The 72,089-nt window shown below is 41.5% G+C and overlaps 1 pseudogene; it reads left to right on the top strand.

Moving 5' to 3' along the window:
* The first annotated feature begins 32,018 nt into the window (after positions 1-32,018).
* Positions 32,019-36,637, top strand: LOC115654508 (annotated as a pseudogene).
* Positions 36,638-72,089: the final 35,452 nt, after the last annotated feature.

Below are 72,089 nucleotides of genomic sequence, written 5' to 3'. Positions count from 1 at the left end.
AGCCCTAAGCCCCCCCAAACCTGGAGCCCTCTTCTGCACCCCAAACCCTTCATCCCAAGCCCCACCCCAGAGCCCTCATTCCCAGCCAGAGCCCTCACCCCCCCTTCGTGCCAACCCCCTGCCTCAACCCGCAGCCCCCTCCCACATTCTGAATCCATTGGCCCCAGCCTGAAGCCCCTTCCTTCACCCCAAACCTCTCATCCCCAGCCCCACCCCAGAGCCTGCACTCCCAGCTGCAGCCCTCACCTCCTTCACCCCAACCCCCTGCCCCAGCTCCCTTCTACACCCCAAACCCTTTATCCCTGGCCCCACCCTAGAATCTGCACCCCAGGCCATACCCTCACCCGCACCCCAACCCTCTGCCCCAGCCCAATGAAAGTGAGTGAGGGTGGGAAAGAGTGAGTGACAGAGAGCGGGGGGGATGAAGCGAGTCAGGGCGGGGCCTCAGAGAAGGGGTGGGACATGGGCAGGGCCTTGGAGAAGGGGAGGGGCAGACGGCAGGGCAGGGGTGTTTGGTTTTGTGTGATTAGAAAATTGGCAACCCTACCAATGTAGGCCATGGTGATGGAAACCAGCAACTTTCAGGTCTTGGTTACTCAGGGCCTAGATTTCTTACTACATATAAAGGTAATTGTAAATTTCTGGCAACTCAGTAGATGCTTCCAAAGGAAAACTGTCCTCAGGCTGCACTGTGGGTGCCTTGGAAATCCTAGGGTAAAAGGAGCTATGAAAAGTGAAAAGAATTGTTCTTTTAACTTCTAAATTTTACAAAATCTCTTACTTGGATGGGCAACAGGAACCTCCCTACACCAGCCTGGCCCTTTGCACCTCAGGGGCATTCACTCCCTGAGGCAGGGTAAGCAAAGTGTGCCACTTTGTCCTCATGCAAGGATTCCACTGTGGAAGGGGAGCTTTAGATCTCAATGGGAACTCCATTAGTAGAGACAAATGAGGGGACATGATGAAGCACAGCATCACCCAACCATCCTAGCCACACTTCCCCCCCATGCCAGTACTTTTGGCATGCGCTGGGCAGCTATAGGCCAGCTAGCAGAGGGGATGATGTGGGCATCTTGTACCACTATAATTTCTTATTAAAGCCTACTTTCTGCAGCCACCCCTCCTCCTCGTCCCCCAAAAGAATTTAGTACTGTGACTAAAACCTGCAAGTTGACCGTTTGCAATCACATGTTAATTATGTTAGTTCTAAGGTAAATGAGCAGTACATTGCCCCTTTAAGATGAAGATGCTGTGCCATTGCCATAGATTTATCTCCTGAGTTGCAGTAAAGCATTTGGGTCTCTAGTGTGTGTGACAGTGAAGTTTCATGGACTTGAATATGTAGGCAGTAGAGCTAGTTGGGAATTTTTCTATTGAATAGGTTTACATCAGAAAACGCTGATTCCTCAAAACCAAAATGTTTCCTCGAAGTGTATTAATAGGGTGAACATATGTCCTGTGAGAGAGGCTTATGCAAGCATCTCCGGCCAACCTCACACAGGGGTTGGGCGACTAGGCTAGCCCCTGCAGTGTCCCATTTTCCCTTTGGGAAATATGGTCACCCTATGTATTAGTTTTGATAAACTTCTGTCAGAAACCTGCCTGGTTTCCAGTCAGCTCACCTGGCAGGCTGCTGGGGAACCCTCACTTCCAGGGTCCATGGCATTTGGGCAGCCCTGCCATGGAGTCTACCCCAGGGATTCCAGGGAGCCTGGGAGCTCAAAGGCACCAAGACTTCAGGCTCACTCATGGCTCCCAGGGCTGCTATTTTTTCAGATTTTTCCTTCAAAATTTCTACTTTTCATTCTAAAACTGAACAATTTTTTTTCAGAATTTTGGAATTTCCTAGAGACCAGAAATTCTCACTTTCAACCTGCTCTAACAGTAAGTAGCAATAACATCCCCCTATGAACTCATAATATGACCTCTAAATCTCCTGTGTGATGGTTACCAAAAGTTTTATTTGCCTGTGTAGTCCCACTTTGTTAATTCAATTTGGATGCCCGTGAATTGCTGAGCACTTGACATAACAGAGATGGACCTGAGTCATGACATTCAGATCCAAACTTCCCAGTGTTTTGGGGAAATGAGGGACATTTGCATCTGGTGGTCTGGCACAAGTCCATCTGTAACCAGTCAACACTTGAGAGGGGTGGCGCCTAGTGGTTATGGGATAGTAGGGGAACCCAGGTGTTCCTGCTCCATCGGACCCCAACCCAGGGCCTTTTGGGGATAGCCAAGGTCAGGCACCCAGGAGCACCTTAGCACAGTCCTCTCACTGCCTACCCCTCCCCTCTCTAGTTCAAGCCTTTGCCTTCTTTGACCAATAGTCTTTGACCCGGTAATAAGTAACAACTACTGCCCTTTCTGTCAGTCTGGGTTCCAGCAGATTGATTCTGCTCTTTTCAAAGCAGCAGCTTCCACGTCCTTCTCCTTGCATGGTCAGCCCCCTTCTGAGCTGTATAGGTGTCTTAAGCCCCGCCTCCACCTGGAGCATGCTCTGCAGGGCAGCTGGGTGGGGTTGTTCCTTAACCCTTTCACTCCCAGTGTAGGGTTTAGACACCCAGTCACAGCATCTTTAAGGCAGTCATGAAGGCTAGATCTAAGAAAACTTCCCCCAAACCACTTCAGCAATTCACTATAACCCCAATTTGCAATGCTCTGTTGTCCCAGTGATCTGAATGTACCACTCATACCAAATGATGTGGCAGTTTTAAGATCTGAGCAGATATATTGTAGGAAGGCATTGGAATGTCTGACCTATTTATACTGTTTAGAGATCAGTATGGAACAAGACGATATCTCTGAATTACAGGAAACCCTTCAGTGTGACTTTATAAGCATCAACATTTATTTATCTACAATAATACATATCAAGAATCTCTGGATTTTAAAAGTAAATTGATAGGCTGAGACAAGCATTATATTTCAGTGTCTCACTAGTATTAGATGAGGTGTCACACAAAGACAAAGGTGCCTCCCTACAGACTCAGCACTTACATGTCTTGATGCACAGATGGCAACTTAGTGAAAGCAGATGATTACATACACTGTCATCCATCTTTGTGATGCTGTTGGACAAAACTGTAGCTCTTGGTAAAGGTATTGACAATCTGTCCTCCAAATGCAGCAGCTTGACCTTGATAAGTGAAGAGCAGCAGTGGTGATCTCCAGACATTCCCTGAATTATTATAAAAATAGGCAAAAAGCTCTGAGGTCTATTTAGCCTCTGTGAAATTTGCATCTACCTATTATATACAGCTTTCAAAAAACTGAATGAGATTCATCTTGTCTACAGGGTCTCTAAAATATTAACTGATGGTACAAGGCTGATTGTGGTTGGGTGGAAAGAGGATGGAAATGAAACGGCTGCCTCCTTCCATAACAATAGATATTATCCAACATTTAGCTGCATGGGTCAGGAAATGGAACATAGCTCTTCAGCCAAATACAATTCTGCTGATGAAAAGGAGAATGCTAACTTGTATACCTTTGAAAGTCAGGCTTCCCCCTGTGATCCAGACCTACAGCCATTTAATATATATATATATATATATAAATGTATATATATAGATACACACACACACACACACTGCAAAGCAGCTTTCTTCCTTTTGAACATCTCACAATATAATACATTACCCATGATCTCTATCAAGTATTTGCCCACAACTGGTTCTGTTGCTTAGGATGTGCACAGAGACTGGATACCACAGAAAGCTTCATTTTTGCAAATTAATTCATATCTTTATTTTTATTTTAACTTTTTCCTATAGCACAACATTTTCTTTGGCTCTGTCGGAAACCAGTCCTACAATATTCCATGTAATCATCTAACATATTGCAATATCATTATTGTACATAGTCACATTGGGCACTTTATCTGCAGAATATTGTGGTACTTTCTTATAAGTGCTCCTTACATCACTATTATCAGTGTTTTATATAACAGGAGTGCCTAAAACTACCAACTAAGATCAGGGCTTCATTGCACTAACAGCTGTATGCACACATAGTAAGAGACAGATCCTGCCCTGAAGAGCTTATAAATACAACCAACATGGACAAGAGAAAAGGAGTGGGGGAAATGAAGTATCATTCTGTACTACTTATGGAAAATTGAAATTATGTGTCTCATGCAAGGTCACACAGGAAGTCTATGGCAAAGCCAAGAATAAAACCAGTGCCTTACCCATAGTGCCATCATTCTACTTTACCCTCATCTCTTTTTGTCCCAGCTAAACAGAAATGTTTCATTTAAAATTACTAAGACCAACCTGTCCTTGTTTCTTCCAAGATTTTCCTTTGCACTGATATCTGTTGATTTTCCTGGTACGTGGTCAGACCAGAGCATTTAATGATCCACTTTCAAAACACCCAATGATAGTTTCACATGGCAGGATCAGGTGTCACAATTACTTCTAATTAAGCAATGTTAAATGTATGCAGCAGAAGATGATCAAAGAGATTGCATAGTTGTCCAAAACCTCCAAAAGTTTTGGACAGTCTTCTTCTTATTCTAAGTCTGGGTTTCTACATCACCAGCCTGTGCTTTTCAGTTCCTTCAGTGCCTCACCGGACCCCAATCACATGCAACCATATCCTAGAGGTGAGAAGATTGAAAACTGACTCTGAGTTCCTGCAGGTCCCTTAGAGCTGACAGAACCAATGCACTGCAATAGAGATGTTCAAAAGATTCTGCAAACCTTTTCCTGCAACATTCCACAGAAAAACATCTCTTGCAAAACATCTCTTCACTGTACACTTGTTTAAGTATATTCTAATTTAAAAATCTTATCTCGGGGTGAATGCTTAACTCCTTTCAGTGAGACACAAATACTTGAAACCAAAAGGGCAGTGATTGAAAACAGAGTATTAGCATTCCTACAGAACTCCAGTTCTTATAGAAATACAGCTAAGAAAGCATAAACAGAGATGTGAGTTATGAAATATGACTTTGCTACTGAAACCATAATCTAATGGCAGTTCTGCCAAAGTAGCAAAAGCCTGCTGATAAGGAGGCACAAAAACTCAGGGCCAGCAAACTTTTTATCAGATAGTTTCTATACCTTTCAGTGGGAAAGAAATGCAGAGCTAATCTTGAAATCAATAATAAAGTCAATGCCAGTTCTCTTGCCTGATCCAACAGACATTAATTCAAGCCAGTTCCTAAAGAAATAAATCCAGTCAGTAAGGTGACGAGTAGAAACTCAAAATAGATTAGGCAAATTTAAATCTATTTGCTGTTTGCAAGTACATAGCAGATAGAATAAGCTGTAAAGAACAGAAGGTACCATGATAGAACCCAAAGAGAAACAAGGAATCTTGTTTTATTATTTTTGTGTCTGTCTTCTAGATTCTTGGGTCAGGCTTGTCTTCATTTTCGTCCTGTACAGTGCTCAGCACATCCTCGGTGTTTAATAAATAATAAATAGTGACAGTATTCCCAAAATATATGTGTGGTATTTGGTACCAGGATCTAATAAGCACCAGAAAAATCTGCCAGTGAAAATGGTCAGTGTGTGACTGTGAGAAAGATAATTCCTAGCCTTCAGCAGTACTCTTAGTGCATTTATGTGCATCCTCCAATAAACTTTTCTTACTCATTCCACATAGTATACACAATAACTTTTCAGAAAGATAAAAATTCTCTAGAAAGCCAACTATGGACAATGGCATAGAAATCTAATTACAACTGGTCAAAATCTAGCGCTGTGACCTAAACCCCATTGTCATGAATGGAAAGACTCCACTGATTTCAGTGAGGGACAGACAGACAGACATTTATTTTTTTAGAGAAACCTTTTGAAAGGTCATGCATCATAATTTCCTCATGTGAAAGAAATTTGATGTCTGCAAAGTGTGTTTGTGGAGTTTTTGCCCCATTAAATCACCTTCTCAGTGATATAAACAACATCTCAAATATATTACCATGTGCTGAATACAAATGCCTGTCTGTCGTGTTAGATGAGGGTGGCAAAATGTTGTTTGGAGGGTAAGTCAAAGACATAAGAACCTCCAAGTTTACTAACAACCTACTTAGAAACATAGAATGTTGGGGTTGGAAGGGACCTCAGGAGATTAATCAGTCCAATCCCCAGGCAGATTTTTGCCCCAAATGGCCCTCTCAAGGATTGAGCTCACAACCTTGGGTTTAGCAAGCCAATGCTCAAACCACTGAGCTATCCCTCACCCCCTCTTCCCACTCTTTTCCATCCTAGCCTTCAAATTCACACTTCCACCTCCATTGTTATGGTGGCAGGTTAATGTTCATGTCTGGGTTATAAAACAAAACACGCTAGAAATCTGGTTGGCCAAAGCTCAGGGTTTTTCTCTTTTCACTATCAATATTTTCTTTCTTAATTTTTAGATGAGGTTATTTCTGATGAGAGATGGTGGCTCGACAGCTCTGAAGAATGGTTTCCTCTTTTTTTTCCAGCCAACAGGAACAATAAAAGCAACTAAAGGACAAGTTTCCCCATAGTGCCCTACCAATTTGCATTAACTCTTTTTTAAAGGGACCCTTTTGGGGTGAAAGTATAGTTAAATCTCTGTGTTGGCTATTTTATTGAGACGATCAACAAGGGAGTGAGTTATTGCCAACTAAGAAAGTAGTTTTTATGGCTGTCAGGAATTGTACTGAGCCCATCTACGCATTTCACACAAACAATTTAAACTCATCACAGAGTAACAGCTTTCAGTCGTTACTAACTTAGCATTGATTCAGTTCAACCAGCTAACAGAAAATGTACTACCACTTATCTCTAGAGGCATTTTATCTTTTTCCAAATGAAGTATATTTAAAATAAACACAATCAGATTTACAAGTATGTTGCACTTTGGAATTTCCCATGCTGTGCATTACTAAGTATACCGCCTGAAAACATGAAAAATATGATTGCGAGCAGCATAAATGAATGTTCTACACCCATGCAACACAAGATCAGGCCTGCAGAAACTGCAATAAATTGCTGATCACAACCAGCTACTCAGGGTTGACAAGGTTTCTTTCACATACCTGTACCTTTAATCAGGAAAGAAACGAAGAGCCAATCTAGAAATCAATAAATATATAAAGCCAATGCTAAAACCATCAACCAGTCCTGCAATCAGTAATTCACTTCCTAATATGAATGCTGGATATTAAAGACAAGAAAGTAAACAGAGGGGAAGGAGACATGTATTAATGAATGAACAGGGCAGCATGCTCAGTGGCTCTCAGCAGTGGAACAACAAGTAAATACTTTGTTTCAAAAATTTAATAAATGAATTTCATTCCTGAAAACCTCATGAAAGAAAGTCTGATCTTCTGATGTTTCCAGCATGATATTCAAAATAAAGAAGCTTTGATAAACTGTGAAAAGCACAAACTTTTGAATGCTTATCCAACCCGAAACAAATGGCCAGAACATTTGAACTTACCCATCACTGTGATAAGTTACTTATATAGTTATCAGTGTTTCATTACAAATGCTAAAGGTCTAATTCTACATCTCTCACAGATATTGAGTAGTAATCTGTATGCCCACCTTTTTGCATTATCATTAGAGATATAGTCTATTTATTAATGATTATTTTATTTCTTTTCCAGTACTATACACATGAATAGCCGCAATTAATTTTGTATGCAGTGTTGCTGTACCCATGTTGGTCCCAGGATATTAGACAGCCAATGTGGGTGAGGCACTATATTGTTTTCGACCAAAATCTATTGATGAGAGAGAGAGCAGCTTTTGAGCACACACAGAGCTCTTCTTCAGGTCTGAGTGCCACTGCTAAATACACATTTGCTCTACCTTGTATTTAGCAATGACACTATAAATACATGCAAAACTTTAAGCAATGTGATCAATTGTTTTGATGGACAGAGATGTATTTAAGCACGTGTAAGTACTTTGTTGAATAAAGACCTTAATGCAGTATCCTTGAATCTGGAAGCCTGAGATTAAATTTGAGTTAGGACATTAGACAAAATTCACAGAAGCAAAATTCAGTGGTACACAAATTGTTGTAACTTAGGTATCTTGAATATAGTCATCTGACAAGACATTAACCCAGTGAGAACTCAGATCTGCACATTATCACCCCTTTCCCATTAACAGTAGAGGGAGAATGATAATTCAATCTAATTATACATACAAAAGGAAGTAATTAATAGTACAAATTAGCTATTAAATGATTCAGAAATTCTTAAGTGGGGAAACGACCTTTTCATTTTTTATCTGGAAGTGATACATTGGCTGCTGATTTGGGGAAGAAACAAAGAGCAATATAACTTGATACAGATCTTAGTCTTAGGCAGGCTCAGTGCCAACCTAATTAAAAATCTGGTAGAAACACTTTATTTCATAATGTACCTTGGCATCTCACTGTTACACAACCAGTTCTGAGGATCACCTTTCTTCATCTACTGATCCATGAAGCTTTCCTAATACTCCCACTGGAAAAATAAAAATGAAGTTTTAATACTTAATATTGACTATAATTAACTTAGAATCATTAGATATTTTTATTATCTGATTAAGTATTACCTACTATAGATCAAACTATATATTATTCATTATTTTGTTTAACAAATAATTACGTTACAGAGTTCCGCATCTCCACTCTTGATGGGTTCAATTTACAAAATGCTACAAGTTTATTCATGCATATGTTTAATATGTGCCTGCCTGCTGAGGCACGTAATATCCAGCATATAATATCTAATGTTACTTATGTTGTAATATTAGCTCTTACTCTTATTGTTAAATTAATTTTAGTACCATGATTAAGATTTTTAACACTGAATTTCTCCTTTCTCAGGAAAAGAACTTCTGATTTTTTATTTGTAAATAAGTTTTATAATTAATTTCTGACCTGATATGATAGCAGATAGTCAGATAATAATTCTTTTATGCATAATATATATATATATAGGGCAGATCGTCAGTTGGTTTAAAGCAGCAAAACACCACTGAAGTCAGTGCAGCTAAACTTATTTACGCCAGCTGAGGGGCTGGCCTACAAATTCCCCCTAATAAATAAAGTAAAATAATAATGGCAATGAGCTTGAATAGCAATTTACATTTGCCATCTCATACTTTTTCATGAACATAAACTAAGTGCTTTTCTGGATGGGGATTAAACATAGATCATCAGTTTTATTGTGAGAGCTGCAGCCGTTACCTCTTGGAGTTTTTTTTTCTTTGATCTTCCTGACTTAGATGCTACCCATGAACACCTCTGAACTTTCTGATAGTCGGGTAATTAAGCATACAACTTTGCACTTTTCTAATACTATTTATCTTCAAAGGCACTTTACAAATGTGAGCTACACCTCACGATAAGCCCTTTGAGCTAAGTGAAAGAGAATGATGGTCCTCATTTTAAACATAAAGAAAGTGGGACACAGTTGTTACCACCCCGATTCAGCAGTCCATCCCTACTGAGCATGTGCTTAATTTTAGGCATATGCTTAAGCTCCACGGAAGTCAAAGGGACAGATCCCCTGCAGGTGTAATTTATCATAGCGCCGCACTGGAGCTGTGGCAATTTACACCAGCTGAGGGTCTGACACATGCAGCCTAACTTTGCTACCTTTGAAGTCAATGGGACCTAAGCATAAAGAGAAGCGCATATGCAAGTGCTTTTGCTCACTGGGGAGGGCGTTAAGTATGTGCTTAAATTCTTTGGTGACTTGCGCAAGGCAATAGAGAGAGAGGCAATGTCAGAGCTGATAATAATATGAGCACCAGAGCCAGAAGCTTAGAGGGATGGAAAGCTCTTACTCTCTCTAGAGTAGGAAAGACAGCTCTGGACAGCTTCATTTCCATGAAATAAAATGTTGCTTACCCTTGTGGTTTCACATACTGTATTTTATTGCATTATAGTCAGATTCTGTAAGTAGTAATAGAATGTTCCTGTGACTGTATTCATGAAACAGCACAGAGATTGTGCAGGATATTGTTAGGGGATCTCCCGAACTTCACAGAGAACTAGGAACAGGACGGAAGGTGGTAGAGGGCTCACTCCAAGAGGCCAGCAGCTCTCTCCCAGGGAGAAGGAACTCAGTCCAAAGACTCTGTTTTGCTTCAGGTTCTCCACCTGGAGACTCTGAATGCCCTGAGTGGACTGATTCTTTGGAACTGGACTGGATGGGACCAACTGAACCAGTAGCAGCACCAAGCTGACTTCATAGTGACAGCCAGCTTCACTGGTGACAGGTGTACCCCCAACAGGTGATGGCTGCACAAAGGTCACCTTGAAGAGAGCCCCGACCAGACCAGCAGTGGCAGAGCTGATGTCCCATAACTGTACCAGAAAGCTGCACATCAGAGCAGGTCTTGGTGATGCAGACTTCTCCAGACCGGACAAGTCAGGTAGAGGAGAGCCATCCCCTTATGCCTCTCCTAGTACCACTGCATGCAATTGGACCAGTTGATATGTATCTAGGTGGGTGGGGATTGCTTTGAGACTGAGTCATACTCCTGACTCAGCAGGTGAGTTTTGCTCATCTTTCTATAGATATAGATACAAACACATACACACAGAAGGAGAACGTTATCTTGTTTCTAGTATTTGGTTTTCCTTTTCCCCAAACAAAAGGTATTTATGGTTCCATATTCCAAGGACTTTTGGGTGCTGATAAGTAGGGAGGAACAATGTAGAAAGGTGATCAGGGAGTTTATATTTTAATTTCCCAGAGCCAGAAATAAGAGCACAGCTCAGTGTGGGGGTGCTCGAGCCATAGTTTTATTTATTCTAGAAAAGGACCCTGAGACAGACTGAACCCAGCCCTTGTTGCTGCCATTGGCAACTGGCAAAATTGTCATTAGAATTCAGGAGATCCTGACTCAGAATCCTGTGCTCAGACCACTTTTCTATCTATACCCATCACTCTAGTGCAGGGTTTCTCAAACAGGGGTCACCGCTTGTGTAGGGAAAGCCACTGGCAGGCCAGGCCAGTGTGTTTACCTGCCCCATCTCAGGTCCAGCCAGTCATGGCTCCCACTCCCTGCTCTAGTGGACAGTGTCTCTCTTTTCTCCTCCCTGTTCCTCTGGGGATGATAGAAAGAAAGGAAGAAAAAGTTATCTAATATATTACCATACAGTACTTTTTGTTCTCAAAGGTATTTCAAACCACCTGAGAGTTACTGTAAATATAGTTCAGCAATTTAAAAATTAGCAGTGGGGGGTAGATATTAAGAGTCAAAGAAAGGAAATAGATATAATTATGGCAGAGGTCTGAAATGAAATGAAGAATATCAGGGTTGTAAGGGACTTCAGGAGGTCATCTAGTCCAACCTGTTGCTCAAAGCAGGACCAATCCCCAGACAGATTTTTACCCCAGGTCCCTAAATGGTCCCCTGAAAGACTGAACTTACAACCCTGGGTTTAGCAGGCTAATACTCAAACCACTGAACTATCCCTCCTACTGGAGAAGTTGAAAGATGTCAGAAGAAAGTTCTAGATGGCAAGACCAGAGGAGGACACAGCAAGATTCTGTGAATGGACAGAGCCTTTAGCCAGTGTTAGCTTAGCTTAGCTTTAGCCAGTGTTAGTTTAGCTTAGCAGAGGAAACAAGGAGAGGAGCAGAGAGATTCAGAAAATCAAGGGCAATTTTGAATAGTATCTTGAACTGGATAAGGTGGCAATGAGGTTATCTGAGGTTGGGCCACTGGGGTTGTACTTGGTATTCTTGAGAAGGCAGGCTACAGCTTCCCACAACTGCTGACATCTGGAGAGTTGCTATTTTAGGATGTAATCACAAAGGGATTTGCAATAACCTAGATAGCAGGCAATGAAGGCACAGGTAAAGACTGTGAGAGTGGTGGGGGCATACCAGGCACTGATAACCACTTGGTGATATGGAGATTTACAAGTGCGGTCAATCTGGGAGAAAAAACTTTCAGCATTAAGGTTATCATTGCAGCTTCACATTGTGAAGGTAAGTGAAAGGCCTGTGTCACACAGGAGATAGAAAAGGGCATTCCCACTTGAGAGGATCACTACGACATGGAAGATATTTAATAGAAGAAGTTTAAGATAAAGCTAGAAGTTCGCAAACTTAAGGCAGGCAGAGAAAGGCAATAGTAAAGAGGTCATCAAATAGGGACAAGTTAGGATAACCCACATAACTCCAGTAGCTATGGTAAAAAATCACCCAATCCTCTGGTTCCCTCTTGTAGCACAAAGAAACTGTAACCCCAATTTAAATGGCCCTGGGAGTATCCATCTCCCTTGTGCAGGGAGCATGCAGGATCTTTCCCGCCTCAACACAAGCTAACATAAATGAAGGGGAAGCATGCTGCACCTCCTTAAAGCCTTAGGCATACCCCACTGTCCATTGGAGACCTCTATGGGTGCTGGAGCACAACCCATCCCAGAGCTCCTCCTGAGCCAGCTCTGCCCACCCCTTGCTCAACTCTGTGTCTACGGGACCCAGCTGAAAGGGATTCAGTATTTGCGCCAATGGAATATACCCCACAAGTTGTTTCCCAAAGTCAGATTTTGGTGAATTAAACACTGGCCTTTAACAAAGTGACTGTTGAGCTATATGATTCATCCATGTGCTTGATCACACATCAAAACCGGAGACAGCTTTTCTGTCCCCCCAGTGCCAGAATCATAGCTTTCTGTTCCAATGTATTCCACCTGAGACAATAACTATGGCAACTGAGGATGCTGTAAATTGTGCAGCATCAATCCTTACCTCCTCTGCAACAAGAAAGTCCTGAACAGAGATTTGCCACCAGAATAAGCATCAGAAGCTTGGAGGGCAGCAAAGAATCCTGTGACATCTTATAGACTAACAGACGTTTTGGAGCATGAGCTTTCGTGGGTGAATACCCACTTCCTCAGATGCATGGGTATTCACCCACGAAAGCTCATGCTCCAAAACGTCTGTTAGTCTATAAGGTGCCACAGGATTCTTTGCTGCTTTTACAGATCCAGACTAACATGGCTACCCCTCTGAAGCTTGGAGGGAAAACACTAGTTTAAAAAAAAGAAAAGAAGAGAGAAAAGTAAACACAAGCTCTTTGGTCTCACAAGTCTAACGCTCAGTTAAATGTAATAGAGGATTGTGGTATCCAGACTGAGGCTGAGTAGTGCCTCACGCTGAGAGTAGTCTCATAGATTTACATGAAACTATTCACTGAATAAATTGCTACACTCTGAAACTGCAGCACAATCTAGCCATGGATGCAATTACCAGCAGCTTTTGGACTTTATTTTTCAACACAATCCAAGGACTGTACTGTACCTCTTAAGCACTATATGAGGCAGTGTGAAGACGCAGTGTTCCATGAGGAGCACTCGTTGACAATGTGTTTCAGAAAGGAACGTCTAGCTGCATGACCTGATTGCAAACTGGCCGGCGGAGAGCAAGGAGTGAAGCCACAGCTCCATCTACTCTTCACCCTCTTTCCATCATAGTAGCCATGCCTACTCCACCCACTGGCAGAGGCTTTGATTCTTGGCTGCCTTCGAACAGGCCAAGCACTGATTATGAAGGCTTCTTCCTCTCTGCTTCTCTACTATATGCGGCTGTGTGAGGAAACCACAATCTAATCTGACATGAAACAGCTGGCAGTTTTACTGAGAGTTCTGAGTACAGCTGACTAAAATTTTTTTGACTGAAACATTTTCCCATTGAAAAATGTAGTTTCACTGACATTTCCCACAGAAAAATATCAATTTTGATTTTTAAAAATTTTCAATAGAAAAATTCAAAAACAAAATTTTTTTAGTTTAATTTCAGCTTAAACTGTAATTGTGTTTTAGTTTCTCACAATTCTTGCCTTTCACCCTGGAAAAAAAGGGAAGAAAATTTTAGAAAGAAGAGTGGGGTGGAGGAATCCTGAAAAATCCAAAACTGACAATGATTTAAGAATGGTTAAAAGTTTCCATCTGAGGTGGCACCATGCTAATATCTACTCTGTGAGCTTGATTCTGTGGCAGCTTACTCCATGAGTCATCCTTTTGCTTTCAGTTGATCAGAGAGCAAAAGTCCTGTACATTTTGATAGCCTATCTCAACATAAGAACAGAGCATACAGGCAGAGATGCAGACTACATGCCCTGAAGTCACATGCACACACAGATCTGTGAACCAAACCAAAACTGGCTGATCTAATTTTATACCTCCTACCCTTCCCCCCCCCCCCCGCCCCCATTCCTCTCATTACAAAAACTGAAGGGACACACGACTTTCTCGCAAACTGCTGAGTTGTATTTTGCCAGTTAAGTGGGATTACAAATTCAGACTTTAAATAAATTATTTCTTCCAATGCATCTGTCAGGTAGGACATGTACAGCACAGTATATTTTAGATTAACAGATGTTCCTCAGCAGAGCATAGGAGAAGAGGGTAAATTATAAAATGTGTGATGATTTGTTGCTGTATGTTCAGGGCTAGACTGTGACTTTAAACACAGCTCCGAGGAAGAGGTGTGCATAAGCTCCACCAATGCAGGTGAGCTCCAGGAGGTGTTATGACTCCGAGACACCCCTCTAAGTCACAATACACCACCTGCTACCCCTTGCTTCTGGGAGCTAGCGATTTACTGCTGACCCACAGTAGCAGAAATCATCATCCACCCTGCACTGGCTCAGTTAATCTACTCAGTGAGCAGGGGAGGAGGCTGAGGCCAGGGTTTTGCCCATTCCCTAACTTTCCCCGCCCACCTGCTCCAAGGGGAATAGCCCCACTTACACTGATATGCCTGGACCCAAGATCTAGGTCGCTCACATTTGGGAAGGTGAATTTTTACTCCTACTCCTTTCTTCAGGCACATAGTCTGAGTCACAGCCATTCCCTCAATAATTAGTTGCACCGACAGCTTCAAGCTTCTCTTGAATATGGTTCTCTGTCACTGCTACAAAAAACAGGATCAGATAATTGTATTCAAGAGAATCTAACTGAAACTCTGTAGAATTCCCAGACCAACTGAAGGCAGGGTTCTGCCTGGCGCTATCACATGTACACAAAGGGAGGGTGGAGGGAAATCAAAAGGGTCAAGCAGCTTCCTCAGCCACTTGCAAGGCCTGCATAAGGGCCAGGCAGAATTACTGTCAAGATGCAACGTCTGCTGTCCTCCATACTCATCCAGGAGCAGCGCCTCCAAAGGGAGCAGGAAGAGATGGGGAAGTAAGAAACCCTGGATGGCTTCCCCCTGCTCCCGGTAGGGAATAGGAGGAGGGGAAGAAGCTCCAGGTAGCTTCCCCCACCACTGTGGGAAATGGGGAGTAAAGGGAGGGAAGCCTGGCAGGAATCTGGGAGCCTGTTAGGTGGTGCTGCCAGCAGAGCTGACAGGTCAGGCCCTCAGTTCCCCACACTGCCCCTTGTAGGTCGGTGCAAGTGCTCATGGTGAGGATGCTCATCACCAACCCAAGGAGGATAGTATGGACATGCACCACCACACTAATTACTGCATTGGTTGTAAATTGACCTAATATAGGTTGACTTAAGTTTGTAGTATAGACATACCCATAGTCTGTAATTCCAGAGAGTGGCAGTGATTCCCCTAAACTGACAGTTTCCCAACAGTCCTTTCAGGGTTCCCAGATTGAATTTGGGGATCTGCGCTATGCACCTTCACTTCCTTGTAAGAGTCCAAACAGTCCAGAGATGCAAGATCTTTCCTTGAATCCATACTTATAGCTTCTGCTCACAGAAAACAAGCTGACAGTGTCATTGCCCACATGGGCTTTTCTTTTGATGACGGAGAATGAGGATTGCATGTTGAGTCTTTGACCTCTGAACATCACACACAATGACCACTTGTTTTGAAATTAGCTCTTCTCTGTTAAAGTTCTTCATTTACATTCCACAAGGCTTCTTTCTTGTTTGATGGATTATTTTGTTACCGGGGTACACACAATGTACATGTTTGATACTACATTATAATTGGATACAGATAAGTGAAAACAATGCAAGTAACATCCCACTAGTTTTCATGAAGTTTAAACACCAAATACAGTCTCATGCATTTAACAATCACTTTGATCTGTACTAATACACAAATGAATTGGCCTGGGGCTCTGGCATGAGCTGGCACCTGATCTGCCAGCATCACACACCCCATCTAGTATTTACTAGATGTGTTAACTTCCTACAGCTTTCTACAACATGAAGGTTAACATTTCTTCACACTGTAGCATTTCCACATAATACATTTAGTTTGTTGTACTTAGGGACAGATCATGAATAGTACATAAAAATAACAGGACAGGAATCTCAACCAATTCTCACTAGATGTGTTTCTTCCACATTTTTCCATCAGGAGAGCATAGAGCACCTGAACCTGTGGTTCCTGCCAGATTTGCATGGATGCTGGGAGATTTGCAATGGTCAGGGCCATAGAGAGCACTTTTCTTCCACCAGATCTATTCCCTTGGCCTCCTTAGCAGCATGTCTCCTGCAGGGACAGGGCTTCTTTGGGCTGGACACCAGCAGGTAGATGAGATCATTACAGTACTTGTCTGTCTCTTGTAACCATTCTGAAAGTAAAGAGTCCGAGACTGTTTTAAATAAAGTAGCTCACAAATTTCTTGCTCTGGCAAACATTATCTTCCCCAGTTAAACAATGTATGATGTCAAGTGGCTGTCCTGTGTGCCTTCACAGTCATTGCACTACAGGCATTTAACTCATAACTATGCTTTATAAAGCACTCCTGTATTCCAAGAGCATGAAAAGCCCTGTGTAAATGCGAGTCCATCCGTTGTGTGACTATCACTCACAGATTATCTCATTTGTGACAGGATCTATTGCTTTTTTTCTTTGATTTTTCTTCGATTTTTCTAATCAAACCTATTAAGTAAACAAATAAATAAAACCCATACTCATTTGAACACATAAACTTTCCCACTAAACCACAGAGCAAAAAAGCCTGTGTATGGAGACACAGCAGGAGGAGGAAAAGAAACAAGACAGTAGCTACAGTAGATGTCTAAAGAAGGGCAGGGGGGAGGACTGAAAGCTTTCAAAAAAGGGATACATTAAAGATACTTAAAGATGTGTGTACAAATACTAAATTAAACCTGACAGCACCAGCAAATTTGAAATAGAGAAATACTAAAGTTGATCTCAGGTTGGCAACTTCAAAGGGCAGGGAGAGGGCAAAAGCAATCACCTTTTAAATAAGAGATGTCTAGGAGGAAGCAATAAGCAATCAAATTTCAAATAGAGGCCTGGGAGGAAGACAGTACAAAGCGTTGAGTGTATAATGGAAAGTGAAGGGTGAGGGAGGGAAGTTGAAGAAATAACATACCATGCTGAAGCATATGTGGAAGCCCAGGCACAAAGATCAATATTATTGGTGTTTATAGGCATTGCTGCAGTGTTGCAGAAAGTAAGTGAATTTGGGTTTTTAATGGGTTTTATGGTGGAAATCCATATTGTTATAAATACAGTGTAGTTGTGTTGGATTGTTGATATCTGAGGGCTTTTGAAATTACATTGCTATCACCTAGCTGCATCAGAGGAAGGTCAGTTGTGGATTACCGTGCCGTAGTATGCTCGCCCTTGAGCCATGCACACAAAATTGCTGTTGAACTAAATCAGTCCAGGAGGATGATCAGAGGGACTTTGAAACCAACTTCCACACTGTCACTATACTGCCTCATAGGGATTGCACAACCATTAGTAAGGTAGGATGCCTTCAGTAAAAGGGAGAGACAAAAACAGGTGCATGAGGGCAGGGGACTGGACTCGATGACCTCTCGAGGTCCCTTCCAGTCCTAGAGTCTATGAGTCTATGATCCAAGACATTGACAGCATGGACACATGCAAAGCATATTGTCAACATCTGGTACTCCCAAGGAACTATTCAAGATAAATGATAACACCAGATCTTGGCTGCCTTTTTTTAATGACAAGCTGTGGTGGTGATGATGATGATCGATGATGGAAGGTCCATGGCCCCAAGACAGCAAAGTTCTTCACAAATGCTTAATTTTAAGCATGTGAATAATGTCACTGAAGTCTGAGAACTGCCACTCTAAGGGCCTGATCCAAATCCCACTGACTTACACAGATATTAATCAAGAGTAACTCTACTGAAGCCAATGGAATTGCCCAAGTGCTTAATTCTAAGCACACCTGCATAACACCACTGAATTCAGCAGAGTTGCTCTGGATTTAAACCGGTGTTAGTCATTAGGAGGCTTTCCGCTGATTTCAATGGGCTTTGGATCAGGTTCTGAGGACACAAAACGAGGATTTTCAAAGTTGCCTAAAGTATTTGTTTATCCAGTTCCTTTAAATTTACTTGGAACTGGGCACCCAAACTCCTCTAGGTGTTTTTCCAAGACTCAGCCTATGGCTGCTTCATTTCTTACTGCTATTGGGATTTTCAACCCAAAACATGAAATCTGAAGAGAAGGAAATATGATTTGTGGACACCTAATCTGGCACAATGGTCACGTCAGTGTAACACCAGTGTAAGCGAGATGAGAATCAGTTCTATAGCTTTCCAAGTTGCTGTAACACTATATTAAATAACAAAAGTCCCAAACACCGCTCACTCATGAAACCTTATAATCCTTCAGAAGAATAAATTTATGGCTTTGGTATATTCAGTGCAGCATCCAAATGACATTGTAAAATAGAAGGGGCTTGATTCTCTCACAGCATTTTTCCATAACTTCACTGGTGTAACAGTGGAATTACTTCTGATTTACTGCAGTGCAATAAGAGATTTAGGCATATGATGTCAAAAAAGCATGTTTCTCCCAATAAAGTATGGAAATAAACTTATGCTCATTTGGGTTAGAAGATCTGCTTTTAAAGAATTTTAGCCTTAAAAAGAGAGTTGCCAATTTCAAAAGGATATATGATCTCAAAAAGAGGCTATTATGGAGCATTTTCACAACACTGCTGCTTTCTGACACTGCTATAAAGAATTTGCAAGAACTGTGCTGCATTTCTTACCCTGCTATAAAGCTAACGGGCTCTTAATTCATACTGTGATAACCCTAGAGCTTGCAAAATAAATGTTTTTAGTCACAAGATGTCCGCGAAGCTTCCAGCAATTTGTAATTAAATGTTCACTAATGAAAACTGAATTTGACATACAAATGCCATGTATTCAAGATTACTTACCTTAATTAGTGAGTCCATTTACTAATTAGCAATTAATAACTACTAACAAATGCTAATTAGTACTAAATTAGTGATTGCTAATACCTTCACTATTAACTTAATATGATTGTGTTAAAATGATAGTTTCAAATAATTCAGCACTTTCGATGTTTTCAAGATCAAGAATTTTAATAAGGAATTTAAGCACACACTTAATGTAGAGTGTGTGCTTATGTGCTTTTCTGTATGAGTGCCCAACACATTGCAGGACTGAACTCTAATTGCACAAATTATCTGCTGGGTTTGTTTTGTGGACAAATACTCCCTCCAGGCAAGGTTAAGACCACAGAAACAACCTGCAAACCTAGATCTCCAGAGGTGAAAGACTATTTCATTACTACACCTACTATCTCTGTGTTGTTTCTATCTGGCTATTTGAAGGAGCTTCGGTAAATGTATATTTTAGGGGACTTTCTGAGCAGCATATGTAGAGCGATAACGATTTGCCTGCTGCATTACACCGTACGAATCTGGCTCAGTGCAAAAGGTCTTCTTAGGCTGTATCAAATGAAATAAGTGTTATATTGATCCCACTTACAGAGCAGTAACATTTATTCTATTATGCAAAGCACTTTAAAGAGATGTTAGCTTCCTTCTAATTACTTAACTGTCAAGTCTGAGCAGGTTTGGGAAACAGAGCCTGGCATCGTTCTCTTAGGCCTGGTCCACACTACGCAGTTAAATCGATTTAAACAGCGTTAAAACGATTTAATGCTGTACCCATCCACACTACAACACACTTTAAATCGATTTTAAGGGCTCTTAAAATCGATTTCTGTACTCCTCCCCAACGAGAGGAGTAACGCTAAAATCGATATTACTATATCGATTTAGGGTTAGTGTGGACGGAAATCGAAGTTTTTGGCCTCATCATTTTACAGTAGCTACCCACAGTGCACTGCTCCAGAAATCGACGCTAGCCTCGGACCATGGACGCACACCACCGAATTAATGTGCCCTAGTGTGGACGCATAAAATCGATTTTATAATATCGGTTTCATAAAACTGGTTTTAGTTATTTCGATTTTATGCTGTAGTGTAGACATAGCCTCAGTAACAGATAGGGGTCTTAGAGTGTCTTTAGACTAGAGGAAGTAAACCTACTACAGCCAAAGAGAATTTATTCATGTATCAGGCACTGAAACCAGCCTGTATTTTTGATTATAAGGAATAAAGATAATCACAAACTAAATCCTATATTCTTATTAGTCCTTTGCATTAAAAGTAGGGATTTAATAATGCTAACCTCTGGGGTAATAGCACTGGGTAGTCTGCATTATTGGGTAGCTCAAGGGCTAATTTTCTAGTGCCACTGAGTTAATTATTTCAATGAAACATCTTTTACTTCTCCCTGTGCATGCACAGTATGTGTCTTGGCCAAATAAGTATCAGCCAGGCAAAATAACTACTGATATCCTACAACACAGAATCAAATGAAAAGAACCTTCCACAGCAGCACATCTTTTCTGAAAGAGAATCATTCGCAGCAACAAAAACAGAAGCCACATCATTTAGTTCTTATTCCTAAAACCTGCTGTCTTGTTGGAAAAAATCAAGTCAACACAGAAATCAAATAAATTAAATAATGTTTAAAAAATCTCCTCTTCTGTGTCATAAACCCTGTGTTCAGATATTGATTGCTTAGATTATTAATTCTTAGGCAGTAAACTCTCTAAGTCCCTGATTCTGCAAATTTATGAATGTACTTAACTTTAGAGTGATGAGTCATCCCATGGAATTCAAAGGGCCTGCACATGGCAGTAAATTAATCCTGAGCATATTTCCAGGATCAGGGCCTTAAAATGTAAACAATTTAGGGCAGGGACCATCATGCCTTTATATATGTTTACAGCACTTAGCCCAACAGAGCCCCAGTCCCTCACCAGGACCTTTAGGTGCTATACATAAAATATTAATACTCAGAAAATTCAGTCAGTACTTAAACAGTAAATGCTGTAATTTTAGGATGGATACGCACTATTTTTAAGTATCAAACTCAGCTTTAATTATGGAGCTGCTACCAGTACTTCCATAATATTTATAATAACACTAACTCTAATACTAATGATGTTCAGAATGAGATCTTACTTATTCCAAAGCTCTATGAAATTCCCAGTATATGTTTATATTTAGTTTGGTCACATTATCCAAAAATCAAATCATTCTAATTCCAGAACATAGCTCTGCTATACTTTATGTGTCAAACAGGATTAAGTGTGCTTGTTTTTAAAGTCTGCAGTTCCAGGCCAATGGGGGCTGCGGGAAGCAGCTGTGGCCAGCCCATCCCTCAGCCCACGCCGTTTCCTGCAGCTCCCATTGGCCGAGAATGGCAAACCGTGGCTACTGGGAGTTGTGATCAGCTGAACTTGCGGACGTGGCAAGTAAACAAATTGGCCCAGCCCACCAGGTTTTAACCTGAATGAGCCACACACCCCTAGTTTGGGAACCACTGATTTAAAAGTTGAAAAAATACTTAAAACTTACCATGTGAACCTTCAAAGAAAAAAGTTTGCTGCTTAAATTAGAGAACAAATTGGGGGCAAATTGGGTACTCCTTGCCCTGGTTTTTAACAAAACACTGACCACTTTGCATTAGCAAAAGCCACTGAGCATATCCCAGTTTAATTGGCGCCATCAAGTGACGTTTTACTTCATTAAACCTCTAGCTTAGAGATGGTAATTTCCATTCACGTCCTGACATGAATCTTCCCCATTCCACCATGCACATGAGACATGCAGCTGTGTTACCTTTAGGTTTCTTAAATTCAAAGTCTTTAGCAAATATTTTTCCATGCAGTTGAAAAAGGTGAAGTCAAGTCCTGCTCATTTTAAACATGGGAAATAACTTCAGTGGGACTAGTCAAGGCAAGCAGGATTTGGCCACTGTTCTGCTTCAGCTTTGCATCCAAGTTCATAAACAAGATTACATTTCAATGTTACATCTGTTGCATCAAATAAAAGCAACCATTGGGGACTACGTATGTACTCAAGTCACTAGGATTACTTGTGTAAGCAACCTTTTCTTTTTAGTCCAACTCTTTAGCAAGCTGTCAGTCTGACTCAGGCATTTAGAGTAATCTTAGCCATGTCTCATCTTCCAAGCTTTAGAGTGTACAAATATTTGGTTTAAATATGTCAAGCCTTGCAGCTGTCTTTATAACAGTCAATTCCTGGTCTCACTGAAGTCACTACAAGATTTGCTGTTACCATCAATAGGATCAGGATTTTATATATATATATAAGCATTGTTTGGCAATACAAGTATGGCTAATCTGCTGTACTATCATGCCTACCTACTTGTAATATTCTTACATAAAAGTTACCTTTTCTTGGAAGTGTGTACTATATTTTGGGCACTAATTAACTTTTTTGAATCTATATGGACCAAATTCTAAGTAGAGTTACTCCAGTTTAACCCAACTGAAGTCAATGAGGTTGCACTGATATCACTGGGAGAAGAAATTGGCCCACTGGGACTTAAATCATTGTGAATAACCACCTTGTAAATAACCACATTGTAAATAACTTGGATTTTTAAAATTCTTCGCATTATAACAATCAGAAAAGTTAAACCCATGACACTGGTCCTCAGGCCCATCTGAACTGCACTCAAGATTGGATGTCTTTCTGAAAAACAAACTCTAGTTTGACTACACGTATTTGGGCTTGAAAGACAGAACCCAAAGTCAGTTTACCAACTAACTGAGTTAGTATGGCTTTTCTAGCACTACCTGCACATTCTCTGGGGATAGAGAATAGACTAGGAGTGGCTCTGAATTACCTGCAAATAAGCTTAAGCCATTTTTTTATAAATGAGCTGCACTAGTTTTTGTTTTTATAGGTACATTTTCGGTTTTTTTTATTTTTCTCTTTGTGTGTCACAGTTGCTGCATCCTAGAAAGTGTTGCTGGGGCCAGATGGTTGTCAGGGAAATGTTGCAAAGCTTGCACATAACTTTCATAAAGGTTTATTCATAAGACAGTCTTTAACTTTCCTTTTATTATACCACTTATGACTCAAATCCTACATGGATTAACCCATGTGCATGACGCATGTCTTTGCATGTGTGGGAGAGTATACTGAAAAAGAAAAGGTCAGAAAACTTTTCTTAGGAGATTACATGCAGAAATATTGACCTCTTTGCTATCCACCACTACCAAAGAGAGCAGAGGCAGCTTGGAAGAGGGTTACAGTCCGGGGCCAAGTTTTTCAGAAGTGATTAGTGATTTGGGGGACCTCCATTTTCGGGTGTCCATATTAAAGAACTCCCATATTCAGAAGGCACTGAGCCCCTCCCTCTGAAAATTAGGCTCCTTTTCGATAATGATTGTTACTTAGAGCAGAAGCACATTTTATCTCTTAAAGGTTGAACTTTTCTGTGTCAATCAGATCACAATCTAAATGTCCCTGTTTTAGGGATAACAGCATAATTGTATGGCTTGATAGCAAATACCACTTGCAGTACAGCCTAGTTTCTCCTGCAATGAGTTGATTTATGAGTCTGCAATGCACTAAACGTAATTGTCAGCTAATTTTCCTAAATGAACACTATGAATTCAACCTACTGAAGCACAGCGAAATGTCATCTGCATCCCAACTTGCAAAAGCTGACCTCACCATATACACCAAATAGCAGCACTTCGTTCTAATTGCACCTTAACTAATGATGATAAAGCAACATGTGACTCCACATAACTATCAAATGACCACATTCTAATCAGTGTCTATGAATATAAATTATAGTTTAAAAGATTATTACATACATTAAACAGCTGCTGTCAGGTCAAGTCTGGCTCCAAATGCATGTTTTGTAGAAATAAGCTTTTACAAAAGCTAAGCCATTAGAAGTGGTTTCATAGTGTTTGTTTGTTTTTTATTTCCACTGGAAACAAGTTTTTAAACAAATAAACATTCACTGGGAGTGTTTGCCACGTAGGGTTTCAGCCTCTGAACACGCACCTGCTTAACTTTGCTAATGATGCAATCCCATTGCAGTCAATGGAACAGCTTATGTGAACCAAATCATGCATATGCATAAATATTTGTAGTACCAAGGCCTAAAACATTTTCACCTTAGCGCATGAGAAACCTCAGAGTAAAGTGTCCAAGCACTCAAACTTGCCAACACTGAAAGCCATGCTTAATGTAATGCAAATGAATAGTCAAAATAATTACTCTGTATTTGCACCCGCATAACTGAGATCAGCAGTTGGGTCCAGTGAAAGTCCATTGAAGTAAAACTGATCAGACTTGGTGGATCATATCCACAGCCGATAGATCATTAATAAAGTTCATAGATGCCAAAATGGGCCACAATCTCCTCTCTTACACACAGGTGTAAATCAGGTGTAATTATGTTGCCATTGACAGATTTGCAACAGCGTAAAAGTGGTGTAACTAGGGGCAAATCAGGCTTATTAGTCTATATAATGTATCAATCTTCAGTAAGTATAAATACTCTTAACTTTTTCTGTGCATTTCCCTGAAGCAGCATGTATCAGTTCAACAGATGAGTCTATGATGTATTTCATTTCATAGGGTGTGTGATTTGATAAAGTACTGTATGCATATGTAACTTTAACTTTTAAAAAGTGGGAGAGTTACTATATACATACTTCTTAGCTACTTTAATTGGGTTTTTATTTAATTATGCTCACTCAAAGCAAGCACATTCCCATAGCAGCAGCAAGAAATTTTCTTGCAAGTTAAGAAATAGAATTAAAATCTTCTCTTCACAAGTAGGTGAGTTATTTGGCAATCAGGCTGTTTGGGCTGATGTCAAGGGAATCCACTGAAAATGCATAGGGAGTTCACTGACATCCTAATGGGAAGGATGGGATGTTCTCATTCAGTGGACCATGAATCAGTTGAAGAAGAAGCTTAAAAGAACCATGAGGAACTAGGTACCAGGGGGTCCATGCCTGAGAGGAACCATCCAGTGGGTTGTGACCCAAAATCTGAAATAAAGCTATAAATGATTAGGAATGAAGAGATCTTACTATAGCAGTCCTCAGAATCTGGCAGACCTAGCAGCACTCTGAAGATACAAAAGCCAGGAGCCCTCAGCCCCAGTTCCCAAAGTCACAAGTTCTTTAAAGAAACAAAACAAAACTTAGTTCATAGCGTGGGACCTTAGAGCCAAACTGCTCTGGCCCCACTAGACTGTTCTCACAACCTCTTCAATTAAAATAATATCATTTTGACCTTATATATGTGAAATATGGAGTTTCTGTCCCTCAGCATTAAACCTTAGGTACACATTGACTTGTCCAAAAGGTTCCTAGCATCTAATTTGTTGTGAAGAGTTCTAAGCGTGGTCTACCCTTAAAATTTATATTGTCATAGTTATGTCGGTCAGGGGGTGTGAAAAGCCACACCTCTGAGTGACACAGCTATGCTGACAAAAACTCCAGTGTCAACACAGCTATGTTGATGGAAGAGTTCTTCTGTCAGCATCACTAACATCATTCATATATCAGCATTTCTATATCAGCAGAAAATCACCTTCTGTCAGTATATACTGTGTCGCTACTCAGTGGCGATGCCAGCATAGTTATGCCAACATAGCCCTAGTCACTCACCTTCCATTAAAACTAGTGGAGGTCCCAAAGCAAAAGCCATGCGTAAGTCTTTGAAAGTTTACCAGCAAGTATTCAACTCAAATATTAACTCTAAAGAGAGGGAAGGTTTGTAACTCTTTTGTTAATGAAAAATCAGCAGAAATTGCTTTTTTCCCAATAAGTTAATCTGACATGTTATAACATGTTGTAGAGAAAGGAAAGCATCATTTACTGCATTGGCATTTGTACTACGTTTTGTTACAGGTTCTATCACAGGAACCACTCAGTATATTAAAGTCACTGTGCCTGATCCCTACAATGTGTTAGGCAATACAACTCCTAAAAAGTTATTGAAAACAAAAGCAATTACTATTTGTCATATATTATTGTTGAACTATTTATAGACTTGGAAGTGTTGCCACTATCTTGTTTTTGACTTTGAGAGCAATGTGTATTGTATGTTGCGATGCATCATAGTAGCTTCTGGAAACAATTCAACATGACAAATCATACATTAGAGTGAGGCTGCAATGGAAAGCTGGAGCATGCACATTAACACATCACTTTTCTGGTTATGGGAATCTAAGCAAAAATGAAACTACCTAAAAGTTAAGCTGTCAGAACTTATTCAGAAAGTAGCAGTATGGAAGGCTGGGTGAAGAAAAAAGGATCCAAACCCACTGGAAAGTGCTATGGAAGTATCGATCCTGGCTTGCCACACAGTAATTCCCCACATAGACAAATCTTAAAGGTCTGGAAAAGGATCATAAAGAAACCCCTGGGCAAAATCCTATACCCACTGAAGTCAATGGCGAAACTCCTGTTGATTACAGTGGGATCAGGATTTTACCTCCTATGTTTTAAATATTTGTGCTCAATGGGTTAAATTAAAAATTAATGGATGATGGAAGCAAAAGGACAGATTGTGTGTGTTTGCTTCTGGGGTAGGCAATGAGTTTGAACAGAAATCCTCTTCCTCTTCTACCTTCTGCCAATGCCAGAATTCTCTATGAGAAATTATTTCTAATTTTCCAAGATAGTAACATAATTACTCTCAACAGCGACCTTAACTCCAGCTTTGTATTGCTTCAGACTAGATTGTGAGGCATAATACACCAGCCAGATACTAATAATTATTTACAAAAGTGGAAACCACTGTTACACAATGTTCAACTTATTTCCCTGACAGACATCCCTTGTTTTTCAAACATTCAAAGTAGCTTCTCCATCACTTTAAAATGTGCTTAATCTCACCTTTTATCTCATGCCCCTCAGCAGAATCCATTTGCTTTGGACACAGCCTTTCTCTGGAATGTATTTGTCCCGTTCTTCTGACTGTTGCATTATTTAGGTGAAGTTCCAAATATTATTGCGCTTTCTGGTTTATTAAGTTGTTGCTACTGGCAGCCTTTCAAGAACTAGCTAAAGGAAGTAGTTATACAATGGAGATATAGATTTCCTTATCTTGATTATTTAATTTTATTTACTGCCAGAAAGAGCTCTCTTTTGAACTCATTTTATACCAACCTTAAAGTTAAATCACCTATTGCCTTAGTCTCTACTGTCACAAACTTTAAATTCAAAACAGATTTCCTGCTGCTTTCTCTGAAATAAACAATGGAAATGAGACATGCAACATTAAAAGAAAAGAAATGTCAAGCTGCTACACTTTATGGTTAGTTTATTTGTTCCGTAGGAAGCTGATGGCTTCTCCTAATAGAATTCAAAAGCAGTTGTAGCTTCTTGTTTCCTTACAGGCAATTTCTAATTTGTAGAGTAAGAATTGAGTTTGCAGTAAAAAAGAAAGATGCAGTTTTCACAGTAATTTTCAAGCATAGAGAAAATTGTAGTGATCTTTCTGAAGGCTATACACAGTCCTCCTTTTATCAGCACACCATATGAATTACCCAGTGGCTCCATCCTAACTCTACACAATACCTGTGCGTGGTCACCCAGTTTGATACATTTTACTTTTCTTCTGGGTTAAAAAAGAACTATCCAATCATAATTATTTATTCTTTTGAACTTGCCTGCACTGGTCTTCAACACATTGCCCTCCTCTCCAGGGCAGGATGAATGCCTCAGTGCAGCACCATCCAAATGTAACTGACTTAGCCCAAATACAGTCATGAAAGTCACACAAAGTTACCGCTTGATTTTCATCTCTTTGGCATACCTGCTGTTTATTGATATCCATTCTCTTATAAGAGTTGTCAATATTTTCTCTTTTCCTGCCAATCCATAGCTATTATCATTCCTCCAGTGTTCAGTATCTCCTTCACCATGATTTGCTCTATTTTTGAGTTGTCTGCCCCACTGGGCCAGATCTTCATCTATTTCCTGGAATGATTTAGCCCTCCATGTGTTTTTCACCATATTATTCTTCAGCCCATGGGTTCTCCAACTGTAGATCCAACAGCATCACAAACACTGGCCCTTTTTTATGGTTAGCGCAGAGTAAAGTCCTGAAACTATGGGGGTCCATCCCCAAACACAGTTTTTATTGTTGTTGTTGCTGCAAAATGGGGTCATGGCATGGCAAAAGTTTAGAATTGCTGGCCAGCCGTTAGCTTCTATCCCATCTTCTCTCAATGTCCATTTTCTTTCCCATATAGTCTGTACAATGTGTTAAAGCATCGGCAGTAGATCATTTGTGTTTCAGTATGAGATGTGGTCATCAATTCATTCAGATGCTTTTGTTTTATTCACACACTAAATGAAATCATGCACTATTTTTATTTAAGTTCAGTTTTGTAAAAATCAAAAACCTGCATGCTCTTAGTCTAGCCAGCATTTCTGACTCGAAGACATCTTTGCATCTACTCTCCGAGAACCCACCATGCAAGCTGTACATTTTAAAAATCAGGGAAAGACAAGAGGCCGCTCACAGAGTAAGGTACCATTCGATGTGAGCAAAGGTGGCAGAATATGGCTCTTAGAGAGAATGTTTGCTTTGGTATTGTCCTGATTCTAACTGGTAGACACTGAGAATTATACAGAAAAGAAATGCCACTATTTTGGGATTCATATTTCAGAAACCTCTTTCTGTGTTGTACAGTTTGTGTGGTTAAAACTACAATATCCCAATAGGTAAGAGATCTATAATGTTACTAAGACAGAATTTCTGTTGACTTCATGGAAAGTGTAATTTGCTTTTGTATTTTTAAGTGAAGTAGTATATACCCTTCTTATAAAACATGGCTAGATTCTCAGTTAGTATAAACCAGTGTAGCTTTCCCAAAGGCAGTGACGCTAAGCTGATTTACACTGGTGGAGAATACAACTCCCTTTCTATAGAAGACAATGGCTATGGTGTGAATATACAGAAAAACAAACAAGTAGCTCTAGACTCACACAATTTTATTATAATAGAATTTAGCACCAGGCTAGATACAACATGAATTCCAATAAAAAGTATCATTTTGGAAGCATGGGTTGGCTGATTTTCATTAGTAAGTTATAGATTTGCAACTTTGCTCTGATTGGGCAATAAAATAAGGAATAAATTATAATGATATGAAACTCAGCCAGCCTCAGTTGATATGCGCTCTGAATAATTATTATAAATGAAGCAGCCATGGTAAGTAGTTAGTTTCTCTCTAAGACTTGATTCACTCAAGTTGTACTAACTAAGTCCCTCTTTTGCACTTTATTTTACACTTTACTTGTATTTATTTATTTATTATTGCTTTGCAGCATGAAGGAAAGTATTTTAAAACATTAAGTACTATGTATGTTATCCCATACTAGGATAGCACATTATTCTGACAATCAGGTTGGAGTTCCTATGATGACAGAATTGAAAAGCTCCAAGTTTTCTTATGCAGGGTCAGGCCCCAGTCCTACATCAGGACACATTAGCATAGATCAGGGGTATCCAATAGGCAGACCACAGGCCAAATCTGGACTGGCAATGGTTTTGAATGGACTTCAAAATCTTTTTATTTACTTATTATTATCAGAGACTCATAGAAGATCAAGGTTGGAAGGGAACCTCAGGAGGTCATCTAGTCCAACCCCCTGCTCAAAGCAGGACCAATCCCCAATTAAATCATCCGATAAATCATTATAAATGAATCATATATATCATCCGATAAAGAAATCATTTATCGTTGTTGTTGTTTTTCTATTATTTTCTCTGGAATCTGGACCTTGACTGTACCTTGACCAAGAAATTTGGACCTTGACAAAAATAATTGATTATCCCTGGCATAGACCCGAGTTTTACAAAACTGCTTCAATAGTAGCTAGAAGGTAATGTGCAATATGACGTTGCAGTCTATATGGTTTTATAAAAATATGCTAATGAGTGAATATAATGTAACTGGAATATGCTTCATGCAAAAGGTCTCTTGTAAGATATCATTACCTTATAATCTACTGAGTGATCATCCTATTTGTATAAATGTACCACTCTTGTATTTGAAAATAGAAATATGAAATATAACTCTGAGGGCCTATTGTAATTATGCGAAGTGTGGGCCATTAACAGTGGTTTGGAGTCTTGATGACTCCCATTAATAAGGACAATTGTCTGCAGATGCTCTGTTTTACCTGTAAGTCTTCCTGTATACGTGTGTGCTGGCAAGTGGGCAACGAAGTCTTGCAGTGACATGTGATCATGTCACCTGAACTGGAATCCATCTTTAACCTGGTGTCTTTCCAATGAGAAGGAGGGAGTGGGAACCCAGAGAGAGACAAAGGATTCCCACTTTATTCAGAAGATATATAAAAGAGTGGAACAGAACAACGGGAGGGAGGAGCCATCATGAAGAATCCCCTAGCTACCACCAGAGCTGGAACAAGAGCTGTACCAGGGGAAAGAATTGTGCTCAGGCCTGGAAGGTGTCCAGTCTGAGGAAAAAACTTACTGAAGCATCTCTGAGGGTGAGATTATCTGTATTCAGTTTGATTAGACATAGATTTGCATATTTAATTTTATTTTGCTTGGTAACTTACTTTGTTCTGTCTGTTACTACTTGGAACCACTTAAATCCTACTTTCTGTATTTAATAAAATCACTTTTTATTTATTAATTAACTCAGAGTATGTATTAATACCTGGGAGAGCAAACAACTGTGCATATCTCTCTACCAGTGTTATAGAAGGTGAACAATTTATGAGTTTACGCTGTATAAGCTTTATACAGAGTAAAAAGGATTTATTTGGGTTTAGACCTCATTGGGAGTTGGGCATCTGAGTGTTAAAGACAGAAACACTTCTGTTAGCTGCTTTCAGGTAAACCTGCAGATTTGGGGCAAGTAATTCAGACCCTGGGTCTTTGCTGGAGCAGATGGGAGTGTCTCACTCAGCAAGACAGGGTGCTGGGGTCCTGAGCTGGGAGGGAAAGCAGGGGTAGAAGTCTCAGGACATCCGATGGCAGCTCCCAAGGGGGGTTATGTGATCCAACCCGTCACAGCAGCATATAGGCTCAGTCTCTGGCTCTAGTTACACCTTCTTGTATGCTCTGAAACATTTACTCAAGTGATTAACATTACACACTTCAATAGTATGTAAGGGTATAACCGTTTGCAGTACTAGGGTCATGCGAGTATGCAGGAAAATGCATCTTCCAGCTTGTGAGGATTAAAAAAGTCATGCAGGGCAAAATGGGAGCAGCTGTCCATTATGTTTGCTAGAAAAAAAGGATAAATTCAGTTAGAATCTTACCACTACAATTAATGACATTTATTCTCCTAATTAGCCACCAACCTTTAAGGTGTTAATTTACTACTGAATGTACACTGCATAAAATATATGAAAAAGCCCTTCTGATATTTAGCAGCATCACAGACTAACTACAACTGATACGTCCCATCCAAATTAAAAACGTTTAGCAATAAGTTTCCAAGAACCCTTCAGGAACTTCCCCACACACAGCTCAAGATAGGGACAAGTGGGACAAGTTCTCATTACTCCCCCTACTCCAAATTCTGCTCTGGCCACCAGAAAGGGCTCTGCTTACCTGCAGATTACTTACTACAGCCTGAGAGAAGGTCAATTAACTGACGCAGCTGTGAATGGGCATGGGGTATAAAGGGATTCGGAGCAACAGTCTTTGTGTATGGTGCAATTCCTCGGGTGAAATACTCAGAATGAGTGAAAGTAGGAAGCGGATGTTTCTGCTTCTGATAATTATTATAGTACCATACATTGTTCTAACCTGTGGGATTTGTCTCAGAGTGTTTTAGCAGGGCTGGAGACTCTCAAACAGAGTTAATATTTCCCCACGATGGTCCTATGTGCCATCACCTGCTCCATCCCTTCCGTGGTTTCTAGCTAGAGCTGTGCCCTCATGGCAATCTGTTACCTTGCAATGCCAAAAGTCTCAGATGGTAACAACTGTGCACCAGGGCCTCTTTGGAACAGGCCACCTGGTCAAAGCTACTGATCTGAGCCTTGGCCCAGCTGCTTGCCAGCACTCTGCTCTGAATGCTGCAGCCAACAGGGTTATCTTTCAGATGGGGCTGCATGAATGTGGCAGTGTTCTGCAGGTAAGGACTGGACTTGATCTCTCAAAATTAAACTGTTCAATTCTAGTCCGCTTGCATGGTCAGGATCTAATGACTCCTCCCTTAGCTCTGTCTAGCTGTGGATAACCAGAAAACTCTTCTGGCTTGCGTAATGCTGAAACCTCTAAAACAACAGAACCTGGAGGTATTATTGGTGTGGCAGGGTTCTCAGCACAAGTGCAGTCACAGTGCTAGCTGACCTGTGCAAGGTGGAACAGGAAGCACAGTACAGACAGTCTGTGCCCTTTGTTTACTCCTCCTGTGAAGGTGAGAGAAGCTGCTGGGATTCAGCTTCTCCCTACAGCCAGCTGTAAGAAGACAACAGCACGGCAGGGAGTCAAGCTGTTGTGCCACAGCATTCTGACTAGGGTGACTGTACATCCCATTTTGGCTGGGACAGTCCCGTTTTTGAGCCCTGTCCCAGTCATCCTGATTTTTTTTTCAAAAGTGGGCATTTGTCCTATTTGCTCTTGCCAACTTGATCAGTGCCCACTTTTGCCAAAAAGCTGGAGTGCAAAGGAATAGGGGGGTGAGTGGCAAACTCAGCCCTGCACAGAGAGGGAGGCAGGGTCTGAGCGAGCAGCGACGCCAACCTCGTGCAGGGAGGGAGAGACGTAGCTTAGGTAAGTGGCTCAGGCCTGTTTTACCTTTGGGAAATATGGTCACCCTAGTTCTGAGAGTGCACTGCATTGTGTTGTGACTTCAGTATGTGACACTGGAGTGAGATAGACACTTTAATGGGTATTGGGGTGGGATCCTCAAAGGGACTTAGGGGTTGCAATGTTGGGTGTTGTGGCATCTAACTTTTAGGCACCTTGAAAATCATGGGAACATCACTGCAATCCACAAAGCTGCACTGGGTGTCTAGGCTCCCTGTACACTGCACGGGGAGGGACAGGTGCCTTACAATGTGATCCAAAGAAGCCAGCATGCTAGTTGGGGAGGCTCTTAAGCTAATCAATGGGAGATGACCAATGACTATTCCACTGTGGATAAATCATTAAATGGTGGTTGGGCCAGCCAAAGAAGGGGACTAATTCTGTAGTCTGGTGGTAACGGCGTCCACCTGGAAAGTGGGAGACTCCAGGTCCACTTCCTCTGCTCCAGTCCTTCATTCATTATTTATCCACATTGGAACAGCATCTACAGAAGAGATGGGAGCCCCATACCAGAATAAAGTGGATGAGGACTTCTTCCCAGCAGCTGATTCCAAACAGTTGTGGGTCTACAATTTGGGGAAAAGAACCTGACTATCACTATTTCTAATACTTCTGTAGAAGTTAGAAGAAACTACTGATTGCAGTTTATAATCTCCTCAGGGAGCTGCAGATTTCCATGGCATATGGTGACAAATGTTTCTGCAGGATTTACCCTGCCATGGAGCTAACACTTAAGGCCCAAACATAGCCTGAGTGCTAGATGCCTTCCTGATCTGATAGTCTTTAAATGAAGGATTAATTATACTAGATTCTCTCCCTTCAATATGTGAATCTTTCCACATGACACCAGACAGCACAAACCTTTTTTACAACCCATCCCCTGAAAACAACTCTATATCTTGCAGCGCTCAGGGGGGTGTTTTTTCACACCGCAGTTGCAGGGCTGTAAAGTGTGAGTGTAGCCAAGGCCTTAGGAACAAATCCAGCTGTGATTCCTATTGAGTGTTCTTATCTAAGGTGAGTCAGGCACTTTAATCTCATCTTTCACATTTCACTTGCCAGTCTTGGTTCTGCTTTAGCAACTGGGCGGGGGGGAGGGATCTAGACATGGGCATTGCAACACTGAGTGCCTCAGGCCATGGCTACACTTACAGTTCTGCAGCGCTGGTAGTTACAGCTGTGTTCGTACAGCTGTGTAGGGCCAGCGCTGCAGTGTGGCCACATTTGCAGCATTTGCAGCGCTGTTGGAAGTGGTGCGTTGTGGGCAGCTATCCCAGCATTCAAGTGGCTGCAACGTGCTTTTCAAAAGAGGGGGGTGGGGTGGAATGTGAGAGGGAGCTTGGGGGAGACAGAGAGAATGGATATTTGGAGCTGACACTGTTCTCAGCTCCCTGCCTTGCAAGTTCTAAGGACTGGAAGACACACAGTGCCTAGCTTCAATCATTTTAAAAGTTCTGACCCCTTCCCCCACCCTTCTCTCATTCACTAAATGCAAATTATGCACTCCTAAATAGCCATCAGACCAGAAAAGCCACTGCTGAACATGGACTTCCCCCTCCCCCTCTGCCGTGTGAGCGTGCTGTTTCTCTCTTCAAGCAAACAGCTGTGAACATTCCAAAGTCTCATAAGTCTGGGCTGCAGGAAGGTGCCTGTCTTTGCTAGTGTTCCACAAACAGGAACCTACTTCCTGGAGTCAGGCAGCTTAAGCACCTAAGATGTTCCTTGCCAGAACAAGTTCAGCACCTGCCTTGCTCCACACACAACCTCCAGAGGAGGAGGTGGTAGTGCTGGTGCTGCTCTGGGCCAGAGAGAGAGAGAGTCTCTATAGTCCAGTTGCTAGGGCTCCCATCTGGGAGGTGGGAGACCCTGGGTCCCATCCCTCTGCTCCAGTCACTCTTTCATTACTTAACCAGCTTCAGCAGGACAGGTTGAGGGAGCCCTACATCAGACTATCCCATGGCTCAGTGGTTAGAGTACTCACCTGGGATATGGGAGACCAGATTCAATATCCCCCTCCCTGCCTGAGGTGGGGGAAGATTTGAACAGAGACTCTATCTCTTTTCTTCCAGTCAGGCAGAGAGGGGGGAATTGAACCAGGGTTTCACGCATCCCAAGTGAGTGCTCTAACCACCAGGCTAAAAGTTAAGGTTGGCATCACCACCTCCTCCAATCAAATTTTGAATGGCACCTCTGAGCTCATCTACTGGATTTGCCCCTGCATGCAACTGAGGTGGCTACATGCCTATCTGCCCCCTGTTTGTGAATTGCTCTGTAGCTTAGGCGGGAGATAGGTGTCCAGATGCCTGGAGGGAGGCAGAAGTATGCATGCCCCAGAATTTCCTAGGGAACTTTTGCAGCAGCAAGTCAGGTCCTGACTTTAGCGCCTACAGGGTTAGGCAACAGCCATGCAGGAGCCTAATAGATCCCAGTGGTGATGCACATGGGGGACTCTGGGTTTCTATCTTTCAGGAGAAACAATGTGAGCAGAAAGCAATCAAGCCAACATGGGTTCTCTTCAGGTCTACGCTATCTGCAGAAGACAGGCTAGGTTTTTCCTTGTATCTGATGAATGGTAGGTGGTATGAAAAATGTGAGGAATTCCTTGGCAGTAGCCAAAATCATAGCAGCATGAAGCAGATGACATGCAAAAAAGACCCCTTAGTGGGTCTCTCGAAGGCAGAGGAGTCTAGTATGTCTGTGTACACACTTGGGTTTCCAGTTCAAGTTACTTTCTATGCCGGGGAGTGATGAAAGCTTCCTGGGGGAGTAGCTCAGTAGGGACCAGCAATTATCCTGGAGCATGCACTGCTTCTTGCACCTGATATGTCTGGCTAGAATGCATGGGATTTCTTCTGGAAAGAGAAGATGCTGCATCTTGTAATGATCACTGTAGTAAATACCCCCACTCTCCTCCTCCAATAGCTGGAAACAATCTCCCTTGACTCACCTTTTTTAAATCAAAGCACACAGCTTGTCAGGCTTTTGCAGATGACTGGGCAGCTGAGAGGAACTCCAGTGGATTCCACCTGGGATATGATTCACATTCAAGCTGATGTCAGTACTGGAAGTCATGTTGTGCTAAGGCACTTTACTGATAGTTGTGTAGCTATGCTAATTCCACAGCGGGACTCCACTCTCCAATATGTGATCAACTTCAATGGGTAGGATCTCGGCGGGAGGGGCTTTCATGGCCTGACATACCTTGTAAAGAGCTAGTGATTAGAGGATAGCTCTAACCAGGATCTTTTCAACCTAGGTATCTAGTAGATGGGAGATCAGATGATACATCCTCAACTTTCTTATCCCCATGGCCTCAGCAAGATACCCTTCAGTTCACAGTTGACATTTTCAGGTTTGCTGGAGATACTAGAAGATCTATTTCCTTTACTCCAGACTAGAGGCCTAAGTTCCACTCTGACAGTTGTCCCACTCTGACAGTTGTCCCACTCTGACAGTTTTGATCCCTCTATTCACAATTGCCCCTAGATCTATATTACATGCCATATGAAGGTCACTGCAGCCAACCAAGCTCCAGATTCTTTGAACAAGGCTTGTTACCTCAACAAAGCAAACAATACATAAGTAAACTTTTGAGGGGTGGATGGGGTAGGAAGAGAGAAATGGAAAGCAGTTGAAAAGCCAAGGTTTCTCCCTGTTAATGTTGCCATCTCTTCCCCTTGCAGCTGGTCACCTGTGGAAGGCCCCAGGAAGATCTGTAGTTGCTGCGAGATTGGGAACTGTGGATCACTTGGAGGACAGAAGACTTACCCCTCTGCATAGACCCTAGAAGAGAGATGTGCCTTCTAGTCATGGTATGTATGTTGCATGCATCTAATCAACAAACAGGGAGCATGTTTATCTTCAGGCAGAGTCTGTAAAGCTTTCATTTGGCCTGACTAAGTGAACTATTGGGTCTCACAAACATGTTCGATGGGTGAGTGGACTAACTCAGAGCAAGCTCCCTAATACTATACCTCTTTCAGTGAAGCAGCACCTACTTTCAGGGAAGCTAAGGCTGATAGTGTGGTGGGACCTCTTTCCATCCTTGATGCAGATCAACATTCCAGGAATTTTCCAGAAAACATAACCAGAGTGGCAAAGATGGGATCATAGGGTATGAATTTGACTGTGTGACGTGGCTGCCAAACTCATGACTCAAGTCCTAGGCCTGTGTTTTCTCTTACAAGTGTAGAGAGAAGCCTCTGATGGTGCTGTGGTTATCATTGCTTGTTGCAGCCATTCACTTGCCTTCACTTTCTTGGGAATCTTTCATGTATACAAGAAATACAGGAATTATTGACCTGTCTTTCCTAGTCTGTACAATAGACAGGAAACTATATTTCGATCTCTGTGATCAATCCAGATCTTCTAAGGAGGCAGAAGTGTCGCTGTGTGATCTAGTGGGCACCATGATTCAGTAGTTATCTCTTGGTTGAAGACCGTGGGTAAGAAACACCTAGACTGAAAGAGAGATGGAAACTATCATCTTAATGATTAATTGGCACTAGCCTGGATCTTAAAGCCCAGCTGTTGCCTTCTTTGGGTAAAAAAATTCAAATAGTCTCTAGTGACTAAGTCCTTTCACCAGAACAGCTTAGCACTACAAAGCTGTTCTCCTGGACTGTATTTCCTTTCATATGGGAGTCCCTAACGCCCAAGAGTAGGTATGAATGGTGGCTGTGTACAGAGGAATAGAGCTGGTTGTAACACTTATAATTCAATGAAATGTCAAAATGGGCTGATTTGTCTAAAAGTTGGGGGGAGGACAGGGAGGTTGAGAGTCTGAGCCTGGTCATTAGCACATGGGCCCAGGATGTAGGAGACCCAAGTTCAAGTCCCTGCTCTTCCTGACTCAGAGTGATCTGGGATCTGGATGCCAGCAGAAAGCCAAGCACTAAGTTGATGTATCCAACAAAAATCAGAGGATGGCCCTCCCCAAGGATTCCTGATATCAGAGTATATAGAATCAAGGCCACCCTGTGGAACCTTAGAGTTGACTGAACCCAGTAAGAAGTTGGAAAATCCGAAGTGCATCAATCTCTAAGAACAGCTGTGCAGAAAGAACTCTTCCCCCATCCCACAGTTAAAAGGATAAATGCTGAGATCTCATCTGAAAGATTGTATTTCCCCTTATATTCTTTAATATAAGTAACTGTAGGTTATCTTGCTAAGTCTATGCTCTCTAGTTTGACCTCAAGTAACCATATTCTGGATTTTCGTAGAATCATAGATATCAGGGTTGGAAGGGACCTCAGGAGGTCATCTAGTCCAACCCCCTGCTCAAAGCAGGACCAATTCCCAACTAAATCGGATGGACCTAGACTGTTCTCAGTGGTAGCAGATGACAGAACAAGGAGTAATGGTCTCAAGTTGCAGTCGGGGAGGTTTAAGTTGGATATTAGGAAAAAAAATTTCACGCAGAGAGTGGTGAAGCACTGGAATGGGTTACCTAGGGAGGTGGTGGAATCTCCTTCCTTAGAGGTTTTTAATGTCAGGCTTGATTTTAACTCCTTATTAAATCCAAGCAAATTGGCCTAAGCAATTTGAATCATAACTTTAAGCAAATGCTTTGGGTATTCTAAAAACTTGTTCCTTTTTGACCAATCCATTCAAACAGAAGGGACTAAACACTCAAAAGTGCCTTAAAAAACACTTTGGCTTCCTTTGCTTTTATTTTGCTAGTACATCCTTCCACCCTGGAAAAATTCTGCAAGGGAGATAAATGTGCTAGGTATTAAAGACTTGATCATCATAAATAAATTTAACAAGAAATCTTGGTGATTGGCATTGTTCTGAGGTGTAAATGCTGAGCCTCAAACTTAGTTATGGACAAGTGCTCACACTGGTTTGTTCTAGCACCTAGAATATTGATTGCTTGAATTTTTAATTTTCCATTTAAAAACCCAATCAATGGCATTTTCTATGTTTCTTTTTTCCCTCTCTTCCTTTCTCTCTAGCCCCTCTTCAAGGGCAAAATGAAAAAGGGAGGGGAAAACTATTTTTTTTGTGGAATAAATGAAAAAAATCACTTTTATAATAGCTGGAGAACAAAAAAAATTCAAAATTTTGTGAAAAATCTTTTCAATGCAGAGCTGCCCAAAGGATTCAGGGGGCCTGGGACAAAGCAATTTTTGGGGCCCCTTCCATAAAAAAAAGTTGCAATACTATAGAATACTATATTCTCGTGGGGGCTCCTGTTGGGCCCAGGGCTTGGGGTAAATTGCCTCACTTGCCGCCCCCCCCAAGCAGCCCTGTTTCAATGTTTTGAGTAGCTCTAATAGAAACCCTACTAATCTAAGGATATGTCTACACTCTAATCAGAGACGTGACTACAACTCATGTAGTCAAACCTTCATAGCCGTGAAGCCATGGTAGCACAGATCCTGGCACAGGCAATCAATGTGAGTACGTACTCAGAGTCCTGAATGGACTTATACAATCCATGCTGGAGCTCATGCCACAAGCTAGATTAAAGCCAGCATGGGTATGCCTACCTAAACTGCAATCATATCACCAATTGCAGTGTAGACATAACATAAGTGAGCCTGATCTAAATAGCCTTTTAAAGCACAAAATATCCCCCAGATGTATCCATATCATAGCAGGGTATTCCTCTATAATGTGCTGCATTAAGCACTACAAAAAACAGATTGTCAATTGTGAATGTCCATTGAGGTGTGTTTGTAAAGGCCCTGAAAAGAATAGCATGAACACTTGGCTGCTAAAATAAAGATCAATGGTGCTACACAGAGCACTCTGCATTGCAGTCTGTGCTTGTGAAAAGCTCAGAGCTAGACTGGATGTGTATTGCAGGGGAGGCCAGAGGACTGGAGAGTGCCTGTCCATGTTTTGCCTGGCTGAAGCTTTACATTTTCATGAACAATAAGGGTGGGGCTTTCAACAGTGTCTGTGATTTAGGAGTATAAATCCTATTGAAAGTGCTTTTGAAAATCCCACCCTCAATCCATCCAAAAGCATTTAAAGAAAGAAAACCTAGCAAATCCTTGATTTTTTTCTCCCATCTTTTCATCATTATGTTTGAGCTAAAGGACTTTTAAAATTAGGTATACAAAAGCCATTTCTCATAGCTCACTGTAGTAAACTATGTTGAAGGCAGTTGCAGGAAATGTATTTAGTCTCCCAAAGTATTTGTCTTTCTCAAGACTTTCCATTTGTTTTCTTCTGGGGGGCAAAAAAGCTCAGATAAAATGACGCTGACTTATTTTTATAAATACAGGGAGTTGTATATAATGCGATGGAAAACCTAAAAGCTATCTGGTGTATTTATTTATCATCTCATTGCAGTTCTCCAAGACTTTGCTGAAGCACAGAAAATTATTGCCCTAAAGCAAAACTAGATCTGTGCAGCAATGACAAATGATATAGGGACCCGGGACTCTCCTGAACTGAGTTTTTCCAAAGATTAAAAAAGGCAAACAAAAAACCAAACACTTAGCAAAGATAGTGCTGCTCCATAAGGAAAAACACTTATCTCCCAGACTGATAGAAAACTCTCTTGGTGAGGACAACAATCCTTTTGAATAAGAGTCTTTTCTGCAGCTATGAAGATCCTTATAGGTTGCCCTTTTCCTAATGGGCACACAATGCCATGTGTCAGTAGTAATTTATCTTATAATAAAAAGGATTTGTTATTATTTCCAACCAAAGTGCTGAGCATTAATTAATTATGTTGAGATGAAAGTATTTGCTGTATTTGGGGGGGAAAAATCTTCTGTGCAATGTTTAAAAAGGAAAGGAAAAAGGAAGCAAATCAGTTGTACAATCAGTTTTGGACATTGTTTTGTAGCTAACATCATATTAATTAAAGCACAAATCACAGAAATTAGAAAAAGGGTTCTTGGCTTATAAAGGATAGAGTATTTTAGAGCTTTGAGCAAATTTATTTTGGGCTGTTTCATTAATGCATTGATTTTTCTTCCAAATTTCATGAACACTGCCCTTATGTCTGCTTTTGCCTTCCTTTGTCTCTGTCCGTGTCCCTGCATAGACCATTCCTGGGGCCAACTGATAACAGTAATGACTTTATAAAGGCCAGTAGTCCTAGCTACATTTCTTACACTTTTCATTATCATCATTATTATTCAGGACCCGAAGTTACATAAAAAATAAATCCTAATCCCATCTCCTGCAAACAGTCTTCCCGGCACCCAATGTAAAACTAATGGAGCACAAAATAGCACTTTTTAAACACCATGCCAATGTTGAGTTTTGGCTGAACGACGTGAGGCTGCGACAATGGATTAAAACAGCAAGCATCCAAAAAGTTTAATTGTTAGGAGCTGGGGAAAGTGTACAAGATTCACATTTTAATTTAGTTGCAAAGACTTTCATTATTGACATTAATGGAAGCTCAGCCATTTACACTGCTTGAGGATCTGGCCAAGGTAGGGTGACCAGACAGCAAATGTGAAAAATTATGACGGGGTGAGGGGGGGTAATAGGAGCCTATATAAGAAAAGGACCCAAAAATCGGGACTGTTGCTATAAAATCAGAACATCTGGTCACCCTAGGCCAAGGAAGACCAAGAAGCCTTTATTATGAAGAGAAACATTGGGCTTGATACATTTTTTGGAAAACACATATGTATACACTTAACTTTAAGCATGTGTTTAAAACTCGGTGAACTCAAAAGGGACTTGCATTGGAATGTTTTCCTGAATTGGAGCCTAAATCAGGAGTAACTTTATTGAGTCCAACAGTGACACCACTGTAAAACCAGTGTAAGTAAGAGAAGATGCAAGTCCAGTATTCATAAATAAGGCTGTGAGCCTTTCACAGAGGTAGTGGAAGTCACGGATTTTGTGACTTTTTGGGACCTCCGGGACTTCTGCAGCGACTGGTGCGACTGACCCCAGAGCCGCCCACACAGCTCGGGTGGCCCTGGGGCCAGCTGCACTGGCTGCTGCTCAGGCAGCCCCAGGAAGGTGGATCCAGGTGCTGCCCCAGAGCAGTGGTCTGGGAGCAGCAGTGGTGGCCTGGGTCACTTCCCCCCGCCTGGAACAGCAACACCAGTGGCATCGGGGGGGGACCTGGGCTGCCACCCCCTGCCTGGACCAGCAGCGGGGGGACCTTGGGCTGCCACCTTCTGCCCCCTACTCAAATCAGCAGCAGCGGGCCACCATGCAGCCCCCCAGCACCAGCAGCATCGGAGCCCTGGGCTGCCCACCCCCAGAAGCAGCAGCAGGCTCCAGGATGCCTTCCTCCCCAGCAGCAGTGGTGGTGGGGCCCCAGGCTGCCACTCCCAGGAGCAGCGGTGGTGTGTCCCCAGGACCATCCCCCTCCCCAGCAGCAGCAGCGTTCCCTGGAACCACCCCCAGAACAGCAGCGTATATGGGAGCACTCCCCCCTCACCCCCAGAACTGAAGATATAGTTAGGGGTATTTTTAATAAAAGTCATGGACAGGTCAGAAGTCATGACTTTTTGGTCATTGCCCGTGTCCTGTCTATGATTTTTACTAAAAATACCCGAGACTATAAATACCTGTAGAAGTGACAGAAAGCTGATTACATCATGTGAATCCAGAGGGTACCAGAGAGAGTTGCATGCCCAGAACTTCACTTGTGATCTCAAGCAATAATGTGCCTTTTACAGTTAAACTACTCTCTGAATCAGGGCAGGATAGCATCCCATAAAACACTGATGAATTGTTCCTTGATTTAAAGTGACTAGCAGCAGAAGGTATAATGCATGCTAATGAATAGATCGTTGCTTTTTTTTAAAAGCTACTGTATACATATAAGTACCTATTCTGAAGCCAACTGCTGATGTGGAAGCTAATTATTTTATGTGCAAGAAGATTGACATTTATTTTATATTTGGATTTGATTAAGTTATGTATGGTCTACAGTAAAACAGAAGTCTAACAAGGCACAACTAGGGAAGGCCTAAAGGACTAGATTAAAAAACTAATTAATCAGAGACAAATTATTGTGGTCAGATTATATGCAAAGTTTTCAAAGGTGACCAGAGCTGTCAATGTGGGGCATTATGGGACAGCTCCTGGAGGGCAGTAACAGTTGACGGAGGTAACGCAGTGTCTACACTATCACTGCATTGACCTAACTACCTCGACCTTGACTTTATGCCTCATGTGGAGGTGATGTTATTGGCGTAGTGGGCAGCAATGAAATTTAAGCATGGTAGACACATACACAGCTAGCTTGACATAGGCTGCCTTTCTTCGACCTAACTGTGTAGTGTAGACCAGGTCTTAGACAAGTTAGATGTCTTCAAACTGGCAGGACCTCACAAAATACAGCCTAGAATATTTAAGGAACTGGCTGAAGAGATCTATGAGCCATTGAGAGAACTCATGGAGGAAGGGAGAGATCCAAGACTACCGAAAAAGGGCAAATATAGTACTAAACTATAAAAAAGGGGAATAAGGACAACCAGGGCATTATAGACCAGTCTGTTTAACTTCAGTAACCAGAAAGATAATGGAGCAAATAAAATCAATTTATAGGTTCCTAGAAGATAATAAGCCTATAAGTAACAGTCAACATGGATTTGTCAAGAACTAATCATGTTAAACCAAGCTAATCGTCAAGCCTTGTGGATGGGGGAAATAACAGACATGAAATATCTCAGCCTTAGTATTGAAAACCTAACTGTCTCATGTGACCTTCTCATAAGCAAACTAGGCAAATTTACCCTAGACAAACCTCCTCAAAGGTGAGTGCACAACTAGTTGGAAAACTGTACTCAGAATAGTTATCAATGGTTGATAGTCAAGCTGGAAGGGCATGTCAAGTAGGGTCCTGCAGGTATCTGTCCTGGGTTCAGTTCAGTTATTTGGATAATGGCATAGAGAGTACACGCAGCTGATGCGAAACTGGGAGGGGTTGCAAGTGCTTTACAGGATTAGAATTCAAAATGATCTTGACAAACTAGAGAGGTGGTTTTGTGTTCCTGTGAAAATCTGCTGAAATTTGGGGATTGGGATTGAAGGTGGGAGAAAAAGAAGTATGGGCCCAGGTAGTAAGCTCTTTGGAGCTGGGACCCTCTTTTTGTTCTGTGGGTACAGTGCCTACCAGAATGGGGTCCTGCTACATGACTGGGCTCCTAGAGGGCTACTACTGTAGAAATAATAAACAAATAATATTGTGCCATTATTTTTAAGTGAAACTGTACAATATGAGCCACAGTTAAGGTTGTGTTCCGTTATTTAAGAAGTTTCAGCTATAGTTCTTGCTCTTTGCAGAAGAGTGTATCTCCTTGTCATTTCCTAAACATGTCACAAAGACCAAGTAATTCCTAAGTGAGCACTTCAACGGTCTCCTGTTCTTCAAAAATACTTCAACTCACACTTTACTTTTTAAAAAAGGCAAAGCCATATAATCTGGAAATGACTGAGAGGGAATGGATCACTTGATGGATCACCTGTTCTGTTCATTCCCTCTGGGGCACCTGGCATCGGCTACTGCTGGAAGACAGGATATTGGGCTAGATGGCCCTTTGGTCTGACCCTGTATGGCTGTTCTTATTTTCTTAATAATTTAAATTGATTTAACTATTTTAAAAATTAACATGTTAAAAGATGTAAAAAGAAAAACCTTCTGGGGCCAAATCTCCAGCCAGTAAAATCTGTATAGCTCCATTGGTTTCAATGGGGCTACACCTGTTTACACCAGTGAGGATCTGCCTTGTAGTGTACAATAAATTGAAGCAAAACTTTTGGGTTACCAAAATCTATGGAAGAGACTGACCAATCTTGCATTTTACAACAGATAAGCTAGATATCTTTTTCTATCTATACCGTAATTAATTACAATATACAACGTTGAAATTAGCCCTAGCATAGTACTAGTTGTAATTATAGTATAGCATAGTATTAGTTACAATTATTGTGCAGAGTCAGTCAGTCTCTTCTACAGATTTCTACATCTAGAAAAGCCATGCAAGAGATGCTTGTGGGTGTGTGACAGAGCTGTCCATTGGCTAGGACAAATTGGGGCAACCACTCCAGGCCCTGTGCTTTGGGGGGCCCTACAAGAGCAATTGGCTGGTACAGTCATCCTGGAAGACATAGGCATAGAACCTATGGGTGTGGGGGGTGCTGCAGCATCCCCCAGGCTCCTGGCTGCTGCCCCATGCACCTGTGGGGGGGAAGGACAGCTCAGTGGTTTGAGCATTGGCCTGCTAAACCCAGGGTTGTGAGCTCAATCCTTGAGGGGGCCATTTGAGGATTAGTCCTGCTTTGAGCAAGGGGTTGGACTAGATGATCTTCTTGAGGTCCCTTCCAACCCTAATAATGTCTTAGCTCAGGGCCAGCTGTGATCAGGAGGCATATGAATAGCTGTTTTCAAGCAGCACACATCAGATCACGGTCTAGAGATGAAGGTGCAGTAGGCCAGAAGAAAGAGCAACTAGAGTAATAAAGAGTCTGAAGTCCAAGCAATGCAAAACAGAGCAAATGTTGACACAGCCTGAGAAATACATCAACATTATGTATGTGACACAGATGGAAATAAACTTTAACTTAATGTCAGTTCAGTCAAATATGCTCAACTATAAAATCTCTGGAGTTGGTGCTGAACAGAGACCTAAAAAGTTAAGGAAGCAATTTGTGAAAAGTTTAAAGGAAAACTCCAGTGATCTATCACCAACCATTTAATAGATATTTCCTAAATACATCAATCAAATGCCTCAATATGAAAGAATATGTAAAGGATACCTGCTGAAGAGTGAGGATCCCTGTGGCTGTGTCCTTAGAGCATGAAGGATGTCATCAGAGTGTCTGATGATACACTAAATTAGAATATGATGAAACATTGCATCTGCTAGAAGCAGAGAAGTGAAAGAGAATCTTGGGTCCTGTTCTGAGGGAATCTGGTATCTGTATTAAATTTGTATAATCTTTTTAGGACTAAATTCTGCTCAAACTAACATAGATTATATAAGGGACTTAGCCTCCATTACCATAGCATTGAGCACCTCACAATCGTTAATGTATTTACCCTCACAAGCACCCCTGTGAGGTAGAGGAGTGCTATTATCCCAACTTTAGAAATGGGCAACTGAGGCATAGAGAAGCTAAGTCACTTACACAAGGTCACAGAGAAAGTTTTTGAAAGCACTGATTTGAGCCCAGGCCTCCACAATGTAGTCTAGTGATTTATCCACCAGATCATCCATTCTCTCACAAACCTTGTCAAATCTGGGGCAGCACTATTGAAATCAGCAGATTTACTGTGGATTGGTACCTGGTTAGGCAAAAGCAAACGCTTCTATGTGAAGTTTTGTTTTCCCTTTCTAGTGAGGTAAATGCTATACAAAATCCAGCTATCATCATCTTGTCAATCTTTTATAAGGGAGTGGGCTAGGGTGTGTACAACCTTCTGACACATTTTATTTCTCTATGCATCTGTTCATCATCCCAAAGCTCCCTTCATATGCTACTATTTTGAGTAGCAGTTCAAAACATCCGTGCCCCCACTGTGCTTGTTGCAGTTCCCACAGTCACCGGTGGGTAGAAGGTATTCTGGCCTTATAACAGTTAACTTTATGATACTGTTCTTCTCCCCACGTCATCTTCCCCCTTAATTTCTATTGCAATGAAGAATGATTTTTGACATCCTGCCTCATGTGTCCTGATTTTGATTTATGGGTTTAAGATTCAGGAGAGAAGGCAGGCTTTCAAAATCAGATGAACAAGCAGAAGAGGGGACATTTTTAACACCCTGACAAAAATAATTAGGTGACATCAAGCAGTTCCTTTCAAAGCCAGCATTGTCTCAGTCAAACCAGCATGTCCAGCCTCCCAACGGGCAATATGAGGGGTGGCCAAACTGTGGCTCTCAAGCCACATGAAGCTCTTTTACAATTAAAGTGCGGCTTGCGGAGCCCCTTTGATGCCTCCTCCCCATTCTCCACCTATCAGACTGCAGTGTGGGGAGCTTGGGACATCTGCCTTGCAGCAGAGTCTTGGGGTAGGGGTTTCTGCCCAGCAGGGAGGAGGTTCTCGAGTTTTCAGCCTGCCCCTGCAGACAGGTGAAAGTAAGCCGGTACACCCCAGTGCGCCGTACTGGGGCAGCCCGGCCCCTGCAGACAGGTGAAAGTAAGCCGGTACACCCCAGTGCGCCTTACTGGGGCAGCCCAGCTTCCCCAGGCAGCAATTTGAAGGGCCTGGGGCTCCCAGCAGCAGCTTGAGCCCCAGGCCCTTTAAATTGCTACTAAAGCCCCACTGCTGGAGCCCTGGGGTAGCAGCAGTGGGGCTCTGGGGGCTATTTAAAGGGCCAGAGTGGTTGAGGCAGGGTAGTCCTGGGTCCTTTAAATAGCCCTTGGAGCCAGAGCCCTGGGGTAGCAGCAGCAGCAGCCGGGAGCTCCGGAAGTAGTTTCAAGAGCCCAGGGTGGTAGCGACAGCTGAGCCCTAGGCCCTTTAACCTGCTGCCAGAGCCCCCAGTTGCTGCTGTTACCCTGGTGGAGGAGGGCACTTACCGGTACAGGTCAGGCCAGGACTGGCTCTGACCCCCACACATCCCTGCCCCATCTGCCCGAGGCCCTGCTCCTTCCAGGGGCCAGAGCCGGCCCCAACCCAGCCCCATACCAGTAAGTCCCTATTTCTACTTTCACCCCTGCCTGTGGAGTGCACCTGTCAGGGCTTGAGATTGCACCCCAGTGCCTGCTGAAACCCTGAGCCCCTGCAAGTGCCTCAGAATACCTGGCAGGTGTGCCCCGGCTCTCGAACTTCTGAAGATTGTTGTAGGTGGCTTTGTGGAACAGCAAGTTTGGCCACCCTTGGGCTATACACTGGTTATTTTCAAAAGACCCATTACTGCAAGAGTAGAAAAAGCTCCATGTTATCATCTCCTCGCTTTGCAAACATTCCAGCAACATCTGGTATTTCATAATAACTGCTGCAGTCAGAGCCTATTGCAGGGACATCTAGTGGTTACTGAGGAAGACCTGGTCTTTGTTCTACAGTGATAGTACTTCTGCTCTAATTTTGTGGCACAACAGTGCTGGAGAGAAGAGTATAGCACAGTAATAAAGCAAAATGAGCCTATTATCCCAAGAAGAACAGTTATTTCACATATGTTTGTTTAATTCTGAAAGATGGCAGGTGAGTAGGGAGCCATCTTCTACACTCTTATCGCCTTCATCAGAACACTGAGCACTTACACAGTGTTTTTCATATTCCAAGCACGTCAGACACATTAACCAATTAATCCTCACAGCACGCATGGATGTGAGGTAAGTGACTACTACAGTCATCAGCACGGTCCTTAAGTAATATGCCAAAACACAGAAGCCTCTTTTAAGGAGTTATCTGGAGACTAAGGATTTAATACTGATCTAACTTATTGTGATATAATTCTGCTGACAGGAATATTCCTGACTGACCCTGGTGTAATAATTTTCCATCAGTAAATGCAGACTTCAAATCTAAATGTTTTGCAGAACTACGGGGGCAGCACATCCAGGTCTTCGGCAGGAATTCGGCGGCGGGTCCCTCAGTCCCTCTCATCATCTTTGAGTTACCACCAAAGTGCCACCAAAGAGGAAGAAGGGGAGTGAAGGACCCGCCGCTAAGCTGCCCATCAAAGTGCCATCAATTACCTTTTTTTTTTTCCCATTGTTTGGGGCGGCAGAAAACCTGGAGCCGGCCCTGGTCTGAAGTGAAAAATAAAGCAGCTAATATGCTGCACAATTTTGTAGTTGGTTTTTATTATCTTCCTTAGTTCCCTGGGGCCTGATACAGTGACATGCTGTGAAACTTTCAGTTTCCACGGAAATCAGTGAGAGCTGAGGATGATCATATTGTGAATTTGGGCCATTAAGGCAAAGATAACAAGGTCCAATATATATGGGGTACTGGACTGGCACCCATGAGTGGCATTCCTGGCTCTGCCACTGGCTTGGTGTATGATTTGGGGCAGGACATAAAGGCCTGGTCTACTCTACAAAGTTCAGTCGTCATAAAGCAGCTTACCAAACTCTCTAAGCATCTACACTGAAATGTAGCTCTCACCAACATAACTCGCCCACTAAACCGACTTAATAACTTCATCTCTGCTTAGTGCTTAGTTAGGTCAACGTGGTGTCAATGTAGACACTGCATGGCTTATATTGACTATTGCTGCCTTTCAGAAACTGCCCCATAGTGGCAGTTAAATCAGTGCAAGTACCACTGACTCAAGGAGTATAGTGTGGACATGTAAAACCAATTCAATTACTGTGGTGGCTGTACGTCGACTTAATTTTGTCATGTAGACTTGCCCTTAATCTCTCTGCATGAAATCCTAGTCCCATTGACATCTATGGGGTTTAAAAGGAACTTTCTCCAGAAGCAAGTTCTCATTACTATCTCCTGCAGGGTTTCTTGTGCCTTTCTCAGAAGCTTCTGGAACTGGCCATTATTAGTGAATAAATATGAGTAGATGGACCACCGATTTGATATAGAATGTCAATTGCTAGCTTCAGAATCAAAATTCCCTGTTGCCTCCTATCTTCAGAGCAGGCTAAACCAAGGAATCCCCATCCCCGGAGGTTTTTAAGAATAGATTTATCAAACATCTGTCAGGGACAGTCCTGCCTCAGCATAGGAAGCTGGAGTAGATCACCTCCTGAGGTCCCTTCCAGCTATACATTTCTATGATTCTAAAACCCCTAATACAAACACTTCCCAAATTTACCACACAAGTGTTCGACAGCAGGATCTAAGTGGTCCTGAGTCCATCTCTAATTGACCATCATTAGGAAAAAAGCTTTACTCGTTACATTAAACACAAATAACTTGAAACCTAAAACCCAAGATAAGAAGCCCAACATTTGAACAAAACATCCAAACTGCATGTGTGAATAATTCTGCATAAGCACATTTCATTGCTTCTCATATTCAGATCTAAGACTATTTCTCTTCTTGTGAATTCAGACAGCCAGACCAGTGTTGAGAGATGTAAAATATTCATAAAATATACAGGCTATTTAGAGACCCAAAAAACCATCATAACCATAAAGAATTATACATTATTCTCATTTCATTCCCATGGGATCACTACAGCCCATTCACAGAGACAGCCTGTTTCATTTTCTTACTTTGAACGCCGTGAAAGCATGTTTGAGAAGGAAGAACTCTGTGTGTATATGAAAGAAGACAGGCGGAGGGCATGTGCATATGCATATTCGAGCTGTCCTACTCACAGGAAAACATTTGAGATCTCACTAGCATGGTAGGAAATCTGTTTACAGGATAACTTAAGCTTCCTAAGATTTTACTCATCTCAAATAAGAAAGGAAATTATCACTGCAGCAAAGTATTAGAGCACCAAAAAGACGTTCTAGACAAAATCATTTTGATGCATAAAGTACTACGCTGCAGTTAGAGCTTTTCAAATAATAATCACCCAATAATGTATTTAGCAAGTGTCATGGTATTTTTCAAATAAATTATTATTTCATTTTTTCAAGTTATTCTCACAGTTAAGATCTGGGATGATATTTTGATGAGCAGATTCACAAATAGGCCTTTGACCAGTCATGCTGTTTTTCCAGTCATTTTTATACACTTTTTTAAAATTAGTCACCTGACTCTAGTTGTAGTACAGATTAAAACAAAAAACAAATGTTCCTGTATTTTGTTAGTGAAAGTGCTAATTGCTTTTTCTGAATAGCAAACATACATCTGTATAATTACACATATACTGTCTTTTATCTAATGCCTTCCTGTTTACTTACCTTTCTATAAAATTTTGGAAGCCTAAATATACACTAGTAAAAATATCAGTTAAATTGGGAAAAATGCATCAATGATGTATCCATCATTGATATCGATGGTGTTACATCTGAGAATAATTTGCCTCAAGGAGCTGTCCTTTGCAGAGACAAAACATCTAAAACTATATTCTTGAAAACTTTTATGGAGGAAGTGAATTTGCATTTTATGGCGGCATATAAGGATCTGTGATACATTTTATATTGTCTGACCTTCTGGAGAAGACAATACAACATGTATCCGAGATTCTGGGAGTAGGGGGGCAAGGATCAGCATTGACATCACACTCCCCCTCAATACCTGGACTGAGCCAGGGAAGCTAATGATCCAACCAGTGGACCAAATTCAGTGACGAATCCTGGTCATGTGCCACCTGAAGCACATTGTGCATACACTAAGAAGAAGATGACCTTCTGGAGCAATAAAAATAGATTAATCAGATAGCATTTAGCATACTGTAATTTGCTAGGCAGGTTCTCACTCTAAACCACAAAGCAGCAGACTTAGTTAGACTTATTTTCCTGGAGCATATTGACTGCTGGGTCACACTAGGTACAAACTAGTTGTAAGTTCACTACAAAAGCAATGGTTTTATAAGGATAACCATTTGCAGAACTGGTGTATTAGCGGTTGGATTCAGTACAATCTTGTCCTTCATTTCCTTGAATGCAGGGGGCCAGTCTCAGTGCAGTTGGCCAAAGTCAGCGGACTTACTTCTCACTCCAGCACTGCACTTGGCACACAGGACACAAAATAACACTGGCACATCCCTATACAGATCCTTACAAATTGTCATTGTTTCTAACAAAGAAATAGGGACACATTTTCTTTTGGTGTGAATCTATTCATGACAGTGGGATCAGCTGGTGAATAATTGAGTCCTAAGCTCCTTTTTGACTCATCATGGTCTCATTTATAATAACTTCTTGGTCCTTAGTAATTTTGTTATATCTCACACCAAGTTTATCATGCTTACTAAACATGGGCTACAGTAACAGCCACTGCTGAGTTACTGCAGTTCAGTGTTGATATCAATGGAGTTACTGCTGTACAAAAGTGGAATAACAGTAGTAAATCAAGCCCACAGTTTCACAGGGGAAAACTGCAAGAAGCATTATATTTTGCAATTAAAAAGTTGTTATAAAAGGCATTAGGTTCCTAAATATGGAGATCTGAAAGCCTGGAAACAGTCCAGAAACCATAATAACTTTTGGGTTATAGTACAAATCCTATGGACTCACATCTCGCAGTGTTATTTATTGAACCGTTAGATGTACTATGATTCCACCATTATCTAAGAAATGAATATATACAGGATACATCTGAATTGTTTCATTGATTAGAAAAACAGACCAATGCTATGAATGACACGATGGGCTAGGTCTGTCACAGTATCAAGTTTGAAATGGCCTGTTATTACTGAGAAATAGGGAATTACCAAGAAAATATGATCCCGGTAATTTTAAGCCTATGACTGAAAGAGACAGACCTACCATCTCAGAATTAAGCAAGGGATGAAGAGGAGGGCATCACTATGCAAACAAAGCTGAATCTGACCAGCAATAAGCTAAGGCCATGGCTACACTAGAGAGTTGCAGCGCTGGTGAGGGGGTTACAGTGCTGCAACTCAGGATGTGGCCACACTTGCAAAGCACGGCCGGCGCTGCAACTCCCTGGTTGCAGCGCTGGCTGTACACCCGGTCGAGCCTCGGGTGTAGCGATTGCAGCGCTGGTGATCCAGCGCTGGTCAGCAAGTGTGGACCCCACCAGCGCTTTTATTGACCTCCGGGGTATAAGGAGATATCCCAGAATTCCTGTCCACAACAAACCGGAAGAAAGGGAGAGCTCGGAGTTCAGCCAAACTGCTTATTTAAAAAACAAACACAGCTCCTGTTTGCTGAGCGAGCGGAGGCAGGCAGGGGAATTACTTTGGAATGTTCACAGCTGTTTGCTTGAAGAGAGAAACAGCACGCTCACACGGCAGGGGGGGAGGGGGAAGTCCGTGTTGAGCAGTTGCTTATCTGGTCTGACGGCTATTTAGGAGTGCATAATTTGCATTTAGTGAATGAGAGAGGAGTGGGGGAAGGGGTCAGAACTTTTAAAATGATTGAAGCTAGGCACTGTGTGTCTTCCAGTCCTTAGAACTTGCAAGGCAGGGAGCTGAGAACAGTGTCAACTCCAAAAATCCATTCTGTCTGTCTCCTCCACGCTCCCTGTCACATTCCACCCCACCCCCCTCTTTTGAAAAGCACGTTGCAGCCACTTGAATGCTGGGATAGCTGCCCACAACGCACCACTCCCAACAGCGCTGCAAATGCTGCAAATGTGGCCACACTGCAGCGCTGGTAGCTGTCAGTGTGGCCACACTGCAGCGCTGGCCCTACACAGCTGTACGAACACAGCTGTAACTACCAGCGCTGCAGAACTGTAAGTGTAGCCATGGCCTCTGGAAGGCTATGCATAATTAACCGACGATTCCAGCTTTGGAATTATTTGAGCTGGTCCAAAAAAAAAACAGGTGGGGGAGGAGAGACAATATTTTTTCCACAGAAGTGTCCCTTTTATCAAAAACATTTGAATTTGAAAATATCTGACCAATTCTAGAAATTAATCTGGTAGGGGTCAGAACGTGAATGATGCCCAGTTTACTCTGGGAAACAGGTGCCATGGGTATTGCCTGAAACTTGGCGACAATAGATGTTGGAGCCCATAATCTTTTTAGACACATGTGCGTAAATATCTTTGTCAGCATGCTAACTACAGAGGCTCCCTGCATGATACTGAGGCACAAAAAGAAAGAAGGGGGGTAGGGGATGATTGCAGAGGAAATGGGTTTTAAAGCCCTTCTCCATGATGCATAAGTATCTAACACACGGTGAAAGTTTCATAGACAAGACATGAGTGTGAAAGGCCGAGGTAACAATATTCAAACTCTGTAAAGACATCGACCAGCCAGTGAGAGAAGATGGCAACCGAATGTACTGTTGGTAAAAACCTAAGAAAGTGTGTTATTGACATATTTTGTGCATCTCGTTATATAGCCTGGCTCATAGAAGGATGGCATGTGCATCTGAAATGCAACACTGAAAGTTGCTCTGACTTCTTGTTCCAAACACTGGTTATTTACAGAGTTTATTTTGGTTATTGATATCTATTCATATGAAACAGTGATAAAGATTAAAAAACAAATTACAATTAATGTTGCTTCAGCAAGCAGAAACACAAAGGCTTAACAGCAAAGTCTGACTGTTGCTAATTAACGATGGCTTCTGAACTTTTTTCATTGTGATGCATTACGGAGCTGCTGATGCCTCCCTGAAATTTTGAAACACATTCTACTTGTAAACAGCTGGGAATGAAGCCAACTCTAGAGCGTTTATAGTTTCCAAAACCTTAATAACAATTTCCTTTGACAGAGCTCCCATCTGAGTAAAAACTGAATAAAGAATTCAGGATTGTCAAATGCGAATAAGTTTATTTTATATACATATCTACCCACCGATTATCACTGCTAGGAGTATTACTAAATCTAACTACGATGGATAGATTAGATGTGCTAGTCTCCCCAGCAATGATTATACAGCCTGAGACTATACTATCTTTTCCATTAAGCTTCTACCTGGGTGTCCCAAAGGCGGCTGTGGCCAGGGAGCTATGGGAGTCATGAAGGGTCAGAGCAGATGGCCTTTGCCTCCCAGAGATCCCCCAAGACCCATATAACTTTCCAAAGATCTGCCAGGTTTTGGGGTTAGGCCCATAAAAACAGGCCTTCAGTGGGATTTAAGTGGTGCTTGGGCCTTCTGCTGGGAATCTTTATGCCAGGTTCTGATGACAAAATTTAATAAGGTTAGAGAAAGTAATGAAGGGAGTTTACATGGCCCAGTTACCCTTTGCTGTGTACATATGCCAGGTAAGCAATACCACATCACAGAGAATGCATTGTAATCTGATCATGGCCCACATGTGAATTTAATATGAACCAGCTCAATAGCTAATTATACCTTTCTCTTTGACCCTGATGGGCGATATCCATCTCCAGTAATATACTGGCTGGTATACTTTTCTATTACCATTTGACAGATCATAACCTGTAGTTAGTTCCACTGAGCCAACAAATAACCAATTTATGCTGTATATGACACAATTTGTCTTATACAAGAAAATGTGATGACAAGCAGGAAGACTTATTTTCACACATTACACTACAATAATTCTTTTAAAGCCCTAACATGAAAAACTAACAAATGCACTAAAACTGAACTTGGGATGTCTGCAGATTGCAGTACAATATTAATTGGGGACCTTGTGCAAATTCATTTACAGCCCGACTGACTCATCATAAGAGGCACCCGTGTTCCTTTTTAGACAATTAAAAGACAGTCCATTTCTGGGGCAAAAGTACACGCAGGAACGTTGATGACTTGCCCCAAAACAACAAACCACTCGTTAATCCTTAAAAGACATCAGCATTCTATTACAAGCCAGCAAAGTGTAAATCAGATCTGACAGTCAACTTTATGGCTCAAAGGTACCTGGAGAGCAGAACCCACAGATAACAGAGTTGAGAATAGAAATAAAAAAAGTCACTGTCAGTAGGAAAACAAAAGGAAAGCCTGTTGGTACTTGCATAAAAATAATAAGGCAGTAACTAGCAGTCTCCTGTGGCTGAAGGCACACATCCACAAGTGGTCAATGCAGTCGGCAGTATAGAAGTACTCAGATTCCTCGCTGACCAGTAGTGAAAGTAGGATGGTACTCTCCAGTATGTAGTACTGGAAAGTGATTTTTAGGGGGTACTGGAAAGACTTGTGGCTTGCCACCACTCACCCATCCACCCCGCAGGGTGGGGTGGGACTGCGCTCTGGAGCTTAAAGGAACAGAGCACGGCTAGGGAGAGCATTCATTCTTTATATGGCTTTAACAGCACAATGCATATGCTAACAAACTTAAACAAAGGCTTTGTTTAGGTTTGTTAGAATATGCATTGTGCTGTTAAATTGGTCAGGAGTCCTCAAGAGGGAAAAGGTGGGTTAAGGGAACGGAAGGTGTCTAAACATGTTTTTGATTCAGTTTCTCCCCATTGGTCTGAATTATCCAAGACATTCATACTGCATCACATCAAGTCCAAATCATCAGAGGAATGCCTCTGCTTGCACTGACCAGAGGATGTTCCGATTCTGATGTCAGCCCAGTTCTGCAGCCTGACAGGAATCAGATGTTGTCCCCAGAGTACACAGAATTCTTCTTTGCAGCCAAACTAGTCTAACATGCACTTTGCTAACTGGAACTGGAGCAGCAAACAAAGAAAACAAATGTCTCATTTTCCAGCTTTGTGGTTGAGAGAACTATAAGTGAAGATTATAATGCCGGACACTGACGACCTTAAACCGGCTGCCTCAGGAATTTGCCAGGAACTTTGCTGAAAATATGTTCTGCATCTTAGCAATGGAGCTAAGACTTATCACACATCTGCCCACCTTTGTTCAAATGACCTTCCTTCTGATCTAACAGCTCAAGCATTGTCAGTTTCATCTAGAACAATTTACAAACTTGGAACCTAATCCTGTAAACCTGTAATCATTTGATCAATCCCATTGAAGACAATGGGACTATTTGCATGTCTACCGACCACTTTTGTGGTACGTTTCGGGAGTCTATTCCGTTGCTATAAAGGAAGCTGAATCTCCCATTCAAATGCCATGTTTCGGTATGATACCATAATGCAGTTTAGGATACAGTTCTACTTAAAATTGGTCTTTTAATAAGTCATACATATGCTGAAATGGCTCCTCACCCAACTCCCAAATTCCATATAAACAGACTGAAATACTTCATATTTTGAGGGAAAGTGAGTAGTTAAGCATGTTGATGTCTGTATATACAAACACCCATTTCATCACTGTACTGGAAAATATAGCTGAATTTAATCTATGGAATCAGCCCTCCAGCCAAGTCACACCCACAGTCTGTATGAGAAACAAAACAGACCTCTTCCAGAGTATACAGTACACTGGGGGCCATTCCCAGTACCCTCCACCGCCAACATCACTGTAACCCTCCCCAGGCTCAATCTTTAAATAGTGCTGGCCGTGGCATGGAGCCATACCCTCAGGGCTTCCTCCCTGGAGATTCTTCACCTTTTCTGGGCTTTTCAGGCCACATTTTCCAGTTCAGTTCTATATCCCAGTTCAATATTCAGGCCACTTCCCTGGTAGCTAATGGGGGGAGGACATGGGCCCACACTGCTCCAAGTTCCAGCCCAAGGACCCTACAGATAGCAGCCACCCATTGTATCCCTTTCACTATATAGTGTTTCTGTTGGTTGGGCCACTTTCCCATGGTTCCAGCACCTTTTCAAAACCTTTACCTTTATCATAGGGCTGAAGTCATGTACTCAGTCCCAGGAGCCAGCTAAGGGCTCCTTCTTGTTCCCCCAGTCCTTGCCAGCAACTGCTCTGTCTGAGGTCCTGCTAGTCCTTCAGCCAGCCAGGAGCACCACTTTACCTCCTTTGGCTCCAGGCAGCAACTGACTATCCTCAGGTAATACAGTTCCTTGTATATGGCCTTCTGGGCCCTGACTGACTGCTCCTTGCAGCCTCTCTCCAATTGGTTGCTTCCCACATAGCCTCTCTAGGCCATTTGGAGAATTCAACTCCTCTGCTCCTTTCTGGGATGGGTTGTGGTAGGACAACAAGGCCTCCAGCAGGGAGCCTCAAGGAATGGAACACCCCATCACATATGGTCATTCAGAAAATCAGTCTAAGCAAGTTAATTAATAAATGCCCTCTTTCTTTCTGCTTGTTGTAATGTCATGTTGACTTACAGTATTATGGTACCTAATAGAAAACAGTAATTTGCAATTCCTTCTTCTGCAGTGGTTGCAAAGACTGACAAAATTATTTATATGGACTTCTTACATTTTCACTTTATTTTTAAAATAGTTGTGATTTTACCTTGCAGAGATCTGAGCACTAACCCACACAAGTCCACCATGTGATGGGAGGAGAATCCTGTCCCATTCAGATGACAGCTAATATTGTTTTTCAAGTCTACTTTTTGAATAGTAATAAATCCTAAGATTCTTGCTGGGTCAGTCATAAGTGGAACCAAGGGAATAAAATCCACATTCCAGATGCAAGCCATCAAGGGGTAAAGGAATTATTATTAAGATGTAGACTAGCAAGGCAAGAAATGACTGTACAGCTTGCCACTTAGGGCTTAGGGCACTCTGTCTTACCTAGGGGTGCGGTAGATGCGCTCACGTATCAGAGGGGTAGCCGTGTTAGTCTGGATCTGTAAAAAGAGACAAAGAGTCCTGTGGCACCTTATAGACTAACAGATGTCTTGGAGCATAAGCTTTCGTGGGTGAATACCCACTTCGTCAGACGCATGTCAGATGTAGACGCTTGTAGATACTCTGTAACTTAAAGCCTTTATATCAAGATTGGGTGTTTTTTTTAAAACTATGTTGTCTAGCTCAAGATATGGGCTTGAAGCAGGAACCCATTAGTGAAACCAGTGCCAAGGGAACTACTTGTATTTTAGCAGCTTTATCATTTTGTTAGTTTGTACTGAATGGTGAACATTCCAAGTTAAAGGACTGCTGCGACACTTATTATACTGCTGTGAAGCTAATTTAACAGGAATAAGTCTGAAATGACTCTTTGATTAGAGTTTTTCTATAACAATCATGCTTTTTTTTTGGAGGTGGTTTATTTAGTTACTCTTATTAATTTGAATTCTGTGTTCTATGAAGTAAACCCTGAACTCTTTTTATTATCACCAGCTCTGGGATTTATGGTTTAATCACAGTAGTTTCATGGAAGATGCATCATATGCTTCCAACAAGGATTTTCAAGTACAAAATTAATCTCTTAGTCTTTTCTCTTGAGTTTAACTCATCTTTTCAGAGATTGGATTGGATACCATCAAAAAGGACATATGTGCATATACGTGTAAGATTACTGCATGCCAATCTGGTGGAAACTTCTATTAAGATATTGAACTAAAACCAATGATTGAATAATATTTGAGTTTAACGGGGAAACTAAAAAAAAAAATCGAAGCCCTGATTTAAAATTAGTTTGCTAATGGGTTTTTTGAAGTACTGATCATATGGTTATGCTGTGTTATTATAAGCATATATTAAAACCTGTTGAGAAATTCATATATGTAACGAAGTGCACATCACATATAGTAAAATGATTTCACGGGATTGCATATCAATAGCCTGATTCGCCGCTATCCTGAGCCTCATACATTCATTTACACCTTTGCAAAGTGGATATAAAACATTACTGTGACAGTCTTCGCTTCTGGGAAGCATTGCCTAGTGGTGAGGGGCATAGTCTCTTGACCTGCAGACAGGGCCAGATTATAACATTCTGAGGGCCTAAACTATGTCAAGTGTAAGAGGCCCCATACCATAAAAAACATTAATTTATTATTTTCACAGAAAGGACATTGAATATACAAACACAAAAGCTTTGCATATATACAAAGGCAAAGTTGTAAAAATAGAATAATTTAACTAAAACACGTCTTGCAATATGCCTATTTGCATTATGAAATAGTTTCAAATTAACATATTTTCATTTATGATTTCTTAATTAGTAGATACGAAAACTTTATATCTACAGCAACACAAAAGCAGTTACAGGTACACAGTCCAGCTTACTTAATGGAAGCAGTACAACCTGCAGTATGTCTGTTGGCACATCACATTAATTTTAATACTGAAATTTAAAACATTTTCTTTTGTGATTTTTGGAGAGCAGTCATTGATGTGCTCAAATGATAAGCTACAGTGTTCGTCACTTTCGATGCACAGAATGCTTAGGGCAGATAGCTTTTCTTGCAGCATTTTCTAGGCAGACATCTCTCTTTGTGTTCACTTCTCTATCATGCGTTCACCACAGAACCACAAATTAATCTCAGGTAAACACCTCGGACACACATAGTGACAACAAGGTATATGCGTGAAAGAAAGAATTTACTAGAAAAAAAACTAGTAATCTCTAGGCAGGCAATGAGAAAGTGAGAAAAAAAAGCATATACTCAAGCAAATACATGAATATTATAGGCTTTAATAGCCTATAAATCACATATGCACATAGTTTGAAATTACTTGCTCACCAAGTACTCAGAATATTTTGATATATATGTATATCTCCCTTCACTTCTCTCAAAACCCTCTATTTGTCCTTTCATCAGCACTCTCTGATATTTACTGTGAAGGTTCCCGAAACTGATGGAGGGAAGCCAACACAGATTTATCCTTCTCAAGATCCACTCAACCCAAGTCCATAAGACGATCACCTGCAAACTCAGTCATGTGACGCATGGACAGTGCATGAAGCAGAAAGCTGCGTGTGCACTAAAATATAGAATTGTACGTATGTACAGATCAAAAGAAGAAAGAACACACTAACACTTAAGAAAACGAATAAAAACAGGAGCAAAGGTACTATACACTGAGCATGCTGGATTGTAAACAAAGGATGGTGGCCTTCCGACTATTACATGACGTCACCCTTAGGACAAATCCCATACAAGTATGAGCTTGGCAGGATTCCTTCACAACACCGCCATCTCTGACCTCACATTTTTCCCCGATTTTATCAGCAGTGAGATTATTTATTTAAATTTAAGTTAAAAGGCATAGTCAGAATTTTACCAGTAGCAGCTGGCCAACAAAACGCTGCCTTAGGAGACCAATAGCAGACTTATTCATAGAAATACTAATTTTACAAGTGCAATTATCATTTTTTTTCTCAGCCCTGGCCTTCCATCTGTCCATAATGAACAATTAGTGAAGGGTAAGAACAGGGTAAGGGTATTTGTGTAGCCCAGATGTGTATATTTGTCATATTTGAATGAAAATGTCTACATTTAGAGAGAATCTTTTTCCCATATCACCTTTATTTATCAACTGATTATGATAAAATTTGAAATGGAGTCTGTTTTTTTTCTTTTTTAGATGACCCTCATATTGCAAGGCCCTTAGCTGTAGTTTAGTTCGTTTATACCTTAATCTGGCACTGAGGCTATAAACAGCTTGGGCTCTAGCCTGTAACTGGTAGTAGTTATGAAGGCCGGGGCCCATTCAGAACCACTAATTCCTCCTTTGTTTTTTAATTCCTTTGGAAGAATACTCTAGCAGACCAAACTGCGAGGAGGCATGGCCTCCCTCAGACATGGATGCAAAGGGATGGCCACACCAGTTTACAGCCCTCCAGCCAGGTTAGTTTAGGGTGACCAGACAGCAAGTGTGAAAAATCAGAAAGGAGGGGGGAGTGTAATAGGAGCCTATATAAGAAAAAGACCCAAAAATAAAGACTGTCCTTATAAAATTGGGACACCTGGTCACCCTAGGTTAGTTCCAAGTCTCAGGGATAGTCCATAAAAAAACAAACACACAAATAAACTGGGTTAGTATGTGAGAAATGAAATGTCTCCCTCTCCACGTATAACAGAAGCCGATCCTCCCTTTCCTCAGGGAGGGACCTTCAGTGGATTGGAGACATCCTGCCTTTTCTTAGCCCTTTCTTCAGGAGCTGCAAGGTAAAAGGCCTTTCTGTTCCCTGGTCTGCCTCCAAGTGAGCTCCCTTTTAATTCCTTCTCTAGCCTGTGTATCTCTTGAAAGTATGGCGGAGCAGGGCTGGCTGAACCCAGAGCCCTTGTTGCCACACGTGGGGGTTTGTATCACAGCTACCAAATCAGAACAGTAGCATTTTAGGCACACATTGTACAGGCAAAATTAGGTGCAGAGCAACAGAGAATCGGGCTTTGAGTTTATTCTGGTTTTAGAGGTATTACCGTTAGACCTGTGCAAATAACTAAGAGCTCAGTAGACAAACAAACAACATACATTTGGGTCAACCTGAAACTAACTTTTTTGGCTAAACAAAAAAGAATCAAATATTTTTGTTCACGTTGAACTGAATGTTTTGTTTAACCTGAAACAAAACATTTTGGTATGCAGGGTATTTTACCCTTTTTTTAAAAAATGGAAGCAAAATTTCAAACACAAAATCATTTTGAACTGAAAAACTAAACTGTTTGGTTTAGACAGTGTCAAAACCAAGCAGAGTTTTTTTAAACTTCTTTTTTTTCTGTCAAAATAATTTGGTGAATTCAACATGAATTTACAAAATGTTTTGGTCAACTTGAATATGCATTTTTGTCAAAAAAAACATTTACCCAGCGGTAATTACCAATTACAATATACTCCCCATTTTAAGAAAACTCTCTCTCAAGCAAGTAGAATCTTTCCAAACACAACAAATATTTTAGTGCAAACTCTGCATCATGTACTGTAAAGACAGTCATGTGACTTTTACCCATTCTCCCCAAACTTGCCAGGCAGTGACTTTCTGCTCAGCCTGCTCCAAACCTCTCCTGCTATATGGTTGTTTAAATTCCCCAATGCTGAAGGTGAAAACATGATTTAAGTTCTGATTTTTGTCTCTTAGTTAATGTAGGCTATGGCCAGGAAACAGTTTTCAATGCTAAAATGCTCCCATCCCATGGATTTGAAGAAAAATGAAAAAAAATGAAAGTTTTCTCAGGCCTTTTTAATGTGTGTGTTTTATCCCCTGACTCGACTCAGATTATCCCTTTTGTTCCCTATTTTGAAACTGATTTAAAAAAAAATCAGGGGGTCCACTCTATATCACCCCAGTTCTAAGAATCTCAGCCCAGGGCCCCAAATTGTCCACCCCTTCCAGGCTTGGCAACAAACAGAACAAAAGGGAAATTAACACAAAGGAATTGTCCTAAAGATGGATTAAGGTCCTCTACCTTCAGGATATGTCTATACTACCCGCTGGGTCCGCGGGCAGCAATCGATCCAGCAGGGATCGATTTTTCGCATCTAGTCTAGATGTGATAAATCAACCCCTGAGCCCTCTCCTGTTGACTCCTGTACTCCAGCGCCACGAGAGGTGCAGGCAGAGATGACGGGGGAGCAGCAGCAGTCGACTCATCATGGTGAAGACTCCACGGTAAGTTGATCTAAGTACGTTGATTATAACTTAGATCGATTCCCCCCTCTCAGAGGGTGCTCATGGCCCTGAACTGAGTTCACAAGTCAATAGAGAGGAACAGTCCCCTCTCAATGTGAGTCAGCATTGGGCTGGCCTGCCCTCCCTTCAGGGAAGGACCATCAAAGCAGCCATATGAGTAGCCTCTGCCTTCAGTCAGTCCTCTCTGCAACAGTTGAAGACGACAGTCTGCTCTACCTGTCCCCATCCAGCCAACAACTGGGATGGGTTTCTTCCTCTTAAGCACCTCCCTCCAAGTGTGACATCTCTCACAGGTGTGAAAAGGCAGGGCCACCTGAGCCCACATTAGCTCATTAACTCCACATTGCCCAGTGAGAGATTTGTATACCCCATCACAGCTCCATTTGACTGCAATGGCAGCCACAGAGCAGCAACACACCCATTTGCACCCATCCTGAGGATTTTAGCCCGAATGAATGGAGGAAAAATCCACTCCAATTTCCCCCAAAACTGCTCTCCACTCAGCAGAAGGGATGGCAATATGTTCCATTTTGACAGAGAAAAGAGAATAATCTGAAGTAGGTTATTGGAAGCATTCCTAATCAGTTCATTTTATTTAGGACCCAAGATCTACAATCTGAGGACACCTTGCCAATAGTACATTTGAAACACAGCCTTTATAAGAATCCCATAGTACTGATTAAAGTTTGTGCAAAGAAAGGAAGTTTTGAGTAATTTAAGGAAAATTAGCCATATATGCCATAGAGATTACAACGATATGTTGCTGTTTCCTTGTGTACTTTAAATATTCTTTGTGAAACAGGGATCTACCGGGCAGAACAATATAATATATACCAATGAAGGTGCCAACTCATCAGCAATTAATGGTTATTTTTAATAGTTATTATGCCTTTTCTGCAACAATAAAATCTTTTGAATATTATGTCTCATGGCAGATTGCAGTGCATCTCATCTGTAAATTCCCCAAAGTGTCAGTTTGAATCTGTGCATGGTATTGCAATTATAATGAGGAATATTCTGAATTTATAAGCATCTACCTTCAACCATCTGGACTGGCTCCTTTATTAAATTTGTTTCTGTGTTTTCATAGTCTCATGGTAATTAATTTAAGATATAAAAGAAATTTATCGCTGTGTGCAGAAGCCTGTCATTCTTCCATTTAATGGCAGTGCGAAAAATTAAGGACTAAGCAGGACGTATCATTACCAGACACACTGCTGCAGATAGGTGCCAAATCTTTTACCTAGACGAACTGGCACTGCGAGAAACTCCTGATGCCTGATACACAGAAAAGAGACATAATATAATTTATCCTTGTTAGCAAGGAGCTTTGAATCAGATCTCAGCACCAAGTGAGGTCATTCAGAAACTAGCAATACTGCCATATTGTGAGGATTATGATATGTGGGCATAATGTGGGAACATTGGACACGCCATAATGGAATAGACAAGTGGTTCATCTAGTCTAGGTTCATATTTCCAGACGAAGCTGATGCCATTAGGTGAAACTCACCCCAGTGTAGAGGCCCGACACCAGGTCTATGCAGCACTGATTCCCACTTAACTCCACAAAGTAGAGCTTGCATTAACATTAGGTATTTGTATAGTGTAGTGACTAGAGGCCCCAAATAAGCTCCAGGGCCCCATTATGCTAGGCACTGTGCACACAAACAGAAAGATGGTCCCTGCTGCAAAGATCTTACAGAGCCTGAATAAAGAAGAGTTAAGCAGTGTATAGGCTCTGGCAGGTCTTCTGCCTAAGAGTGAATTGTATCTATCCAAAAAAAGGTGTAAAACCCCACAAAATGCACGGAATTACTCAATAGTACACACTGTCTGTGTGGGGCAGGTTTCTTTTATAATCCTGGCTAGTGATTACTGAAGTATTAATAGCTTTGGTAATTTTAGTCATTTGCATTAGTTTGTCTTTGCATTCTTGCCTACAAGAGTCTAAATAAATTTCACTAAACTCCTTCTTTTACATACCAGAGTTGATCCATCTAGCTGTAAGGGATACTATTCACTTTGAATGTAGCCCCTACTTTGGCTAGTGAATCCTTCCTGAACCCATACCAGATTAAGTGAATGTAAATGCTCACCAAGTAGGCTGGGTGAATAGTTTTCAGACTATGTTTTGTTCTCTATTCCTTGTTTGGATTGTAGGCATAGTCAGTTGAGTCGCGAGGTATTGTTTCTGCTTCTTAATCCTATCTGAAACATCTTAAACCAGAGAATAACAAAGAGCAAATACTGAATAATGCCATTTCCATTACACATTTTCAGACAATTATTGGGTTAAAATTAAGGAAATTTACTAGTTTTGCATGAGTTTTCATGAATGATTTGCAATTGCCTAAATATTTTTAACTAACATGATCCCTAGATTACAGTAAAATGAACTGGGGACTTCTAGGTCACAAAAATGTTGATGTTGGCCAGCTGTATTAGATGGCCAGGACTAGATCTTCAGCTAATGTAAATCAACATACTGTAAAAGTTTTGTTATCCGGCATGTTGTGGGAATAGGAGTTGCTGGTTAGTCAAACATTCCAGTTAACTAAGAGTTGTACTTACTAATGGAGGAAGTTTGGCTGCAGGAGGGGGCTCATGGCTGAGGTTTTGGGTGTGGGAGGAGTCTTGGGGCAAGAGGTTGGGATGCAGAAGGGGTTTCGGGGTGCCGGATCTGGGCAGCACTCACCTCAGGTGGCTCCCCGTAAACAGCAACATGTCCCTGCTGCTCCTAGGTGGAGGAGCGGCCAGGTGGCTCTGTGCGCTGCCTCCGCCCACAGGCGCTGGCCCCTCAGCTCCCATTGGCTGCAGTTCCTGACCAATGGGATCTGCAAAGCCAGGGATCAGGACAGGGCAGGAGCAGCACATGGAGCCCCCATGGCTGTTCCTATGCCTAGGAGTAGCAGGGACATGTCCTTGCTTCTGTGGAGCCATGCAGAGTCAGGTAGAGAGCCTGCCAGCCCCGTACCAACTGGACTTTTAATGGATATCAGAAATGCTGATTTCTAGAGCTTTCTGGTTGGTCAAGGGCCAGATAACACAGCTGTTACTGTAGTACCCTTGAAGCCTCTGGAGCAATGCTGATTTATGGGAATTGAGTATGGCCTCCACTGAATATGAAGAGTAGACAAGATAAAATCCAGATTGTTTCCTGTTGGAAAAACTCACTTATCAAGCTCAAGGGAGAGGGATAGCTCGGTGGTTTGAGCATTGTCCACTTAAGCCCTGTGCTGTGAGTTTAATCTTTGAGGGGGCCATTTAGGGATCTGGGGCAAAAACCTGTCTGGGGATTGGACCTGCTTTGAGCAGGAGGTTGGACTAGAAGACCTTGTGAGGTCCCTTCCAGCCGTGATATTAAGTTATTTCCCTTTGAGGTTCAGATAAAGGCTGGGTCTGGCATGTTTGTCCTGACTGTGGGAATTTAGAAGCATTGCCCAATCCCTTCTCTAGTGCACCTCCTACCCTTTCTATACTGCCACTTCCTATAGCAGCTAGGTGAGATAATGAGGACCAGCTTCCTCTGAAGACAGGATCAGTGCTGTGTACTGGAGCAGTGAGCAGGGTGCCATGCCCACTCAGAACGAGTCCAATGAGCAAGAATGATGGTCAGCAGTGAAGTCTTACGAAGAGCAAATCCATTATATTAGCAAGTAACTAACCTTGCGTGAAAGCAGAACACACACTGTTGCGATATAAGGATATGTGTCATCACACCAGAAATCCTGCTCTTTACAAGGGAACACCATCCTTTATAGGCATTTTCACACCTCTGGACTATTGTTCTGCCATGAGGGGCCCAATCCTGCAAACCTCTGAGCATCCTCATCCACAATTATCTTTTTTGAGAGTTGAAAGCACTCAGTGCCTTCCAGAATCAAATCACAAAGTGTCCTACCACATCTCCACATTTTCAGGATAGTTCAGGTCATGTATTCTGCCATTAATTTTTTGTTTCATTCTTCTGTAGCAAAGAGTAGCTCACTGACGGCTGTTATCTGAGATCAGAAGGTACTGAGGGTACACAGCACCTCACAGGATCAGGCCCCTAATAGTTTCTTTTTAATGTATCTGCAAACACTGTTTGTGAGAAGCTGACTTCACATTAAAGAGTTTCTATTCAGTACTCTCTTTTCAATAGAAGATTTAAAACTATAAGCACTATATAAAAACATTCATTAAAAGACCCTCAGATTTCAGCCGCTTTCAAAAAACACAAATACTTCTTTTGTTTATCCTGTGGCTGCCTCTTAGCTAGACCAAGACAGCAGCTGTAAGTAAAGTAATTATATTGACTCTCCACAACAGAGTGAAATGAAGATTTAAAAACATTCCCAGCAGAATACCTAGGCCAGAATTCTCCTGAAAACTTTGAGTTTGTTAACTTGCCAAGAGAGATCCTCCATTTGGTCTTTTTTTTATGAGCGGTATAAAGCTGTAGAAGCATTCCTCTGTGCCACAGGGTGCTAGCTGAAGTGTTGTTATAATAATATATAGAGATGTGTCTATCTCATAGAACTGGAAGGAACCTTGAAAGGTCATTGAGTCCAGTCCCCCACCTTCACTAGCAGGACAGTACTCAGGTGTTGTCCCTGGATCACTAAATGGCCCCCTCAAGGATTGAACTCACAACCCTGAGTTTAGCAGGCCCAAGCTCAAACAACAGAGCTGACAGATTTAATATCCATTTATTTATTTTTTTAACTTTGTCAACAGCCAGTCTTTGCTGTTGGCCCAGGACCCTGGAAAGGAATTCATTGCCATCTGAAATCGGACTGTGCTTATTTAACACTATGAGAGACATCAGTATGCTATGGAGTTTCTGGTTGCTCAGGTGAACTCTGTATTTCACACAGAATTTATGTAGCTCACAAAATGTAGTGCATTATTAAAACATTACCATTAGACTGGATTGTATTGGAATTTCTATCAGACTGGAATGCACTCAAAAGTATACTCCAAGTAACCCACATTTGCTGAGGTTATATCTACACTGCAGTTGGGAGCACGTCACCCAGCACGGATAGACAGACTCATGCTAGCATTCTTAAAATAGCTATGTGCACATTGGTAGCAACTCAGGCCAGCAGGCTCAGCTCAGGCCTGTCCTACCCCTGACTCCAAGCTCAGGTAGCTAGCCCAGTCCTCCACCAGTGCTGCAACAAACATAGTTATTTTTAGGGCAAATCCCACTAGTGCCAGTCTGTTTACCTGCACTGGAAGGCTCACTCCCAACTGTGGCATAGAGCTAACGTGAGGAACAATCCTGCTTCCAGGAACGTCAGAGGCAAAACCCTTTTTAACTTCAGTGGGAGCATGACTGAGGGTCTATGTACACTGCAGACGTAGACATGGTTGAGCTAGTTTTAATCTAGCTAAGATACTAATAATGATGAAGCTGCAGCAGCAAGGTCTTCAGTCCCTGAATAAGTATCCAGCCTGCGCTGCCACAACTTCATTGCTCTTGGTACCTGTACTAGCTAGATCAAAGCTAGCTCCGGTATATCTACATGTGCCCGAATCACGTCCCGCATCTGCAGTAAGGACCCGCCCTGAGCCTTTAAAGGCTGCTATCTGTTTTACAAACAGAGGGGACAGTTTCGAAATTGAAACTGCAGGCTATTAAGTCCATGGGAGAAGAGGGCACTCATCGCTTTTCAAGATCAAGCCTTCTATTACCATGATTTTCATACTCAAAACATACAAAATTAGCCTATAAATCATAGTATATTTTTAACGTGAAGAAAAGGAAATGCAGGGTGAGACATTGTGCTATTTAAAATTAAAGACATTCCCATCCATCAGACTGACTTGCATAGACTGTTCATTAGATATTTTAAAAGTAACGAGTCATAACAATGTAAAGGAAAGGCTGCCCAAGCCAGCAATCAAGGAAGATGCAGCAAGAAATATCAAATCTGTAGAGTGGAGTGTGTCATCTCATGCTCTAGAAGATTTGTGTTGATTATTTGATATTTGCCGGGAAAGTACCACATATTTTGAATATTTAATATTATACTCAACAGGGCCTGGGTTGGTTTGTGTGGGGATTTTATTTTGCTTTGCTTTTGTACAGTTGTAAATGAACATCATGGCCCTAAATGATATGAAGAGAGAGACAATGGATAATTATTTGACTCTTAGATTTAAGTGTTGTGTAATTGAGCTTTTCTCCATTAAACAACCCCTTGAAAGGAGAAATACAGTGGAAATGGGAGTGTAGCTCCATTAGAGATGATCAGGATCTTGTTCCTACATTTTGTTTTGATTGATTATTATTATTGTTTCAGGGTAGCAACTGTATGCCTTAGTCAGGAATGGGGGCCCGAGAGTTCTAGGCACTCTACATATGTATGACAAAAAGATGGTCCCATCCTCCAAGGAGCTTCCTCTTCAAGTTCAACTTATTTTGAGCATATGCGTGAAGTCTGTTAAAAGTAAAATTGCCATCTTCTCATACAGTTGCATGGAAGATAAATCAACTGTCAACTAATTTCATTTTTTCCTATTGAAAATAAAATTATTCTGACTACAGCAGTAGCACATGATGAAATCCAGCCCCATACAGAGGGCCAATACAAGGACTATTCATCACTTCAGGCGTAGTTTGGTGAGCACTCATGTGAATAAAATGTGACCCCTTAAATATCTGAAGAGAGCAACCAAAAGGTGGGGAGCAAGCATTTCTTTATGCCACCAGAGAGGCTCAAAGGGGCCATACCTCAGCTTCTGAATCCGCTCCATAATGCTTACTTCCTTTTCCTTTCGCATATACTTTCTGATCAGCTTAAACTCACTCATCAACAAAAGCAATCTATTTCTTTAGGTGCTTGATAACATTTTCCACAAACTCTCAGATTTCTAAATTATCCTGCAATTTAGAATCTGATCTATTAGAGGGGAAATCCACATTTTTTTATTGCTGCTGGCAAAGCAGCCTTCATTATGCTTTTTGGTTACTCATGGTGCTAATAATGTGGCATTGATATGTTTTAGATTTACTGGTTTGGGGAAATAATGCATTGTTCATTTAGGATCTGATCCAAAACCTAATGAAATCAGTGAGACTTTTCCCGCTGACTTCAGTGGGCTTTGGATCAGGCCCTTAAGCTATTTGTTAGTACCAGTCGATGATGGATGGAACAGAAATTGTGAAATTAGTTAACCTTGCATTTTGCACATGTTTATCAATGCTTGCTAGATGCCTCCAGCCAGGGGAGCTACATGGAGTGCAAGTATAAGTATGTTCCTACAATCCTTTCATGTAGTTTTAGTATACACTCCTGAGTACCAAGCCAGGTATCACAGCCGCATAAAAGGCAAGGATATTGCCCCATCCATTTTGGGGACATCTAGTGCTGCAGGTAGCAATGGAGTATCTCTGGTGCTTGGGTTCAGTGAATGCAAGCACCAGTGTTCTAGCTGCCCTCAGCTTGGGTATGCACATAGCCAGAGATGACTCCCTCTGCTCCCTCCCATTTTGGGCACCCGTGTAATCTGAACCTTAGTCTGATGATAGGGAATGTGTAGCTTTGATACCACTTTCCCACAAGTGTGAAATGCAAGGCACTTCCGTGAAGACAATGGAGTAAAATTTGTGAAAATGAGAGGAGAATCAGGCTCAGTACGTGTGTTTGCCACATCATAGAAAATAAAATAGAATTCAGAGTTTGAGTAGAAATACACTGTTTTTAAAAACACATAAATATAGTGATCTGCATGGAACCTGGAGGGAGGAACACAGAATGTGTGAGGAGGAGGGGAGTTTGGAGTCAGCTGTGTGTACATGGCTAAAATGCTCAACTGCAGTAGCTCTGTAAATAGTTTCTTTAACAAAGAGACAGTTTAGTTTAGGAAGAGTGGAGTACTCCCGTGTGATCACTGAGCAGGCAGTACATGAAATAATAAGGACAAATTCTGTTCTTTACACATGTAACTAAAGAGGATGAAGATGTGCAATTGAGAGCAGACTGCTGTCCATTAACCTTACCATATGGCAATTTGTGTACATTTTTGTGAATGAAACAGTCCAGTAGAATATAATTCAGCGTAATAATCCTTCTCTAGATTTTTCAGTCCCAGCTCTAGAATTCCATAGCACAGATATCATTCTCTATTAAATTATCTATGTTTTACAGTAATTTCCAGAGAACCTCATTTACTTTCTGTAGAACCTCATTTGTTTCATCTCTATTCAAATCTAAAGACCCTTTTTCCAATAAGGAGAGTCTGAGGAACTCTCACTCATATTGATGACCACATGAAAGTGCTCACCATCGGTAGCTACACTTGTAGTGGCTACACCAAGCACAACAGAGTCCAGCCCCTTGCCGAGGTTCTGGATGCTGTTGAAATACCATGCCATTCTGGGCCACATCTTGTAAAATGCTGACAACAGGGAGAGATGAGATACTTAGCACCTTGTAGGTTTTGGTGATATAAAGATACCTTATGGAAAAATCCCATTGCATTGTATAAGGATGAAACCAACAAGATTCTACAGAAATTACCCTGAAAACCTACAGAATTTGATAGAGAATGGTAATCTATTTTATTTTTAAAAAATCCTATAGATTTCTACAGCAGTGGCATAATTCTCTTTTTTTAATGCTACGAGATAGTCCAAAATACTATAGAAATGTTACCATTTTCTATTAAAAGCTATCAGAGTTTTCCATAAGGGTAATTCTCCACAAGACTCTCTATAAAAATGTCTTTCTGCAAGTTTTCCTTTGGTTTTTAGCTTATCATGTATTTAGCAGGCAGCCTCAAAAGGAAAACTATTTTCAGTATTATTGATAGTTCTAAGATGATTCATTTCCAAATCACCTGCAGTTTTTCCAATATGTAGTTCTATATTAGAAAGCTAAAAATACAGCAGTTTCTCAATAGTGTTGTTGTGGGGATGATGTAGTCAAACAAACACTGAAAGTTATCTGTTGATAAAAAAAAAAGGAAAGCATGACATCAGGCCATCTGGTAGTTTATGAACACTCCCCACAAAAAGTTGTATTACTTGTTTAGGTGCAAATGAACAGCTGTTTATTTCACTGAAAATCTAAACACGGTCTGCACCAGAAGACTGCAGCCCTACAAAATGAGAGGTGTATATAAAACATGTAAGAAAAGAAATCATTAGCAAAGTGGAGATAACAATAGAAGAACTTTAGGATAAGTTGAAAAAGCCCCCATCCCCTCCACCCCCAGCTTATCGGCACTGCTCGGAAGAGGTTCAGCTTGCCATCTCTCCCGTCCATGTTCTCTTCACTCTATGAAGATTGAGCGGTTTCCTGTTCTCCTCACCCCTCATCTTACCCTGACACAGATAGTCTATTATGGATGATAGCCCTCTTTGGGGCCTATATTTTCCAGCCTGCCTTGTCACAGGAGGGCCTACCAAGAGGACAGTCATACCAGACTACTCTTCCCAGCCTCTCTTGCTTAAGGAAGAGGCCATTTCC

The sequence above is a fragment of the Gopherus evgoodei genome, chromosome 7 (assembly GCF_007399415.2).
Source record: "Gopherus evgoodei ecotype Sinaloan lineage chromosome 7, rGopEvg1_v1.p, whole genome shotgun sequence".
Classification (NCBI taxonomy): Eukaryota; Metazoa; Chordata; order Testudines; family Testudinidae; genus Gopherus; species Gopherus evgoodei.
The sequence above is the reverse complement of the archived record's forward strand: the minus strand, read 5'-3'. Positions and strand labels throughout refer to the sequence as shown.